This window comes from Melitaea cinxia, chromosome 15 (genome assembly GCF_905220565.1).
Source record: "Melitaea cinxia chromosome 15, ilMelCinx1.1, whole genome shotgun sequence".
NCBI classification, from domain to species: domain Eukaryota; kingdom Metazoa; phylum Arthropoda; class Insecta; order Lepidoptera; family Nymphalidae; genus Melitaea; species Melitaea cinxia.
This window is the reverse complement of record NC_059408.1, coordinates 653032-725120: the sequence shown is the minus strand read 5'-3', so window position 1 is coordinate 725120 and position 72089 is coordinate 653032. Positions and strand designations below refer to the sequence as shown.

The 72089-nt window shown below is 36.1% G+C and overlaps 1 pseudogene; it reads left to right on the top strand.

Annotated features, from left to right (window-relative positions):
- The first annotated feature begins 21788 nt into the window (after positions 1–21788).
- LOC123660745 lies at positions 21789–21904 on the top strand (annotated as a pseudogene).
- Positions 21905–72089: the final 50185 nt, after the last annotated feature.

Here is a 72089-nt window from a genome sequence, read left to right as displayed (position 1 = left end):
ATTAAAAATTATCAAAATCGGTATACCCAGTAAAAAGTTATTGCGGATTTTCGAGAGTTTCCCTCGATTTCTCTGGGATCCCATCATCAGATCCTGGTTTCCTTATCATGGCACCAAACTAGGGATATCCCCTTTCCAACAAAAAAAGAATTATCAAAATCGGTACATCTAGTAGAAAGTTATGCGGTATAATACAACGTAGGTCGACGAAAAAAGCGACAAGTAAAAACGCATTATTAGATATAACTCGAAAAGTAGTTGTTAGATTACAGGACCAATTGGCACACACCACCTTTCGATTAAAACAAAATTTGTCGAAATCGGTCTACCCGGTCAAAAGTTCTGATGTAACATACATTAAAAAAAAAAAAAAAAAATTACAGTCGAATTGAGAACCTCCTCCTTTTTTGGAAGTCGGTTAAAAAGGCGGCCTTATTGCTTAAGAGCAATCTCTTCTAGGCAACCTTAGGGCAAAGGAGATGATATATTGACGATTATATTGTGTTGATTATATTCTATTTTACCATAGAATTTGACAATGTTTACGATATATTTCTATTTGCAAATACGATTCTAAAACTTGTTGTTTATTTATTCAGGAGAAAGAGGTTGTAATGCGTCTTCTAACACCTGCTGTTAAAGTCTATTCGTAACTTATCTGCAGGATGAACTTTATCCACAAGCGGCGATACGGCTCTTAGTCAGTTTGTACATTCACTAATCGACTTTGAAATAGAATTATGTTTGATAATCCCTAAATGCCATTCAATATAATAAGTTATTAATTAAATTTCTCCTTACATTGATGACTAACTGGTTATTATTATGGATATTAAAATTTCCATACGAATTGTGGAAAATTTATGAAAACGCGAGATCATTGAATGACATTTCTATAGAAGTTTACTCCTTCAGAAGTGACTCAAGGTTCGTGATATGACAAAAAATTTTGGGAGGCAGACCTACGAGTGACGTCATAGGTATATTTTTGAATATAACATTAATCATTCCTAAGGAGTAAGCTCTAACTGCGTGTGGAAGTTGACACACAAATTGAACTTAGGTAGCGCACAGCAGGAAATATCGTGCTCAAAATCTGGAGCAGCCAGACTGGGGAAGTACCTAGACCTTACAGAAGATCACAGCTAAATAATACTGCTGTGTGTTGTAGGCGTCTATAGGCTACGGTTAATGGCTTACTATCAGGGGAGCCGTATGCTTATAAAAGCTATAATTTGCCAATATATATATATACATATATATCATTATAGGTAAATTATATTTATATATTCTTTCACGGGTAATTATTATATTATTGTTACAAATAAAAAAGAAGTAGTGAACGATAGCTAGTATTAACCAAGTAACAATTATAATAATTAACATGGAATCATCATGAAATAATTTGTTTTTAAAAAAACATTTGTAATTCCGATTGTGATCGTAATCATCGCCGCTAAATAGCGATCGACGATTGTTTCGCAACGAATTTGCAAGTGTAATCAATGAGAAATTACCCCGATTGTTAACTTCACGTAAATATGTAATAATTATAATCAAGCGGTTTTTTTATCTGTTCCATGTTATAAGCGGCAGCGGGAGCGGGATTATAGATACCGCTTATGTTTGACGTATTAATCGTTTATTTATGAGTAGGTTGCTCAGTAGAATTTTTTTTCTAGCTTTGTTAAGACCCGAGTTGGGTGTGGGTGGGTGTTTGTAGGTGAAATAATATATACATACATATACATTGTAAAAACACGACACTTAAAAAAAATCTCAGACAACCTTATTGATCAACCCTTAGTAGAGCGGTGAATTGAGTTAAGCTTGAATCCTGCGCTTTAATATGAGAATCAATTATTTCAGTTCTCGAAAAAAAACCCCCTACTTAAATTCTCAAAGTTCTCAAAAAAGAAAAATAAAGTCGAATTGAGAACCTCCTTTTTTCGGAAGTCGATTAAAAAGACGCGATACAATGGCATTTTGTTAATTATCATTTCTTCTTTCAGTTAATGTTAAATACACTATCGTCTACGCCGCTTGTCACTTGTAACTTGAACCACATAATATACTGAACAATTGATATCTAAGTGTCGGTTGTCATGCGAGCTGAATAGCATTGTTCTGCTGTTGCCAGGCGGCTGTGATTAGCAACACGGTCTTCTGCAGCTTGAGACAAAAACTGTACTAAATACATAACAGCGCCTACGTCATGTTGAAGACAATATTTATAGAAAGTATACATATATACAGTAGCATACAATTGCATCTTTCTGTGAAAACTAATAGAAAATATATATAGTGCTGTATTTTTATATAATGCTGTGTGGTTAAGGCATCAAAAAATATAGCCACACCAACACAATTCCACTACTACCTTGGAACTTAAAAAGGCGACCAATGGCAGGATAACCATCCAACTGCTGCCTTTGAAATATACATACCGAAGACGGATAGCAGCGTCTTCGGTGCGACAAAGCCAGCCCTGCGGTCACCAACCCGCCTTCCCAGCGTGGTGACTATGGGCAAAACACATGAGTTCAAGCCATTTTGGCGTGAACTTGAGGCCTATGTCCAGTAACTACGAAAAGCTGCTGTGATGATGATGGTGAAATAATTATAATGATTCAGTGGATGTAGTTTCTAAATCCAATGTTTCCTAAGTTTATCTAAGAATTCTTATTGTTCTTGATGCTTAAGAAAAGGTTGTTAGGTTAATTTGTACAAAACAGTTTTGGGATAAATTCTGAAGTGTCCGTTAAAACGTTGCCACTAATCTAAGGCTGCGAATTTTACGACAACTCTCCTTACCTGTCTATATACCTTCCCAAAAATTAAGGTAATTTTAACTCTACATCAGAGTCATTAATAGCAACACTTAATAATTATCTATACTAATATTATAAGGCTGAAAAGTTTGTTTGTTTATTTGATTGTGCAAACGCGCCAATCTCAGGAACTACTGGTTAGTTCATTTTCAGGTAGGCTATAAGCTATTTTATTCCTCAAATTAACGCAGATCAAGTCGCGAGGTATAGCTAGTTTCTTCATAAGCTTAAAAAAGTATTTTAAGTTGGCCAAAAAATAGTGTCCAAGGCAACTTTCCTTTATATTTGTTCACTAGCTGTGCCCCGCGGTATCACACGCGTTAACTAAACAAAATCGCGTACACCCTTCCTCGGTAAATGGGCTATCTAACACTGGAAAATTATTAAAATTGGACCAATAGTTCCTGAGATTAGCGCGTTCAGACAACTTTAGCTTTATAGTATTAGAATCCCCAAATCCCAAGTCCCAATGGTATATGAAATCTAGCCCAAATTGTTTCTTTGTCCAAGATTACAGTACTGGTAACTTTCTTCCTAAATATCCAATCCGAATTACACAAAGACGAACAAAATAACATTTTCATAAACATTGTTATTTTATCCAAAAGCTTGTATTTAACTTTCGCCATTTCCGTGTGTTTCCATTTATTCCACGACGATATTAACGTCCCACGTTATTTATGACTGAAACTATAAGTTTGCGAACAAAAGTAATTACGGAAATACAAAAATACTATGCACATTAGCCGTGTTTACTCATTGTTATTTGAATTCTTGGTGGTGTTTTCATATTCTCATCGTAATACGAGTATTTTATTTTTTACTAGTTGTATCGCGACTTCTTTCCATTCCTGTTGTCGTTTACTGTCATAGTTTTAGATGGTTTATTTTCAAAGGTTCTGTACATTTCGGATTTCAAGTTTCTTGGAACTAATATTGTAGATAATTTTAACTTTCGCTTTAGCTTGTAATGTCTCAGTACTGGGCATAAGCCTCTCTCCAAATGCAGAAGCAGGATCACAGCTTAATCCACCATGCTGCTCCAATGCGGGTTGGCGGATATATTCCCTACTATGAGTAACGATGCTGCATGTGCTGTGTGGTTTCGGCCGTAAAGAATACAGCCACCCCCTCTCTTCCCGTGGGTGTCGTAAGAGGCGACTAAGGGATAAAACAGTTTCACTACCAACTTGGAAGTTAAAAAGCCGACCGATGGCGGGATCACCGTCCAACTGCTGGCTTTGAAATACACAGGCCGAAGACGGGCAGCAGTGTCTTCGGCATATAATATAAAATGTGCTTTGTAAAGGTAGGTGCAGCAGCGCAATTATCTGTATAATTTGTAAATAAAATATTATGCATGCAAACATGATGCATTTTCGTTCTCTATTAAAAAAATACAAAAAAACATACTTCACACATACACATATATACATAAAAACTAGCTGAACCCCGCGCGCGTTGCTACGCTTTGTTTTGGTCGTAACAACTCCTAAACCCTTGTGGGCTCATTCACAACACTTTGCTGAAAACCATAACATGATCAAATCCGTAGTTTACGATTATATAAAAGATACACAGACAAATATTAATTTTTATATATATAGAAAATAGATGTAAATGACAAATAGTAATCTTTATAAATAATAAGACATTTAACACATAAACAGAAAGATTTCATTACAGCCTATACAGTCCACTGCTGGACATAGGCCTCCACAAGTTTACGCCAAAAATAACGTGAACTCATGTGTTTTGCCCATAGTCACCACGCTGGGCAGGCGGGTTGGTGACCGCAGTACTGGCTTTGTCGCACCGAAGACGCTGCTGTCCGTCTTCGGCCTGTGTGTTTCAAAGCCAGCAGAAAGATTGAATGTTCATAAAATCAATAATAGATTAAACTCAGTGTTCTTATGAAACTGAACTGATAATCTAGTTGTTTTGTTTCGTGAAGTATTAAAAAGACTTCAAAATTAACTAAAAAGATTAAAAAATTACATTTAAATTGTTTAAACATAATTATAAATTAATCACAACTCGTTTTCTTATTTTGCGCATTTGTATTTCTACCCTCTGTATTTATAAGGAAATAGTGTTTTCTTTATCACATTTATGTTTTATATTTGTGAAGATGTTTGAAAATAAAGTAATACAAACAATAAGTAAATTGAATAGAATTCGTGAACAAAAAATTGTTGGCGTTTTTACGGCGTTCCCATAAAAATGGAGTCATAAATACTACCTTCAACTATGACATACAGTTCAGAATCACGCGATCCATTTTTAATTGGCCTTGTTGAAATTTAATACACGTGCTTTCAGCTTTGAGAAAATACGAGTGTTATGAACGCATTCTTTTAACACAGTCACGGAAAGCGCTGCGTCATAGTGATTCCAATAACACAAGTATATCGTTTCATTAATAATTAAGTAATTTGTTCTATTTTTCTATGTCGTGTTCTACCAAAAGTTTTTTTTTTTTTTTTTATATATTATAAAGGTGGCAAATTTGTACGGCCTGTTTGATCGCTTCAGCCTGTAATACACCACTGCTGGGCTCAGGCCTCTTTCCCCGTGTAGGAGAATGTCGCACGACATGTCTGGTATTACACCTCGCCTGCGCCGTATAGCCAACGCCCGCAAAAGCAGGAGCATAACCAGCGCGTTGTCAACCCCATCCCCGATCCCCTCCAGGAGCTCTGGCTTCCTTACTTAACATTGGTTGAAAGAGATATTCTTCATATTTTTTAACTCGTAATATTTTTTGTTTATTTATTTGTGTTGTACAATATTATTTTTTATCATAAAGAATACTAGCTGACTCGGCAAACGTTGTCTTACCGCTAAATGCTATTTAAAAATAGGGGTTGATGGTAGAAGGGTGAAAATTTAGGGTTGTGTGTATTTTTCAACGCCAAATCATAATAAAATAAATAATAAATAATTTATATAAAAATTAAAAAAAAATTGGGGTGGATTACCCTTAACATTTAAGCGGATGAAAAATAGATGTTGTTCGATTCTCAGACCTACCCAATATGCACACAAAATTTCATGAGAATCGGTCAAGCCGTTTCGGAGGAGTTTAACTACAAACACCGCGACACGGGAATTTTATATATTAGATAAATAATGTTGTTTTATTGTTTTGTAGTTAGTTGTCACAGCAACTCACTTTTGCGTTAGTGGTCGTGGGTTCGACTCCCGTCGATAACAAATGTTTGTATGGATCATAGCCAGTTTGTGTATGTTGGGCCGCTGCTTAGTCAGCGAGAGACGCAGGAGAAGATCCTTCTGGGGTTCGTTAAGAGCGAAGTTTTTATTATTGTGGATGATTTTAAGATAGTGTAATCGATTATAGACAAAACAAACCTTACCTCTTTATAACATTTCTAAAAATCCTTTACCCTCTCCCGGATATAAACAGCCCAAAAACTTTATTATTTTTTTATACTATAACAATCTTAAGATTTTTTTAATTATATTAAAATTCCCAACGAATGGAATAGACATAACAACCCGTTCGTATTTGGAACATATCTCAAATATTCATAAAAAAAATTATAATTTGTAAAATGAAGCACAAATTATTTTTTAATCATATTTAAACAAACAGATAAATTATTTGACTTGTGTGACGCATAAAAGTGGATTTCCATTTGAAATATATTACTACTATTTCTACGGTTGTCAAGTACTGTGTGGCTACGGTACTAAAGAATATAGCCACCCCCTCTCTTCCCGTGGGTGTCGTAAGAGGCGACTATGGGATAACACAGTTCCGCTACCACCTTGGAAATTAAAAAGCCGACCGGTGGCGGGATAACCATCCAACGGCTGGCTTTGAAATACACAGGCCGAAGACGGGCAGCAGCGTCTTCGGTGCGACAAAGCCAGCCCTGCGGTCACCAACCCACCTGCCCAGCGTGGTGACTATGGGCAAAACCCACGAGTTCACGTTATTTTTGGCGTAAACTTGTGGAGACCTATGTTCAGCAGTGGACTGTATAGGCTGTAATGATGATGACTACGGTTCTCAAAATTATATTGAGATTTTAATCACAACCATGCCTAATATTCCTTTGCGACCTCTCCATCTACGTGACATTTACAGAATCTTCATATGTATTGTAAAGTTGTTTTTTAGTACGATTCAGACGGTACAATCACAATGCTAGTCATATGCCCCTTTCTCCATCTAGGATATGAGTTCTCATCTCCATATGCTTAGTAATGACGATATTATGATTTACTTTAATTCTTAAATTTTGTAGGATTTTAATAATTATATTAAACAAATTATAAAATATATCCATTAAGTATTAATTATTATTTTGTCAACCTTGATCCAATACGTTTTTAATTTCTGTGGTCCTTAAAATCATATTAAGATTGAAATCTCGACCACATCAATTAATCCTTCGAGACATTTTTACCTATGTGACATCGTCTAAATCATTCATTCAATTCTGACAGTAATAAAAGCTATCCAAATGAATTAAAGAATGTAAATGATGATATGACACTAAATTATCGTTGCGAACATTATAATTTTTACGGCTAATATAACAAGCCGGTTAATTAGCGCTGTAATGTGTGTCCTTTAGTCGACATTTTGTTCGGTCACGACACGATTGCGAAGAAATTAACGACAATAAATACAATAAGATCCTTAATAAGGTTGGTGCCAACGTTAGACTCGATCTCAATGAGAGGTCACAGGCTATTAGCCTCTGGGATCTGGGGAGAGAAAGTGAGAGTTTAAGGACATTTTCCGGTTATCACTTATACCTTATAGTTATTATTATTATATCTCTAAATTTATCTTTTCATTAACTTGAGTGGATACATGTGAATATTTTTTTATTGTTTTTCGCTATTTTTTTTTTTAAATATACAATAAGTCGGCAAACAAGCGTACATCTCACCCGATGGCAGGCGATTACCACAGCTTATAGACGTCTGTAACACCAGGAGCGTTTAAAGAGCGTGGCCAACCCTACTCTCGATCCCTCTAGAATCTCTGGTCACCTTACTCACCACAGGAACATAACACTTCTTGAAAGCAGTATTATTTAACTATAATCTTCTAATGTCGAAGTAGTTCCCCAGTCGGACCGCTCCAAATTATAAGCAGGATATATCTATATATTATGCTTATTTTAAATTAAAACTATAAAGAGACCTGATCAATTGAGCTATAACTTACAATGTTAATTTTTGCAATCAAACTTCAACATTTTATGTACATAATATACACACATTTTATGTATATAATACACATTATATCTCTAATAAGCTCCTTTGTTACGTTTACTGTTTACAAGATAAGATCGAAAGCTCACCACAAAGCTTTGTTATTTAATTTATTTTTAAATTATTGTACGAATGCATTAATAAATAAAGTTCGTCGTCCAATTAATCACTGCTATCAACAAAATCGTTTCGTCCGTCATCCGTAACAAACAGACGCTTTCACTCTTACATCATTGCTAGTGTTTTATGAATTTTATAACAATATAAATTAACATAAGCAGATAGTTTTATTGGTGGGGCGATAAATTAAATTTGCCGAGCCAGTTGGCCGAAACAAAGGCTGTGGAGGAAAGCGGCCAGCGGACTGTGTCTCCTCCGCGCGTTCGCGCTGTTGATTGTCACGGTTATTTAATCGGAAGTAATAAGTACATACATTATGCATATATAATCAAAATTAAAAATATAAAAAAAAAACTTTATTCAATAAGGCTTCAAAAGCACCTTCGAAACGTCATCTTACAAATTAAAATTATTAATTATTGTTATAAGTGAAGCTATCACCGATTCGGAATGTAAATCGTGTAGAGAACCATCGGCAAGAAATTTCACAGTTGCTGTTCTTTTGTTAAATCAAATTTGTGATATCCTTGGTAGGTTATGATTACTCATAATACCTACACTCAGGCTTCAGCCTATAATATCCCACTGTTGGGCATAGGCATATTTCTCCGTGCAGGTGAAGGATCAGATAAATTATAAAAGTAATTTAAATGTTTTTTTTTTTCTTGTCGGAAATAATGTTCTTGAGGTACAGAGCAGACTGGGAAAATGGCAGGAAAGACTAGAGGGCGCGGGATTGAGGATAAGTAGGTCTAAAACCGAGCACTTGTTCTGCGATTTCAGCGGTTCGTCCGGTTTTTCCCATATTGCCTGGGATGGTGTATCCCTACCAGTCTGCTCCGACTTCCGCTACCTTGGGTCATTAATACAAAATGACGGCAACATAGACCGTTGACGTGAAAAGTAGAATAAATGGATGGATGGATGAAATGGCGACAGGTCTCTGGAACAGCTTGTGTTCCACGAATGCCCTTTAAACTTAAGGGGAAAATCTATAAAACGATCATAAGACCTGTCGTAATGTATGGATCGGAATGTTGGGCAACAAAAGTGACGGATGAAAGAAGAGTGCACGCAGCCGAGATGAGAATGCTAAGATGGATGTGTGGAGTAACGAGGAAAGATCGGATTAGAAATGAGTATATAAGGGGAAGTTTGAAAGTAGCACCCGTGACAGAGAAAATGAGGAGCAATAGGTTAGCGTGGTATGGGCATGTAATGAGGAGGGATGACCGCTATGTCGGTAAAAGAATGTTAGGGATGAATGTCGAAGGACGAAGAGCGATCGGCAGACCGAAAAAGCGATGGATGGATTTTGTGAGTGAGGATATGAGAAAGAAAGGAGTAAGCAGTGAAGTGACGAATAATAGAGAGGAATGGAAGAGGAAAACATGTTGTGCCGACCCTACATAAGTGGGATAAGGGCAAGAAAATGATGATGAAATGTTTTTTTTTCATTTGAAATCTCATTCTCATTAGACAGTATTGGTATCTCTCTCAATAACTTCTTCATATTCGCTAAAGAGCGATAGAGAGCTAGAAACCTTTAGAAAAAGGACATGAATAAGAATAGCAGAAGAAGAGCATATAGGTGTACTTTAAAATTATATATCTAAACACACATATTATATATAAAAACTACATCCAATAATTCCATTAAACGCAAAAATACATGTATACATATATTAAAAAAAATAACTAATAGATATTGTGAACCTAAACGACAAAGTGCAAGAGTAATATAGCACTAAATCAGTAACAATACATTACAAATTTTATTTAACAAAATTTAAATAATCTTGATATCATAATCAATTTAGTTTTTGTTAAAAATAAACGTATTAAATACAATTTATCGTCTTCTATGTTACAATGGGAACGCGCCCACGGATCGTTATCACATAACAAATGAACGCTTGTCCCGATAAGCCGATAGTGGATATATACTTCTTTTTGGGTCAAATCGGCCCCAGACCGCTTACCCCGGGCCCTCGTTTCAGCACCTGGAAACCTTTGTCTTTACAAATTACTACATATATCATTATAAACTAGGTATAGATATACTAACACTAGAGGTGGTAAATGTTTATATTTTACACATAAATTCATTTCATATACTGACATGTATATAGTAATAATGAAACTTTCCATATAAAAAAAGAGGGGTTATGTTTTTGATTAAAATTTGAGTGTAAAAGAAAAAGAGGTATTAAGCCGCAACTAACGCGTTCTTCTTTACTTAATCACTACGTAGTATAAAACAGTCAACAAGTCAGTTCCCGCTGTCTGTATGCTTAGATCTTTAAAACTACGTAACGGATTTTGATGCAGTTTTCTTTAGTCGCTTCAGCCCGTAATATCCCACTACTGGGCATAGGCCTCTTTCCCCATGTAGGAGAACGGTCAGAGCTTAATCCACCACGCTGCTCCAATGCGGGTTGGCGGATATATTCCCTACTACGAGTAACGATCGCTATCAGGTGTACATGATAACAACCGGGACCGACGGCTTAACGTGCTCTCCGAGGCACGGTGGGGAAACCACAAGGACTACACAAAAACCCAGACCACGGCAAACACCTGTATGGTCAATACAAATGTTTGTCATGGGCGGGGATCGAACCCGCAACCGCCAACGTAACAGGTACAATCCATGGCTGTAACCGTTGCGCCAACGCGTTTTCTTTAGTAAATAGAGTGAATCCAGAGGAAGATTTATACGTATAATATAAACCTTCGTCTCGAATCACTCTACTTGGAATCACCTCTAGAATTATATTATATGTCTAAAACATGCATAATATAGTAGACGAACACTTATAGTTTTTAGAGGTTTCTAATTTAATGTCGTAAATAAATACATTTTATTATATATATAATATATTATATTATATATTTATTTTATATTTAGCATCAACATTGCACCCGTGCGAAGCCGGGGCGGATCGCTAGTGATTCAATCATCAATAATTACAGCCTATACAGTCTACTGCTGGACATAGGCCTCCACAAGTTTACGCCAAAAATAACGTGAACTCATGTGTTTTGCCCATAGTCACCACGCTGGGCAGGCGGGTTGGTGACCGCAGTACTGGCTTTGTCGCACCGAAGACGCTGCTTCCCGTCTTCGGCCTGTGTATTTCAAAGCCAGCAGTTGGATGGTTATTCCGCCATCGGTCGGCTTCTTAAGTTCCAAAGTGGTTGTGGAACCTTGTTATCCCGTAGTCGCCTCTTACGACACCCACGGGAAGAGAGGGGGTGGCTAGATTCTTTAGTGCCGTAGCCACACAGCACGGCTAGTGATTAATAAATAAAAAATAAATAAATGTGTTCGACATACACACATGGTCGTGTATTATTAAGGTAATTTATATTTTGCATGTATGAATGTAATATGCATATGTATTTAAAATTAAAATAATTTATTTTTGTTTTTGTATTTTTAATAAGTCTTCAGACTTAAAAACCTATGTTAGTTAATAATTTTAACTAAAATGATCACAATAAAAATGTGTGTATACTCACCTCTTTAACTCAGAGCCCGTGTAACAACCAAGCAGCTGCAAATTAATTTGTGATTCTAAATAATATTATATTTACATTGAACCTGTAATTAATCTGACTCACTCGCTCAGCAACAACGCTGTTGAGAATAATTTTCATCTTCCTAAGATAAATGTTATTCGAAACAACAATATCAATTCTCAGATACTGAGCGCTATCGAGTTTAACAGACAAAAACAACGCTCTAATTAGAGATGTTAGCACATAAGACTTTCCATTCATGCGACGTTTGTCTGACAAATTAGCTTATATTTTATGGACAGAGTAAAACGGCCTATTAAGTAGAATATGCAAATTATAACTTACATATCCAAAGACAAATACTTTGAGATACCATTTAATGTGATTGGCGATGATGGAAAACTTTGAAAGCCTGAAGTCTTTTAAAAAGTCCGTAGAGAATTGCAATGTTCAAAATGCAATAGAGTCCTACAAAGGGACAACGAAAAGAACTCTAAAATCTAAAAAAGATGATTACGGTCATCGGCTGCAACAAGTTTCAACTTTTTAACAACTTTTCAACAACCCAAAATCAGAATAGTCAAATGCGACAAAAGCAGACATGGATGCGCTGTCGATACACGAATGGAAACTTTATTCATAGCCATAAAAAGTGTAACAATCGCCATTTAATTATCTATTAACCCGTTAAACGAGTTCAGATCTTTTTTATTCCTTTATTTTTCAACCTCATTTATTTTAGAAGCTATAAATTTACTAGTAAGAGATGGCGTCGATATCATAAGAGGGAGAGAGAAGATAGAACAATGGACGATTTATGATTTTTCTGCTGCCATTGTTTTTGTCCACGGTGGAACGGATGGCGTGTGCTTTTGGAGTTATATATTATGTGTGTTTGTTAGCATTTTTCTTAAAATTTGATCTGATTTTAACATTTACAAGATATAAGATAAATTTAGCCACATTTTTTTTTTTTATCTATATTAACACTATAAAGCTGAAAAGTTTGTTTGTTTTGTAACGTTATACGTACATTATTAATAAATATGCTTAAATTTTATTTTAAATACGTGAAATGATTTTTCTTTAAAAAAAAAACATTAGTTTATTATAATTAAATGAAATGAAAATCTACAGTAATTTATGATACACTATTTTATCATAAATTATTTTTTTTTCTACAAAAAAAATAATAAATTCATCAACCGGCATTTATATATTCGCGCGGGCAACATTTTATCTTCAAAAAATTTCACATTCTTTTTCAAAAATTCAAATGAATCTTTTGTCTCGGCTTATAAAAACGGCAGTACTGGTCGCCGCCGCGTCATTCATTTTTGGAATTTTGTCTCAAGAAATAGTTAACGCACATCACACCTTTTATTACGGTCTCTATACGGTGGCTAATATATATTTAAGCATCGTAACGGTACTTTATAAAATTGTGTGATCCTTGCTTAGCGTTGTCTCGATTCAACAAATATTATAGTGTCAGTGTTTATCGCCCCCAAACTGGGTAAGTGGTATTTTTATATAGCAGGCAATTTATGTAGTTAATGCAAGTAATCATGCCTATTGTAAAATATAATATTTGTATTCAGTAGCATAAATCTCATCTCAATTATGTTCTTAGATTTCATCATTTTTCAAGTCTACCCTCATTTTTAATATTTTTTTATTATAATTGTATATTGTAATATAAGTTAACCTACTTTTAAAAAATAATTATCTCCGCTTCTGGCTTTATGATTGCACGGCACTACTGCTACAAATTAGGTGCTTTCTTTTATAACGCAGTGCCGTGGATGTTTGCAAATAGTACTGGAACGCTTATTTTTATATTTTGATGGCGCGTTCCAGGGTTCGACGTTTGGGTCACCGATTTCGACGTTTGGGTCACCGATTTCGACGTTTGGGTCACCGATTTCGACGATTGGGTCACCGATTTCGACGTTTGGGTCACCGATTTCGACGATTGGGTCACCAATTTCGACGTTTCCACCTAACCCCAACGACGAGAGTGCACTCCGCCGGGTCTTGAACTACCCGTTCCTGGCGCCCCCGGTCGAAAGCGGAATCCTGCCACGCGACTCCCGGGAATATCACCTGCACGGCGAACCAGGAGAGTACCTGAGCCGAACTGCAATTGGAGCTTGTGTGAATTGAGTGCTCGACCCCGCCCATATACGTACATTTTTTTTATTCTACCTCACCGGGTTAATTAATCTAATAAATTTTTTTAGTTCATGGTACCCTGGTTTTATTTACTTCCTTAATAGACCAGGGGAACCGCGACAGTTTAAATGCGCTAATCTCAGGAACTACTGGTTCGGATTGGAGGATTCTTTTTGTGTTTGTTAGCGCATTTAGCGAGGAAGGCTGTAAGCTGTTTTCCCTCAAATTAATGCGTGTGAAACCACGGCGCACGGCTAGTTTATCTAAAAAAGGAAAAAAAGAGGAAACCCATAATTTGGTAAGAATTATACCTATTAAGAAGAATTATACCATTATCTGCTATGATTACGGCAGTAGGTAAAGAATATAGCCACCTCCTCTCTCTTTCTGTGGGTGTCGAAGAGGCGACTAAGGGGTAACACAGTTCTACTACCACCTTGGAACTTAAAAAGCCGACCGATGGCGGGATAACTATCCAACAGCTGGTTATGAAATACACAGGCCGAAAACGGGCAGCAGCGTTTTCGGTGTGACAAAGCCACCCCTGCAGTCACCAACCCGCCTGCCCAGCGTGGTGACTATGGGCAAAACACATGAGTTCACGCCATTTTTTGCGCGAGCTTGTGGAGGCCTGTGTCCAGCAGAGGACTGTATTAGGCTAAAGTGATATACCAATTATTGAAAATGCAGAACTAATGTTTACTGCAAAGCAAATCCCTCACTACACCACACAATATAAATAATACTTCTGAAGCTCTGAGGGTAGCGCATTACGTATGACGTAATGATCTGATTGAAGCCCGTGTCTTCATTCCAAAAACGGTTTTTTTTTACTCACAACCGTTCAACCAAAACCAAAAATGAAGATTTTGGAAAGAAATAAATACATACAAACAATTAATATTACATACAAATTGGTAGATATTTCTAGCTTAAAGTACGACATTATTATACTATCTAGGTTTAATTTAAGAATGTTCTTGTTATCATAATATACGCTGATTAATTTAAAAGATGTTTTTTTATTAGTTTGCCTTAGAAAGTGGGCAGGGCAACGGATATGGCGCGCCGTCTTGTCGCGTCTAATTGTCGTGAAATGTCTCATTCTCGATCTTAGCTATTAAACATAACATAATGTAGTTAGTTACTACACTAATACTATAAAGCGAAAAGCTATGAATTATTCAATGCTCGTTTTTTATTTTTTTACAAATAGGTTTGTTACGATTAGGCTACACTTATTGGGAATTTAGATTTTTTTGATTAGAACCGAAAAAACAATATGATTGAATTCTGTTAAAAACTTTCATTAATTATTTTTGCATTAAAATATGTAATTCAATTATTTCGGAAAAAACATATTTTTCTCGTAACGGTATACGCTTTATAGGTAGGGCACAGCAAGAAAATTCCTGCTCAAAATCTGGAGCAGCCCGAATATGGAAGCTCCTCGACCTTACAGAAGATCACAGCTAAATAATACTGCTTTAAAGCAGTGTTATGTTACTTACTAAGTTGACCAGTTCTCCTGGGGAGGAATAGCTTGCGATGCTATTGACGTTACAAGCATCTATAAGCAACGGTGATCGCTTATCATCACGTGAGCCGTACGCTTGTTTGCCGACCTTGTTATATATAAAAAATGCTTTACTACTAAATCATAGTGTACATATTGCACTTTTAATAACCTCTATATAATATATACCTATATTTATGACTGATAGCACTTATTTTGCGCCGCTATCCCCACTAACAATCAATTTTAGTCCTCTGCCCAAAGGTTGCCTGGAAGAAATCGCTGCTTTAGCGATAAGGCCGCCTGTTGCAACTAATGCAAATTTATTATTATTATTATTTTACTTAATTAAACTTATGTTACTTTGGTGTTAGTGTGCAAAAAGTGTAAATAAATAAATAAACCTCTATGAATGATTTAGATTCATGTAATGTAAATACATACAGAGACATATGTTTTTATGGCTTCATAAAAAAATAACCGGATGTCCTCATTTCCGTTGGTTAATTAAATCATAGTTATCGCATGTTTTAAAACAATAGCTATTCGAGTGCTTATTTTTATATTTTAAGTACTTTTTAAAAATGTGATTTTCATTTGATAAGAGATTGTTCATAATGACAAAGTTTTCAAACAATTGGTCACAATTGCTCAATAACAGTGTTATATATGTGTGTTATCTATTTTCATTTATATTAAATTAATGTTACGAATCGTATTTATAATTGCATTATTTTTCTTTGCATATATTTACGCTTCAGCGTGTAATATCCCACTGCTGGGCATAGGCCTCTTTCCTCGTGTAGGAGAAGCATCAGAGCTTAATCCATCACGCTGCTCCAATGCGGGTTGGCATATATTTAAATCTATTTATTTTTTATAATGGCTTAGCAATACTCTTACTGTTAACCCGAATATTTCCGCAATTAACCCGCAGGCAAACAGAGTAGAAAAATACAGGGGGGAAAAACTTCCCCTAAAATCGTCGGGAAGACCTATATATCTCTTACCTTCACTTCAATTCTTCATCGCTGATACCTGTTTTTTTTTTATACAATATTTTTTTTATACAATAGGGCTTGCGTTTGACCACTATTTCACCTGATGATAAGTGAAAATGCGGTCTAAGATGGAGCACGCTTACCTAGAAGTAACCTATTCACTCACGACTTAAAGACCCCCAGGTTATAATTTTCTGGAAATACAGACGCTGGTAGAGAGTTCCATTCTTTGGCTGTACGGATCAAGAATGTACTAGCGAATCGCTTAGTGCGTATAAGGGGAATGTCAACCATATAAGGGTGGCGTAACGCACAGCGTTTGGTTGTACGATGATGGAAGGGGGAAGGGGGAATCAGGTTATGGAGTTCCTGTGCACACTCTCCGAAGTGTATCCGATAAAAAACCGACAGGCCGGCCACCCTCCGTCGATGATGCAAGCTTTGCAACTTTGCAGCGACCAGTGCATTATCACCGATGAGCCTCCTGGCTCCTGTACACAAAAGTGAACACATGCACGCACTATAGTGGAGCTCACATTTAACTTTTGGTCCACTTCTAGACAGGACTTCTCCTGTACTAGACAGGTGCAATTGATGTCCATACTGCTGTGGTTAGGTATAAGCCAAGTATAAATATTAAAATCTAAGAAAATTGAGCCTTGGATTTCTTTGAAGTAATTATTTAGTATTTTAATATTAATAAAGCATTAGTAAAATAGACTTGATGATATATTTTACAATTGTAATTGTAAAAAAAAATGTAATGGCGTCAAAATCTTACTAAAGTGATAATCACTGCATTAGTGACCATTTTACTTATCCACTGACTTTTCAAAAAAGAAAAGAAAGTCGGAATTATGTACTTGTATATATCCAACATTATCACCAGGATACCGATGACCATGTACGAATTCTTCCAACAGTGGCGGGAACTGGTGATCAAACACTTGGTAAATGTACCGCTTCACGCGTTAATAACCAGGTGAAGGTTCAGATGATATAAAGATGTGTGATTCTCACTAATTCTTATTTACTGAATCTATATTCCGAATCGGTGGTGTCCGTTTTTAACCAACTTCAAAAAAAGAGGAGTTTATTCAATTCGATCGTATATATATTTTTAAAGTATGTTCGGGGATAACTTCGTCGTTTATGAACCGATTTTGATAATTATTTTTTGTTGGAAAGGAGATATCCCAAGAGTGGTACCATGATAAGGAAACCAGAATCTGATTATGGAATCCCAGAGAAATCGAGGGGAACCCGAAAAAATCGTAGTGACGACTAGTGCGTTTGTTAATTTTTTTCGTCAACTCACGTTGTATTGCTTGTCTTTGTAATTGAAGTCGGTTTTTTTCGTTTGCGAGCAAACACAATTATTAACCATAAATTAATAATGAAAAGAAATATTCATTTAATTTATAATGACGATATAAAAATGCTTTCGAAGCCTATGAAGAAAGTGATTCTTGATTTTCATTTTGATAATATAACAAACCTCGATAATAAAGTCACGTACGTAGAGCTACTATGTATATCTCCGGTACTTTATCTCCGGAGTGCTCAAGAGTTGGTACTTTACTAAAATGTAATACTGAAATCTATTAGCATAAGGCTTCACTTGTCCTCATATAAATTTATAGACACAAACAGCCAAGCACTCGACCAAATAATATAGATATAAGGTGCTCACATCAAGTTTTACGATAATTATCCCTTATCTAGTACGTGGTTAGGGAATATTCACACGGATTTGTAAACGCTAACGTACTATATGGGTAACTTATTTATGTACAATATACGAATAGGGTTTTGTTTGAACTAATCAGCATCAGCGTATTTAGTGCATAAGACGTACATAAAAATATAATATAATCATGTCTTAAGGTGATTCCAAAGTCATCGTTTATTTGTTGAATCGCAGTAGTAATAAATATGAACAGTTGTGGCAATGGAACATTCATACAAAGCTGGCTCTCATTCTTTACCTACAATTCTCCACAGTATTAATATTAATTTGATTCTTTGTGCGACTAATAATTTAAGCGTTTTGTTAGAATTATACTCTCTAGAAAGAGCCGAACAAGAGGCGGCCTTAGGCTCTTTCATGCTTTGTTACTAGTACAATTAATGTCAAAGGCATAAAGTTTTAAGATTTACGAATCAGTATTAACAATATTGATGTGTGGTTACGGCAGCAAAAAATATAGTCACCTCCTCTCTTCCCGTGGGTTTCGTAAGAGGCGACTAAGGGATAACACAGTTCCACTACCACCTTGGAACATAAAAAGCCTACCGATAGCGGGATAACGATCTAATTGGTGGCTTTGAAATTCACAGGCCGAAGACGGGCAGCAGCGTCTTTTTTTTTTTTTTTTTTATTATATCACTAGGTCGGCAAACAAGCGTACGGCTCACCTGATGGTAAGCGATTACCGTAGCTTATAGACACCTGCAACACCAGAAGCATCGCAAACGCGTTGCCGAGCCAATCCCCCCCCCCCAGGAGCTCTGGTCACCTTACTCACCAACGGGAACACAATACTGTTTGAAAACAGTATTATTTAGCTGTGATCTTCTGTAAGGTCGAGGTACTTCCCCAGTCGGGCTGCTCCATATTTTGAGCAGGGAATTCCTGCAGTGCCCTACCTCAGTCTTCAGTGCGACAAAGCCAGCTCTGCGGTCACCAACCCGTCTGCCCAGCATGGTGGCTATGGGCAACACACACGAGTTCCCGCCATTTTTAGCGAGAACTTGTGGAGGCCTATGTCCAGCAGTGGATTGCGATAGGCTGAAATAATGATGACGATGATTGACAATAATTATTTTGTAATTATAAATACGATGACATATACCAAGAATATACGTAGCGATTAAGAGTATCGTGTGATGCTACCCTAAAATAATTTTGGTAAGGTCGTAAAGGAAGAGGAGCGAGGCAGCGTCTTAAGAAAGATATTAGTGCCAACTGTTTATTACTTGCTTATCTCGGCCATAAATCTTAAGATGCGGGCCCTATCACTCCGCCCCATTAAACCTATGTGCCATCATTAGGGTCTTACGCTCTTAAATCCCGCTTAACGACATTGGTGGTCGAAATGTGTTTTAAAATCATTTAATTTTGTAATTAAAATAATAATTTTGGTTAAAATTCCATATTGTTAGTCTTCATATTATTCTAAATCTAATCTGTGCTTTTTAATGATTATTTTCTTCTAGTGTTGCAGGCGTCTATAGGCTACAGTAATGACTTATCATTAAGTGAACCACACGCTTGTTTACCGACCTAGCTGTATACAAAATGCTTTAGGAAATTTGAGATGCGTAGAACATTCACGAAAGATAAACTATTTATACTGAAAATGTTGGATAAGGGACAAAGGAGTTGGTCAAATTATACTTTCAAAGATGTTATACAAAAGTATAAGTTTGATCAAAGGATAGTAAAAGAATAGTCAAGTAAATACGCATTATTAGAAATAACTCAAAAGTTTCTAGACCGTTCTCAACAAATTTAAATGAGACCACACGGCAGGCACCAATTTTCTATTGAAAAACAAATGATCGAAGTCGGTTCCACAACTTCCACACCGTAAAAAGTTAAGATGTAACAAACATAGTGGGTGTCGTAAGAGGCGACTGATGGATAACAAGGTTCCACTACCACCTTGGAACTTAAGAAGCCGACCGATGGCAGGATAACCATCTAACCGCTGGCTTTGAAACACACAGGCCGAAGACGGGCAGCAGCGTCTTAGGTGCGACAAAGCCAGCCCTGCGGTCACCAACCCGCCTGCCCAGCGTGGTGACTATGGGCAACACACATGAGTTCACGCATTTTTGGCGCGAACTTGTGGAGACCTTTGTCCAGCAGTGGACTGTAATAGGCTCGAATGATGATGATGATGAAACATAAAAAAAAAATGAATTGAGAATCTCCTCCGTTTTTGGAAGTCGGTTAAAAAGAAATATAATTTAAATTAATCAAATACATATAATTACATTCCACGATAACTGGAAACATTACAAGAAACAAATTAACATATCAAAAGTATACATAACAGAATAAATCACATTAAATTAATCATTACATACACTCGTGGGAAAGTATTTGGTATACATTTTAATAATTCGTAACATCTTGTGCTGATACTAACCAGATGAAACGGTCTCTGATCTAACGCTCTGACCTAGATGTGTTAATCATTAAACGAAGGATAAACATGAGATAAACGTGAAATATCTAATGGGTTCTGGAGATACAGAAATATATTTATGAATATATTCTTTTGATATCTTGAATATGATTATTTCATTTACGTTTCTATGGTTTCTTTGATGACGATGAAAAACAACTTATAAACAATATTGTGTTAAAAAAAAAAACTTTTTAGCCAGATTTCTTTATAGACCAGGGTCGATAATTTTTTAAAACCAAAAGATTGGAACAGGATAAAATTCATTAAAAAAGTGATAAAATAGAACAAAAATAAAAACTATGTTCCTTATCGTAAAATATTACTTTCAAGTTATATTCGAGGTATTAAGAAATAATTATTTGGGTGTACATTTTTATTATGTTTTTTTATCGATAAAAAATCATTTTACAAAATCATCTTAACACCTTTATTTTATTTACAATGATTTATAAAAAATATAGGTATATATAATAATTACCGAATGATATAATAATACTAGCAAAGTGCAATAATAATAACAGTCATCACATAGACTATACATGAGACACTGTATAGCTATCATACATAGCCTATACATGAAAATCTTACGCTTTATTTAACGTTACAGATGTTTTTTGCCGGCTAGGGTCCCCCTCCGCAACTCCTTCGCAACGCCCCTTAAGTAACTTCGTTCCAAAAATTAATATTCATAAATTAAAAAAAAGACATACTTATTATATGCAGACAGTAGAACTTTAGTGGAACATTGAGTCCCGAGTGTTTTCGTAAAAGCCACTTTTAAATGCAATATACGTTATTGCTAAGTGACCTCTTATCTCTGCGGTCAGCAAATGGCTCTCATTAGGGGCCTGATAACGATCTACTGTCCCTTTCTAACTTATACAATATACACAAGAGATAAATAGAGAACAACCTAAAGCTTTGATGCGAAAACTCATCGTATAGTCATTAGTCAGTAATCATTTTTAACCTACATGTTAATCTCTGCGTTTTGTTATTGTAATTACTTTTTGTTCTGATTACTTTGTAGCTTGTTTAATGAATTTAAATATTAATTACGATATAATGTGAGCCTTAATTATAAAACATTTACAATTTAATATTGAATACTTTTGAGGTTTGTAGATTTTGTTGTATTTGTCGCCTTTAATATGTTGTCACGATTTTAAACGTCCGTACCACGTCGAATACACCGGTTCTTGTCCGATCACCGAAGTTAAGCAACGTCGGGCACGGTCAGTACTTGGATGGGTGACCGCCTGGGAACATCGCTTGTTTCAATTAGTTTTTGTTTGTTTTCTAATTTCTTACATTTCACATCTGCTGGGTCCGCTAGTATATGTATATAAATTACCGTCAAGTTGTTTGTCCGCGATGGACTCCTGTTGCACCGTGTGCAGTTTGATCCAACTTGAAAAACAGACTATATTATATTTCGATATATATAATTATTATATTCAAAAAATTATATAAGGCGGTACAAAGTTCGCCAGGTGAGCTAGTTTAATAAATAATATAGGATACTAAGAATAAACTGAAGTAACCATGGCAACGGATGTTACGCTCTGTTTGGTGCCGTGATTTCTTTATTAATGTGTAATAAAAGAAATTAATAACCAAATCAAAATAGCCTATTAACGTCTCAATGCAGGACAATGGCCTCCTTGCCTGTAGCCCGATGGCGCAGTGTGCAGTGAACCCGCTTTCTAGTCCGGGGGTTATGCGTTCGATTTCCGCTATTATTATTTCTTTTACATTTATATGTTTCTTTCTTTGTGGTGACGCATTGTCGTTTCATCGAGTTTCTTAAGCAGGATCACAACAATTCTAAAGAAGTTTTATCTTACAAAGGTATGTTCAAAGTGCTGAATTCGAAAAAATCCTTACATCAAATAAAAATATATAACTATTTATATATAATATAAATGGACAAGTTTGTCAAAACAAATTAATAGATCTGTTTCATAATGAAAAATGAATCATTTGCGACGAAAGTTTGTAAAGAGTTGAACCCCTATATTACCAAAGAAAGAACTTTTATTCCGATGCTCCCATGGGATCGGCCCTTACGAGGGTAAAACCACACCATTTAGTTTCCATAAATGTCGAACTTACTTTTAAAGTTTTATTTCACGCCCAGAGGGAGTCAATTTTCCTAAAATCGTTTTTAAATTTATACCCATTGGCGAAACTAGAAGCTTTTACAAATATTATCAAAGTTTATGGCAGAAATGCTAACTTGTTTTTACAGGAATTAACATTAAGAATATAGCCACCCCCTTTCTTCCCGTGGGTGTCGTAAAAGGCGACTAAGGAATACCACAGTTTCACTTTGGAACTAAAAAAGCCGACCGATGGCGGGAATACCATCCAACTGCTGGCTTTGAAATACACAGGCCGAAGACGGGCAGCAGCGTCTTGGGTGCGACAAAGCCAGCCCTGCGGTCACCAACCCGCCTGCCCAGCGTGATGACTATGGGTAAAACACATGAGTTCACTCCATTTTTGGCACGTACTTGTGGAGGCCCATGTCCAGCACTGGGCTGTATTACGCTGAAGTAAAGTGAACATTTACTAGCAAACGTAAATTTCGAGCTAACATATTTTTTCTCGTAAATATTTGGATTTTCTTTGTATTTGTACAAATGTTTCTTTCCGATTTGGTTGTCTGACCTAATTGGTCTCCCCACCGTGCCTAGGAGAGCACGTTAAGCTGTCGGTCCCACTTATTATCATATTCACTTGATAGCGAACATTGATCATAGCAGGGAACATATCCGTCAATCTGCAGAGGAGCACCGTGGTGGATTAAGCACCGATCCTCCTCCAATATGGGTTAAGAGGCCCAAGCTCAGCAGTGGGATGTTACAGGCTGAATCGTGTCTTGACAATTTTTATTTGGATGTTATGCGTACAAACATTTCCGTTGTTCACTTACATATTAAATACATGTATGTATATATATAATTTATTATATAAATAAAATTTATTCAGTTACCAAATGGAACAAACCATCTTAGCAGCCAATGTAGTGTAAAGAGACCGGGAGTCACATAAGATTTATGGCGCGTTTAGGCGCGCAGAACTCGGTTGCGCAACTAAAGTTCAGGACCTTTGCAAATGTCGGTCTGTGCCCTACATACAAAAGGTCTTAATTTTTACTTCCATACCGTAGACATTCTCTAAGTTCGTTAATAAGAATAGCGTAAAAATTTAGAAACAAAAATGGCTTACGTAAATTTAACAATGTTTTTTTTTTCTTCTACCTTCTTTTATGTTTTATTAAATTTGTAATCAAGTAATATCGTATCAGAACATTCGAACAAATAAATTCGTTTTTTAGCTAAACTGATAATAATTAATTTCTTTACACGCAATCAGGTAGAACGCATATTATTCAAATGCAACGGTTACTATTAGAGGTGTCATGATAATAACCGGTTGGAATAGGTACAATATAATGTATTAGATCCAAGACGTGCTTTATCATTTTTATGTGTATCGATATATATTGATAAAATCAAATTTTTTACCAAATTTTTTTAGTAAGACAAAATGATTAAACTTCGCGAAATTTTATTTTCGATAAATAATAAATTGTAATCGAAAACAGGGGCGTATTCCACCATATAAATTACAAGGGGCCACCGAGTTAACGCAATCGTTCGCAAGCCATATTCCAATAGAAATATAAATTACAACACCATACATCTATGTAGGTAACGTACGAGCTTTTGTTTATGTTATCTATAAAAATAAATAAAATTGGAGTGTCTGTTTGTAATATTAAAATAACCGCTCTTTACTAAATGAATATGGATGTATAACATGTACTAATGTAACATTTTTTTTTACTATTTTTTCTGTCTGTCTGTTTGTTCCGGCTAATCTCTGAAACGGCTGGACCGATTTTGACGGGACTTCCGCTGGCAGCTGATGTAATAAGGAGTAAAGTAGGCTACTTTTATTTTAGAAATTTATTTATTTTATAACTCTGAGAACTAAACAATAATTTTTTTGTTAAATTCCACGCGAACGAATTCGCGGGCACAGCTAGTTGGAAATAATATTATACAGCTGAAAAGTTTGGTTGTCTGTTTAACAAGCTAAACTCTAGCACTACAGGTTCGAATTAAAAAATACTTTTTGTATGGGATCGCCCATTTACCGAGAAAGGCTATAAAGCAAATTTTTTTCCTCAAATTTACGCGTGTAAAGCCGCCGGGCACAGCTAGTAGAATTTATATTAAGATCTATAATATGGGCTACATATATTTGTCACCTATTTTTATTGTGCTTGCAATTCGGCGTAAACTTAGTTGCAAATAAATAAATAAACAATTAACGCCGCGTTGGCGCAACGGTCACAGCCATGGATTGTACCTGTTGCTCTGTCGGTTGTAGGTTCGATCCCCGCACATGACAAACATTGTATTGGGCATACAGGTGTTTGCCGTGGTCTGGGTGTTTGTGCAGTCCTTGTGGGTCTCCCCACCGTGCCTTAAGCCGTTAAGCCGTCGGTCCCGGTTGTTATCATGTACACCTGATAGCGATCGTTACTCATAGTAGGGAATATATCCGCCATCCCGCATTGGAGCAGCGTGGTGGATTAAGCTCTGATCCTTCTCCTACATGGGGAAAAAAGCCTATGCCCAGTAGTGGGATATTACAGGCTGAAGCGTAAACAATTAAATGAAAGAATGAATGAATAAACAAATGATAACTCAGCAGGAAATATCCTGCTCGAAATCTGGATTAGTCCGACTGGGACAGTACCTCGACCTTAGAGAAGACTACGGCTAAATAATAATACTTTCAAGTAACGTTATGTTCCCGTAGTAAGTAAGGTTACTAGTGCTCCTGGGTAGATTTTGGGTAGGGTTGGCAACGCGCTTGCGATGCTTCTGGTGTTCCAGCCTTCTTAAGTCTATGATAATCGCTTACCATCAGATGAGCCGTGCTGTTGTTTGCCGACCTAGTTGTATAAAAAAACCACACCATTGTTAGAAGTCCTTTAGAAACTACAAATATATCAAATTAAAATGAGTTTTGTCATTAGTGTTGTTACTCTTTGTTTAGAAGTCCTGGAGGGAATTGGGGATTGGGTCGGCAACGCGCTTGCTATGCTTCTGGTGTTGCAGACGTCTATAAGCTACGGTAATCGCTTAGCATCAGATGAGCGATTTTCCGTAATATTTGTCAAATTATAAGAACTTACAATAACCGATGACATTCAAGGCGAACAGGATAGCCACGTACAACAGAGCATCACGATTTTATTTAAGATGCATCATAAAAATAAAAAAACAGCGCCATTTTTATCGTTTAATTTCAACAAAGCGCTGTTTGTCAAACGACGATTATTTACGAGCCACGTTTACTGAACAACATATAAAATTTTGAAAGCGTCCGAGAGCGCTTTATTGCTGTTTTGCGAGATCAAGGGCGAATCGTGACGTACTGAAATAAAATTTTATATGAGAAATTATCGCGACCCTGGAAATGAGAGATGAAAGAAATGATTTTGATGTGAGTAAGCGAGAAATATAACCGATGTGTTATAAGGTATGATTGCTTCGTCATCAATAAGGTTTTATATTAATAATAATATATGTTGGTTCGTAAAGTTTCGCTGGATGTTATTGTCAAAGATTTAAAAATAAATATTTGCGCAAGATCGTCATATTTTACGAACGAGTATTTGCAGTGAGATACAAACATTATTTTTTATCTGACAATCTGTTAATGGGTATGTTGTTTTTTATAAATAATTTAGTAAATTCGAAGAATCGCTTTAGCTTGTAATAACCCATTGTTGAGCCTCTTTCTCCAGTAGGCGAAGGATCAGAGCTTACTCAGTTGTCAGAGTTAAAGTTATGGTATTACTCAGATTTTTTTTCTTTTCTGACGCAACCCAACTCGAAAAGTACCTCATTTTAGAAGATCACAGCTAAACAATACTGTTCTCAAGTAGTACCCAGTTGGAATCCAGAGCTCCAAGATAGGGTCAGCAATAATTACCCAGGATCTCTGGTTCTCTTAAATATTAAATATTAAAACGCTACACACTCAACGGATCCCCCGGTAGGATTTTCTCCTGTACTGGGGGTCCGGAAACACATACAATACACAAACACAACGCCCAAACCACGACTAACATCTATATGGTCGATATAAATGTCCGTCGTGAGCGGGAATCGAACCCGCGACCGCTGGCGCAACAGCCAGTGCGTCAACCGTTGCGCCAGCGGGTCGTCGTCTCTTAATCTGAACAGCAAGACAACACTACTTGAAAGCGATATAATTTGTCAGTATTCTTCTGTAAGGTTAAGTTACTTGCCCAATGGAGCTGCTCCAGATTTTGACCATATGATTTTCTGCCCATACTGCATACTTAAAAAAAAGTTATTCCGTTAAAACAGTCGCACATTCATTTTATATTGATCAATTAATTGATTCACCCAGTAACGTCCAACTGCTGGGCATAGGTCTCCATGTAGAAGGATGTCCTTCTTATTTTATATCACTTCAGCCTATCGCAGTACACTGCTGGGCATAGGCCTCCACATGTTCGCACCGAAAATGGCGTTAACTCATGTGTGTTGTCCATAGTCACCACACTAGGCAGGCGGGTTGGTGACTGCAGGGCTGGCTTTATCGCACCGAAGACGCTGCTACTCGTCTTCAGCCTGTGTATTTCAAAGCCAGTAGTTGGATGGTTATCCCGCCGGCAGTTGGTTTTTCAAGTTCCAAGGTGGTAGTGGAACTGTGTTATCCCTTAGTCGCCTCTTACGACACCCAGGGGAAGAGAGGAGGTGGCTGTATTCTTCACTGCCGTAACCACACAGCAGCATTTACTGAATATATATTTTTATATATTTAAATGGGAAACTATATATTACATTGTAAATGAATAATTTCGTAATGAATGTGACATAATTGTTGTGATTTATGCGCGTTATTGGAGCTGTGACGTGCAGTCACGTTTTGTTTAACGTTTGGTGTCTTTTTACACTTCTTTGTAACACGATCATTTATAATTTGTCGAATTAAGGACAACATCTTGAAATGAACTCAAAATATAGATTGTAATGTTAAGCAATAGTTATTGGTACCTAGGACCCCTCAAGGCTACGATACCATAGACTTTTAGAAAGAATTATCTGCAGGATAATAATAATATTTTATTGTTTTAACTATACTATTTCTATATAAACTAGCTGTACCCGCGACTTCGTCCGCGTGGAACAGTGACTTTGGACAGCATTGTTCGGATATATCTTCTGGTTTATTTTTGATTATAAACCACTTGATTCTTTAAATTGGCAGAACTTTTTTATTTATGAACCGATTGATATAAAACAGACACTAAATGTTAAGTGAAGCTTCGATCATCATGATCATCATCATTATCATTTCGGCCTATCGCAGTCCACTGCTGGACATGGGCCTTCATAAGTTCGTGCCAAAAATGGCGTGAACTCATGTGTTTTGCTCATAGTCACCACGCTGGGCAGGCGGGTTGGTGACCGCTGGGCTGGCTTTGTCGCACCGAAGATGCTGCTGCCCGTCTTCGGCCTGTGTATTTCAAAGCTAGCAGTTAAATTTCTATCCTGCCATCGGTCGGCTTAATAAGTTCCAAGGTGGTAGTGGAACTGTGTTATCCCTTAGTCACCTCTTACGACACCCACGGGAAGAGATGGGAAGCTTATCACAATATACTAATGGAAATCACATCTAAATCCGATAAGCCGTTTCTGAGATTAGCGTACATAAACGCACAGAAAAATAGATAAACAGACAAAAAATTTAACAAGCATTGTTTTGGGTGCCATTTGCGTTGATAAGGGCCCCAATAATATTATTTCTTATATATCTTTCACATACAGACAGCAATCCGTTACATTTATATTATATGTATCAATTATTTTATATACTGAGTGGGTATGAAAAGTATTGACAAACTCCATAGGAGGATTATATACGCTGTCCCTTCACAGATCCTTAATCGGGGGCCTTTATTTAAATTTTTAAAGTTTTATACGTAAATATTTTAACATTTTAACATTCGTACACAAACCTAAAAAAAGAAGAAAAAACTCTTTACCACAGAACAAAAAGAAAAAATTGTTTACCATGTATCAAGATCTACTCGTCATTCCAGAAGCTTCCAAACTTCATATAAGCTCCCGCATCACCCCTCTCCCAAAAAGGCTGGACAGGGAGAGCGACTATCCGGGGCGCTGAGCGGGTTCACCAAAGACGACAGTCCGAGGCACCCGGAGGCGTCACTCGCCGCTCGAACTAGGGCCGATATGGGACAAGTAGAACCACCAAGACTTCGACCTGCGTCCACACCGTTTCAACATGCGGAGAACGCCCTAATCGAGTTCCTGGCCATAATAAAGGCAAACCGCGAGGTAAGCCTGGCCACCTGCAAAAAGATCATGCAGGCCTACCAGTACGATCACCAAAGGCTACTGGAGGTGGAACTCGAGGAAGCCGAAGCAGCCATATACAACAGCACTATGGCATCCGTGCTGGTAAATGGTTTCCGTGAGGGCTCAAAAATCAAACGCCTAACGGTGGACGAAGCCCTCATGAACCATTTCGGAGCCATAGTAATGGCCGCCCGACTATCGGGAGCAGAGAAGGTAGTCCTCATTGGAGATATAAATCAGCTGCCGTACATCGACAGGGACAACCTGTTCGAAATGCGATACCACAGACCAACCCTGTTAACAACCATCTCATGTGAGTTGTCATGCACGCATTGTAACCCCAAAGACGTCGCCTTTGCCATCAGTGAGGTTTACAAGACCGTGTACAGCTCAAGCACAAAGATCCGATCTTTGCGAGTGGAGAGCCTCACGGGCGCGCGCATTCCTGTAGGAAGGGACCGGACCTTGTACCTGGTCTTTACGCAAGAGGAGAAGAGATTGCTGACTGACCAGGGATACGGGTCCGGTGAGGGATCGCGCGTCTTAACCATCCATGAGGCGCAGGGCCAGACCTATGAGGACGTCGTTGTCCTCCGGACGAAGACAAGGAGGCTCAAGATTCACGACAGCGTCTCGCACGCTGTAGTCGCGGTGACTAGGCACACCAACACCTGTGTCTATTGCACCGATGATCGTGACGACGCAATTGGTCGCTTTGTGGCGAAGGCAGCGGAAACTTCTGAAAAAGACATCCTCGAGCACAGCCTCGGGATGGCGATTCACCACAGGGATGCCGCCGTCATTGAGGGTGTGCTCGAAATGTTAAAATTGTAGCACACCTTATTTGTAGGAATAAATTGTAATTTAATGTAAGGAAAAAACTTAGGAGTAAGTAAAAAAAAAAAAAAAAATACTAATAATAACATAGGTTAAGTGTATATTGTAATTAGGCCAAGTAGGCCATAAGTGTACATATACGTTAGCTAGACAATAAGTGTACATATATTATAGATAGCAAGTAAGTGTATATATAAACATAGATAATAATAATTATTATAATAGTGACAACAATAATTAAAGTAAGGCGCAATATAATTCTATGTCTTTTTGCATGTAAGATATCAATTAAGTTTAGCATAATTTTGGTCGGTGGACTCACGTCTGCATTAGGGATACTAAGATAGAATAATTAGGTCTCTTAATGTAAGCTGCAGTAGTGTAACAAGTAAACGATCAGTAATAAAACTAAAAATCGGAATAACAAAAGCATGGGCACTTTAAGCCTGTGGACATAACTTTATTTATAAAAAAAAAAAAAAAACTTCATATAAGTAGTGGTGTGTATATGTATATGTATACTCGTATTGTATGATGTTATGAATATTATTTAATTAGATTTTCATATTCAAGAATCTGTATATTATCTACATTACTTCACTCTTTTAGCCTGCTATATAACATTAGTTCTCACTATCACGGGTTGTCTGGAAGAGATCTCTTCTAGAGATAAGTCCACGGTTGCTTACTAAATTTGTTTTTTTTTTTTATGTCACTAGGTCGGCAAACAAGCGTACGGCTCACCTGATGGTAAACGATTACCGTAGCTTATAGACGCCTGCAACACCAGAAGCATCGCAAGCGCGCTACCGACCCAATCCCCAATCCCCCCAGGAGCTCTGGTCACCTTACTCACCAACAGGAACACAATACTGCTTGAAAGCAGTATTATTTAGCTGTGGTCTTCTGTAAGGTCGAGGTACTACCCCAGCCGGGCTGCTCCATATTTTGAGCAGGAAATTCCTGCTGTGCCCTACCTCATTTATAAATGAATAACTGTACAAATAAGTGCAATAAGGAATATATATACTTCTAGCCCTGATCAGCTAACAATATTAAAATTCATTGTTTTCATATACATCGTATGATGAATAACATCAATATAGAGAAAGGTGATAAATCTCTCCTACGGGGAGCGGTAAAGCCACCGCGCTATACATTACCGCGCGACACCGCTTCCTAATTTATGACTTTACGCGTCGCTGACTGTTACATTAAGCTAGGGTTGGACTTACGACGCTTCTCGATATATATTATTATTATTATTAAACAAACCCCCTTTGTAAGCGTGTGTGAATTTCATTTATATATTAGCGTCAGTTATTAGTTTCCGCGTAAAACGCCTATACAACTTTTAAAATGACAGGCTTTTAGATGAGAACTGGGCAATGTCTTTTCAACCGACTTCCAAAACGGAGGACGTTATAATTCGACTCTGTTTTTTATGTGTGTTACTTCAAAACCATTTACCGGTAGAACCGATTTTGATGACTCTTTTTAAATCGATAGCTAGTGCTTGTTACATGGTCCCATTTAAATTAGGTTCAGATCTGATGAGTACTTTTTGGGTCAACTCTAATAATGCGTATTTGCTTCACTAGTCTGTCGTCGACTATCGTTGTATTATGCCTCATAACTGTCTATTGAGAGAACCGATTTTGGTGATTCTTTTTAAATCGATAGCTAATGCTTGTTACATGTTTCCGTTTAAATTTGTTTCAGATCTGACGAGTGCTTTTTAGTTATCTTTAATTAATTAATTTTACTCATGTTGTTTTTCGTTCGCGAACACAATTATATTAATGGAGTAAAATATGTAATTATTTTAAACCATCATCTGTTTTCGTCCATTGCTGGAAACCGCTCCAATAGCACACTACTCAGCTAGACCTACCGGCTGTAGCTATTCATGGAAAATGGATAGGTAGAGTCCATTCAATCCCACTTTTTTGAGCACATCAAAAATAAAACCTCTTTTTTTATCTCTTGGTCGGCAAACAAGCGTACGGCTCACCTGATGGTAAGCGATTACCGTAGCTTATAGATGCCTGCAACACCAGAAGCATCGCATGCGCGTTGCCGACCCAATCCCCAATCCCCCCAGGAGCTCTGGTCACCTTACTCACCAACAGGAACACAATACTGCTTGAAAACAGTATTATTTAGCTGTGATCTTCTGTAAGGTCGAGGTACTACCCCAGTCGGGCTGCTCCACATTTTGACCAGGAAATTCCTGCTGTGCCCTACCTCAGTTAAACTCTCTTTGAAAACCTTAAACAATTTACTTCCTGATTCACAAAACGACAATGCGATTAAATTACACAATTTTTTTTATGAAATCACACAGAAACCAAAATACCCCATTGATCTCTAAAAATTGATCACGCAATTAATACAGGAACATAAAACAAATTAAAATAATCCAAAATTATTGATATTTTTAAATTGGTAAAATTATCATACAAGCATTATCTCATTATATACATGTCATAATAATCGCCCTCTTGCAGACTCCATCTTTCCTCAATCTTCCTTTCTAACCCTCTAAAGATTACAGAACAATAATTGATATTATTATGATTAATTGATATTATTAGTAACATTGTCATCTGCTTATAAGATCAGGACAGAATAAAAATATTTTTAAGTCCCTGTGTACGAAATCAAAATGAAAAACAAATCAGCTTTATTCACATAGGGTTCAAAAGCAAACAGCAATCACACGATCATCATTTTAAAATTTTAATAATTATTACAAATAAAGCTACCACTGATTCGGAATGTACATAATTTCAGCAAAAAAAAAAACCGGCAGAAACTCGCGGAGATAATTTTTTTAAAAATATTCTGAGTTTTAACACAAAATTGGTAATATCTTGCATAAAATACAGCGTCACTAAATCCACACATGCTATTAATGTCTTTTTAATACAATTTGAAATTTATTCTCAACCAATTTCAAAATTGTTTGTGGTTTTAATTATACATGCGAATACCATAACCTAAGAAGAAGACGTTTACTTAAAATATTTATAATAATAATAAAGAAACAATGAAAAATATTACACATCTTTTATAAGTAATCATACTATATATTATATATTTAATAACTAAACAAAAAAGTTTGAATAAAATTTATACCTAATTTGCTGGCAATTAATATTACTTAAAAAAAACGATCTCATTAGTTATCTGTTTTTGTAACGTCATAATATATTAATACTCATAATAATATTATGCTAATCATACAAAATAAATAACACAGAACGGTTACCGGATGCAGAAACGTATCGTCGTATGAATTAACAATTAAATGAAAACAAAATTACGTTTGACCTATTTTCGAGTTCTCGACAAACAACATTAAAACGAGACAAAATATCATCCGTCTCAGTCATATATAAAACTTGCAAATAAAAATTAAAAGGCTTTTGCTAATGAATGTTTCATACGCGTTAATTTGAGAGAAAAAATAGCCCTACTCGCTAAATAGGCTATCCAAAACAAAAATGATTATTCATTTCGAACCAGATATTTTGAGTTATATAGATATGTTTTTGAGATGGATAGTCTAACCATTGAAGGAATGGTATAGGCTAAATTATATGTTGCTATGATTCATAGGAAACGAGAGAAACAACCCCAGAGGGAAAGAGGGGAAGAGGAGAGAGGAAACAAAACAGAGGGTTCGATCCCCGCACATGACAAACATTTGTATTGGCCATACAGGTGTTTGCTGTGTTCTGGGTGTTTGTGCAGTCCTTGTGGGTCTCCCCACCGTGCCTTAAGCCGTTAAGCCGTCGGTCCCGGTTGTTATCATGTACACCTGATAGCGATCGTTACTCATAGTAGGAAATATATCCGCCAACCCGCATTGGAGCAGCGTGGTGGATTAAGCTCTGATCTTTCTCCTACATAGCGAAAAAGGCCTATGCCCAGTAGTGGGATATTACAGGGTGAAGGGCGAGAGAACAATCTGTTTTAAAAATTTATCAAGTCAAGTAAGCAACTTAATTTTTTTTACTCACAGTATATATCCGTCAACCCGCATTGGAGCAGCGAGTTGGATTGAGCTCTGATCCTTCTCCTGCATGGGGAAAGAGGCCTATGCCCAGCAGTGGGATATTACAGGCCGAAGCGAAACAAATTTCAACGAAGTCTGTGGAAAATTAATTCACGTGCAATGTGCGTGCATCGATCTCAACATCTTTCTTTCTTATTTGAACAGGTGATAAAATATACGGATAACGTAATTTTTTAAAATATCTTAAGAAATGTGTAATTTGATTTTATTCTTGTACAAAAATTTGTATTTAAGTTTAATATTTCGCTTATTTTTTTTGCGTTATTGTTTTTTCGGTTCAAATAATCTACTAATATTATAATGCTGAAAAGTTTGTTTGTTTGTTTGTCTAATGAATCTTAGGGTCTGCTGCTTTGAATTGTGTTGGAGAGTCCAGTTCCCGAGGAAAGCTATAAGATATATAAAGTTTTAGATTTTTTTTTCTTAAATAACTTAGTAAAAATAATGATTTTTGTTTTTTCTTTGGTTTGTTTTTATGCTTATTATTATGATCAATTAATGTAACTTGTTATTTTTTGAAATGTTAATTAATGTGACTTATTTGAAATATTAATTAGTGTAAGTGATAAATCTGTACTGATTAATTTTATGTAAATAAACAAATAAATAAATAATATAAAATGATGATAATTAATAATTATTATTAACTGTCTTAAAACTAACATAACAGTCAGAAATCGAAACAAATGTGACATTATTTGAAACAGTCGTTTAAAGCAGTTTTGGGGGTGTGAGGAACAAGGTGTAAAGTTCCTCATCCACCACTGAAAAGGGAGAATCCTCCGACCAGACGGAGGTTGTGTCTGGTGGACTACTGCCCCGACGGTTGTTGTCGGGTTCTTGTATATATGTTAAATCTTCGGATAACTTTAATAACCTGATGTAGTATACGCGCGTGTGTGTGTGTGTGGGTTTTTTACCCGGGCTTTCTTCGCCGGGGCTTCGCCTCCGGGGTCATATCCTTTCGGCCCTATTGGACCAGGGTCATAGTGCCCTTAGTGTCTTCGCTTTGCTTGGGTCTTCTCCTTGCTTGTGGGCTTCGCCTTAATTGTGGGGTCTTCACCTTTGCTGTGTCGGGATGTCCTCCCCCGCGTCGTCCGGGTCGTCGCCACCACTGTCCGCGTTGGGTCGGCTTGGCGGTGGTTGCAGGAGCTCGCGTGGTAGAGGACGCCCTTCTGGCGGTCTTGCATGTAAGGGGGCAATCCCGTGGAGGTGTACGCAGGCGCCTTTGTCCGCGCGAGCAAACATGGCGCGCGCCAGTCGGCGCACGTACTCCTCCACGGTGGGCGTCCTGATGTCACGATGGAGCACGTCATTCTTGACGTACCACGGAGCTCCTGCGATCAGGCGCAGGCAGCGGTTCTGCTGGACTTGCAATCTTCTGGCCTGGTGCGCCGAGCAGAGAGCTTACTAGACCGGGGCCGCATACGTCAGGCGCGAGCGGACGTAGGCACCGTAGACCATCAGCTTGGTTCTGAAGGGTAGTCTCGATGTCCAGACGGAGTGAAGTTTCGACCAGGCTGCTGCTGCATGGCTCACCGCACGATTGACGGTGGGAACCATGCGCAGCCTCCGGTTGATGTGGACCCCCAGATACCTAACTGAGGTCCTCCACTCTACGTCCTGGCCTCGGAGTTTGAGCTGACGCAGCGGCCTGGAGCATCCGGTGATGTAGTATACGTCAGTTCCTAGTTCCGTAGTTCGTATGTTGCGCGATAGATGTCGTCACACAGTATTATATAAATTTGATAATATATATTATTATTATTGTATATTATATATTGTATTACATAAAACATTTTTATTGTCAAAACTATAGAAATAAATTTTTGACACCAAAACAAAACTATTAAAATGATACCTAAAACAAATACAAATTTAACTTATCTAACAGAATTAAATTAGATAAGATACAATTATAAGTCCAAAATACTATAACTTAGAGGACCAGAAACCGTAACATAAGCAGGTGGGGTCGTGCGAGCCGCCTAGTGTAGGCTTATAATTAATCGTAACATTTGTGCGTATTTGTAAACTCATGGCTTCCTCCCACCGTACTAATTATCACAAATTAATTAGTATATGCGAGTCGCCTTCCGGTGCGCGGTGTTATGTATAAAATTTAAATAAACAAAAGTAGGTCATTATTATGTCGGGTGACAATTTATTTATTTAACAATTAGGTGGGATTTAATAAAAACATAATTATTATATTTACTTATTATTATATGTTTATTATTTTACATCTAGCTGAACCGACAGATTTCGTCCCACCTTGTGAACTGTTAAACGTGAAAACTTTCAATAATCATTACTATAAATTTTACAATTTTCTTAGTTCTCCATTTCGTAAGAATCTTCTAGAAAGTATTGGAAAAAAAATAAAAAAGCCATCTAATTATAAGGTAATGTCGCGAGTAGTCCTGAGAGGCGCCCTCGAACACAAAGGTCGTCTCCTTTCTCAGGACCGATACTGCTAATTACTACAGTAACATCTCGTAACGCCATGCTGAATGAGATGATTGATATAATATGGGTTAAAAATATAAAATAAAATCTCAGACTTTTCCCAAAAATATAGAAATTACTACGATTCAGCTTGTATGAAACATCCCATTGCTGACCTCTTTCCCCATGTAGGAGAAGGATCGGAGCTTAATCCACCACGCTGCTCCAATGTGAGTTGGCGAATATATTTCCCACTATGAGTAACGTTTCCTATCAGGTGTACATGATAACAACCGGGACCGACGGCTTAACGTGCCAAAGCACGGTGAGGAGACCCACAAGGACAGCACACTAAACTAGTTACTACCGCTTATAAAGATCATTTTAATATGATCGTCAAACAATTATCCACAATATTAAAAACAATGGTCGTCCTAATATTATAAACAAGAATCACAACGCACGTGTCCTGAACCTGATACACATAAAAATAATTTATACATTATCTCCTTAACTACAACTATATCAATGATCTCCCCATTTCCGTTACACCGTGACCTGTTTACCGTGTTATCTAAAATCACATTAATGTGTTTAAAATTATGGTGTTATTTCGCTCAAATTTTAACGGGTTTTATTTAATGGTGTTTTACATAATAATGGATTTTAACGCTTTCGTTGGAGCATGAAGAACACATTTGTATATGAAAACCACTTTCTTTTATTACTGTTAATTATGTCGAGATTGTTCAGTTGATAAATTACGTGAGTTTTTGTTAATGGCCTTCGGTTCTTTAGTCACAGAAAATATATTTATTCGAAGAATTAATAAGTGAATAAGTCTTCTGGACCAATAACAATCAAGAAATCTCTAGTACTAATCTATAAATATAATTATAGAAAAAAATATTGGATGAAAAGAAGTAAGAGGAAATCTTTTCAAACCATAATTTTCTGTAAGCTGTTACAGAACCAAAGACTAAAACCTATTTTAATACAACAGAAAAACCATACCTATACACTAAGATTTATTTTAAAAAAAAGACGATAATTTTTTTTTCTTTTATTTTTAACTAGACAACTCGAATAAACACGTCTTTAACTTCAACGACATCGGTTCTAGACTACCTTTTTTATACAACTAGTTCAGCAAACAAGCGTACGGCTCACCTGATGGTAAGAGATTACCGTAGCTTATAGACATCTGCAACACCAGAAGCATCGCAAGCGCGTTGTCGATCCTACCTCCACATCATCACCCACAGGAGCTCCGGCTACCCACACAATACTGCTTGTATTATTTAACTGTAATCTTCTGTAAGGTCGAGGTAATTCCCCAATCGAGCTGTTCCAAATTTGAACAAGATATGTCCTGATGTGCCCTTTTTTCGAACTGAGTAACCTCCTCCTTTTTTGAAGTCGGTTAAAAAATACTTATAAGAAGTAAAAACCCAGAAAATACTTCCCAAAAGCTATAATCCTTCAATTATGAAATAATTATAATCCGATAATGCTAAAGGAGTGTAATGAATTGTAAAATAGTCGGCTTTCCGACCTTTTCATGTTTGTTGCAAGTCATAGCGGATTCATTAATTTCGTTCAAAGGCACCGCTTGCGTATCTTTACATAGAACGTCAACCGTCTGTATGTACAGTTAAGAACTTAAAACCGTTTGATTGATTTTATGCAGTGTTCTTTTTGAGTATGATAGGACTTTTTTTTAATTTATTACACTACTATAGAATCATCATCATTACAGCCTATACAGTCCACTGCTGGACATAGGCCTCCACAAGTTTACGCCAAAAATAATGTGAACTCGTGTGTTTTGCCCATAGTTACCACGCTGGGCAGGCGGGTTGGTGACTGCAGGGCTGGCTTTCTCGCACCGAAGACGCTGCTGCCCGTCTTCGGCCTGTGAATTTAAAGCCAGTAGTTGGATGGTTATCCCGCCACCGGTCGGCTTTTTAAGTTCAAAGGTGGTAGCGGAACTACTATAGAATATACGTTATGTAAAGGCGGATTTAAAGGGCATGCAGTCTCATCTACAGATCGACTTTAATGTATTTGAGGTAGAACATAGCAGGGAACATCCTGCCTAAAATCTAGACCAGCCCGGCTAGCGAAGTACCTCAACTTTACAGAAGATCACAGCTAAATAATGCTGTTCTCAAGCAGTGCTGTGTTCCTGTAGTGAGTGAGGTGACCAGAGCTCCTGAGGAGATTGGGGGTAGGGTCGACAACGCGCTTGCGATACTTCTGGTGTTGCGGGCGTTTTTAGGCTACAGTAAGCCCTTACTATCAGGTGAGCCGTATGCCGACCTAATTGCATAAAAAAACATACGCCTACACATATTATATTAGATGTAGTATATATTAGATATATAATATATACTATACATAAAATTCACCCTGTAACATCGCACTGCTGATCATATAAGCCTCTTTTTCAATATAGTAGAAGGATCGGAGCCTAATTCACCACGCTGCTCCACTGCGGGTTGGCGAATCACTTCTATGAGTAACGATCGCTATCAGTTATATGTGATAGCAACCGGGACCGACAGCATAACTTGTTCTCCGACAGACGGTGGAGAGACCCACAAGAACAGAAAACCAGACCGAAAATATTTTTTTCTGTAATACAAATATCCACTCCGAATCTGGAATCAAAACCGCGACCCGGTATTTAGGAACCTACACGGCACACGCACAACTACACCAGAGCATTCGTTACACCAGAACGCTGTATATACAAACTTCATTAAGATTTAAGGATTAAAGACAATCCGTATCAAAGGAAAAGTTTACAGAAATCAAGTGCTTATAGGACCAACGGACCTACTTGCCCTCCAAAGTACGAGGGAGGGGGAGGGCCAATTTCAACTCGTATTTATAAATATTGAACTTAATGGCATTCGCAAACGAAAAACTTAATCGTTCTGATTGATAACATCATTCAATCAAATTGTATCATACGAAATATCAAACCACCAATCACTCGAATCTCCATAAACGGTAAAACCATTTACATTGTATAAAACGATTCAAAAAATCTAAAAAACCTTAAAAGAATTCTCAAATAACTGTTATTTATGTTGTTTTTAAAAAAAATCAGTAACACTCAGATCAAAACTTTACTATTTCATTTCAGCCCCAAAAAATGTCTAATCCAAAATCCTACATACATTTAATTTTTGATTATCCGTCATACTCTTAACGCCAATAATCACAAGCCTTGTCATTTCTTCGCCTAAATAATAAATTGATTAAATATACTTACTACACAGAAATAATAAAAAAAGAGTTTAGTAGACATATTTTAAATGTTATCATCAGATTATTTAAAGAAATATTTACGTAATATTAAACTTAACCGCAATGTTAATTGCCCTAATCATCATAGCTAAGAATATTGATTTGAAAACAAAATCAACGAATTATCATAAACAATCTATTGTTGAGAGATTGCAAGTGCAATGAACTGCGGTCACTGATCTACCACAAGGACTATATGACCTACATAGCTCACCCCCGTTGAAATAAACACCCTATAGCCTTGAGTTAAAGTTGATTATGATATAACACAGTACAGTGTATTTACTATTACAAATCAACTGTTTCTAGCTGTTATTAATAAATCGATTTCGTTTAGCTCAAAAACTTTGTAATAATTTGTTATTAAATAAAAATTTATATAAATAACAAAGTAATTTATTGTAAATCTCAATAATTGTAGTATCGATATTTTTTTTTGGAATTTAAATTTTAAAAAATTGGTTGCGTTCAATTTAATAAGAAATATGACAATCATTAAAACATTTTTGTATTTTTTTGGTTGCAATTGAATACGTTGGTTGGGAAGTATAAAACTTTAATATTCCGCTATTTACTACCTTTAGTATACACATATGATATCGATTATCATAAGTGTTGTTCTTTACCAGCTTTATAATTATAAATTTTCAATATGTTTAACTTTTATATCTATGAGAAATTTTTTGATGTGGTCGTTCGAAAGCTATTTATTTTATAACACCCCGCTGCTGGGCTTAGGTATTTTTCCCCATGTAGGAGGAGGATCGACCTTAATCTACCACGAAATGAGGTCTGATCCATTGAGGATTGGCGAATATATTCTACTATGAGTAACAGTAGCTTTCAGGTTTATATGACAACAATCAGCATCGACACCTTAACGTGCTCTCCGAGGCACGACAGGGAGACCCACAAGGACAGACATCCAACCCATCCATCCCGAGCGAGAATCGAAACCGCAAACCGCCGATTGTGAGACGCATACATGGCACACGCGCCACTAAATCAGAGCGGTTGTTTTTGTAGATTTATTTATATAGATTAGGTATATTTTATTCTTTGCATATTTAAAAGACAAATATAAGACACGTCAACAGATTTTTTTTTAATTTTTTTTTTATTGATTTTAGGGACTTTTGTCCTACAAGGACACGCCAGTCCAATTGTAACTTGCACAAAATAATCGCAACACGCACAAAAAAAAACTTAAACAAAAATACCTCAATTACTAAAATCTAGTTACATAAATCAAACAAAGGATAATTTATAAAAATCAAAAATCATTCTAGCAGATTATGATAAGGGGTCCGATAGAATACTTTGCACAGCCCCAACATCGAGTCAACAGATTATAAAGTATTTTTGTGTTTGTATTATGCATTATCTATGAAAAATTTATTGAAAAAAAAAGTTTATTGTAATTTAGTTTAGTGGAATTGCTTTACGGATTGTTTATCTCTACGGTTTTTAGTTAAATACAAACGATAATACGTTTCGCATCACGTAACCATAATAAAGTTGTTTTTCAAAACAAAATTGCAGTATTTTAATATTTACGAGTGGATCTGTTTTCAGCTTGTTTTCGTTTTCACTATTATCTGGTCGACGAAGTGTAATAAAAAATATTTTATGCCAGTAAAATATATAGATAAAGAGGTTGTCTGTTTATTGCAAAAATCTTCTTGTATTACATAGAATATTAATTAATATATAATATAGGTTGTAATTTAATGCCAATGTCTAGGATTTCTGATAATATATCGCTTAACGGCCAGTTTCAATGTTCTATCAGTCTCTGAACTTGGTTACTAGAGATAGAATTTTGACATAAGCTCCATACGAATTACGAGCACTTATCAATCATAAATAAATTTAATTGTTACACAAAATATTATTAACTTTTTTTTAAGTTACCAAATATAGCATTTTTAATATATACTCATCCTTCTAATATTTATCTTTATTGATAGCAAATAGCTGTCAATGTCAAATTATGTTCTAGCGATTGTAGGCAGTCTTAAAACGAGTGGTCTGAAGTAAAATGATCATAAAAAAAACGCACACCCATAGAAATCAAATAATTTATGTGATGGGCAAATGAGAACCCATTTATTTTATTTTATATAATAAAAAAAGACGTAAACCTTCTTAGATTATTAGGCCTTGAAACGAAAAAGTACCTAAACCGACAGATCTTCACATCAGCGTATAAATAAAAACGAAACAAACATCTTTGTAATATCAATATATACCTATTTAAAACTCACCTGATCGTAAACATTGTATCAAAACCTACAATAACATTTTAATACTTGTTTTTTTTACATAAAAATATTAATGATTTTTTTTATTATTCCTTTCAAAAATTTGATTCTATAATGATCGTCCGATAAACAAAGTTACAATTTAATTGTAAGTAAACACTTATGAGGTGAATTACAGAACGGCCAAGTAAAGCTCGACGTAAGGTCACATGCCCGTTGACCCTTAACTAGGTGATGGGCAGATATAGGTGTTCTACACTATATAATCCTTAAGAAAATACATCTGAAATAAATAACAATTAGGATTCTAAACATCGGTACCTACTCCGTAACTCTAAATCTAAAGTAGGTTTATGTAAACATTATTTTATAGGTAGCTAAATTGATGTTAATTTTAGCTGTTAGCAAAAGTTTAACATGTAGAACATAGGACGATTGATTAAGAACCTTTTTTTTTTCGTGGGGAAAATCCATTATGGAGATCCCCTCCAGCGCGGGGGTGCCAGAGGGTTATGTCAGACTCCTACTGACTAAAAACCACCACGTGTGAGCAGTCGTCCGCCTGGGTGGGGCGAGATGGGGTCGCGCTAGCATTCGCCAACTATTGATTAAGAACCTAATTCAACTCTTCGATAATTCCCAATTGCTAAGTAATTCTGCCCTTTTAACCGACTTCCAAAAAAGGAGGAGGTTCTCAATTCGATTGTATTTTTTATGTATGTTATATACTTTTGACTGAGTGAACTGATTCCGATGTTTTTTTTTTCTATCGAAAGGCGATGCGTGTTATGTAGTTCCGCTTATTTGAGATCTGACAGGTGATTTTCGAGTTATATCTAATAATGCGTATTTACTTGACTATTTTTTCGTCGACCTACGTTGTATTATACCGCATAACTTTTTACTGGGTGTACCGATTTTGATGATACTTGTTTTAATTAAAATTTGATGGTTGTTTTTTTTTTATGTCACTTGGTCGGCAAACAAGCGTACGGCTCACCTGATGGTAAGCGATTACCGTAGCTTATAGACACCTGCAACACCAGAAGCATCGCAAGCGCGTTGCCGACCCCATCCCTAATCCCCCCAGGAGCTCTGATCACCTTACTCACCAACAGGAACACAATACTGCTTGAAAACAGTATTATTTTGCTGTGATCTTCTGTAAGGTCGAGGTACTACCCCAGTCGGGCTGCTCCATATTTCGAGCAGGAAATTCCTGCTGTGCCCTACCACAGTTATGACCCTACTTAAATTTGATTGATATCTGATGACCACATTTTGAGTAATCACGTATTTACTTGACTAATTTTTCGTATACTTATGTCGTATTACTTGTCTTTTTTCGTTTGCGAGAAAACACAATTATTTATATCACTAGAGCGACGAACAAGCTTACGTACATTATGTTATGGGGCTACACTACCTCAGCTCGAATTCAGATTTCACCCGTACTAAATACACGTGAGAATTGAGAGCGCTTGGTTGTTCATCGCGCGAATTATATGTATTTTCTCCCCACAAACATTATCAATAGTTATTTTTTTAAAAAAGCAACATATAAAATGTTCTTCATACTTATTTCAATTACCATGCTTTATCTCAAGTCCATAACTTCTATATTTACTGAGATATTAAGGTTTTAATACAAAAATAAAGGTAACTTTGCGATTTTTTTGTATCGAGAAAATTTTATGGAATCGTGTTTTTGAAACATATAAAAGATAGTTTATGTCCTGAACTTAACCATACATAAATTTCAAACTTAAATATTCAGTAGTTTGGAAGATATGGACATCCTGCCGAGTGGAAAAAAGCAATTTGAGGTAGCATACACTCTTAAGCGGCTACCGTTGTTGACCCTATAAGCCTGGCTGTCAACACAGTGAGTCCTTAAGAGCTCTAGATATCTTACTGACAACAGGACGATAAAACTATTTGAGAGTAGTAGTATTTGGCTGTGATCTTATCTGACTTTTGTATTACAGAGACAACTTTTAGATTCTCAAATAAAGATTCCTTTTATAAGAAAAAAAAAAAATATATCAAAAAAAAAAAAAAGGAATATACACGACAGTTACTACGACTTAATATTTTTTGCCCCGCAACCGTCATTAATGGCACTTTCGCACTACAACAGAATGGTCTTAACTTCATAGGCTATAAAAATCACGCGATGATATATAACAGTGGGACAGTAACGTTGAATGTCCATACATATAAAACCGCGAAAGCTGGACCTACGTATAGAATGTTCTCGACATAATGTAGAAAAACATATCAACACGATATGTAATCAAACAGACTTAAAAGCAATTTTGAATCGTCAACAATCAATAGTAATAATATTATGTTATAAGAGTTAAAAACCGGGCCAGAACTTTAAACAATAACAATTGTTTACAGAAACTTCTCTGCAAGTGTTATCGGCTGTTTCCTATTTTATTTATAATTATCGTCGAGCAATAAATACGCGTCAACAGAATAATATAATAATAATATTAATAATTAACATAATAGGTAAACACTGCGTTTGAGATATTGATTTTAATTATCCGAAGTAAAAATGGCAACACACTTGTTATTACCTAAAAAAGGAATAACAAAGTTACTTCAATTCTTATCAGTAATGCATTTACGTTTCTTATTTGTTTAATATGTATTTTTGATAAAACTTTTTAGTATATTTTTCGACATTAACATCGAAAATAACTGATAAAACATAAAAAAATAAAAAATTATATTCATGATTCATATATCATCTGTGCATTCTAGATATATACGTGCCCTAAGTCTTAGCCCTGAAAAGTTTTATAAAAAAACCTGGATGAAACTTGAAGAACGAGAAAGAAGAAGAGAAAGATGAACCGGAAGGCTTATCTTCACTTAGATACTTCCATTTTCGATACTTAACAAAGCTATTGGCATTTTGACATTGACATCAGACCAGACTAGTGGATTAACTTAACAATTCTGTAAAAATAAATCGCTTAAATATTTAATAACAATTTATATTCAAATAAATGGGCAACAGTTCGACAAATAAGAAAATTTACACTGATAAAGTAATTCTAGATCTTTCTACACAAACTGATATCATACATAAACAAAAACAAGGTTCCGCATTTAAATTTTCGCGATGACTCAAATCATACATGTTTAATTAATTAATCTAGATTACAAAGTTTACGTAAATTGATGAAAACTTTGTATTGCACTAACTAAACGCATCACAACACTATGTAGGTATTACGTCATCACAATACAATGTAACTTAGTCTGATGTAGATGTGATCTATTGTTGTCACAAGAGGTCACAATAACGTGACCTAAAATAGGTAATGTATTTAATTTTAATTTTATTTTGTACTTGCTGTACCCGCGACTACGTCCGCGTGGAATTTAACAATAAAGTTTTAAACTATTGTTCAGTTCGCAGAGTTATAAAAAAAGTAGCTTAAGTTACTCCTTATCACATCAGTTATCTGCTAGTAAAAGTCCCCAACCGTTTTAGAGATTAGCCGGAACAAACAGACAGACAGACAAAAAATATAAAAATGTTATTTTGGTGTATGTACCGTATATTACAAACAGACAATCCAATTTTATTTATTTGTATAGATTTATCATTTCCGTTTAAATTATTATATAAATATTGTATACACTTATTGTGCATTTCTTGAGCTGCTAAACTGAGGAAGTGTGGCGAGCGAGGTAGCCAGATCTCCTGAAAACGGATGGGGTGAATAGGGTCGGCAACGCTTTACAATGTTCTTAGTAATGCAGGCGTCCATAGGCTACTGTATCCGGTTTACGATATAATTACCGTTTGTTACCTAATATATAAAATTCTCGTGTCGCGGTGTTTGTAGTTAAACTCCTCCGAAACGGCTTGACCGATTATCATGTAATTCTGTGCGCATATTGGGTAGGTCTGAGAATCGAACAACATCTATTTTTCATCCCCCTAAATGCTAAGGGTAGTCCACCCCTAATTTTTTTTAATTTTTAGATAAATTATTTAATTTTTTTATTATGATTTGGCGTTTAAAAATACATACAACCCTAAATTTTCACCCTTCTACCACCAACCCTTATTTTTAAATATCGTTTAGCGGCAAGACAACGTTTGTCGAGTCAGCTAGTTCTTAATATAAAAAACACATATAAATGCGTGAGATTTGGTGTTAGATGTATCGCGTAAATCAATATTTATTATAATGTAAAATAAAATAAGTAAAATTAAACCTTAAAAGCCAAATTATACGTTTACAATACCGCCCAAAGTTAGATCTCGTCACATTAAATACTAAATATTAGAAATGATTATTAGAGATTTGAAAATGGCCGTGTAATCTGTCAACAAAGGTTTATTTACTTTGAAATACAAACACAGTATCGAGTTAGAACGCTGGCCTAGCTTAGGTCTGTGACCTAGCCCAATGCTATCAACGTCACACACACATGTAAACGCACACTACTATAGAACGCATTGAGCTATCGTTGTTTATGCGCAAGCGCAAGTCACGTATTCAATAATTTTGCGATATTAACCAACTTCGAAAAAACAGGTGGTATTTTTATCTGTATGTCTACTGATTTGGATGATTCTTTTTCTAATCCAAAGTTGGTACTTGTCGTGTGGTCCGTGTCGTGTGTGTCATTATAAATAATATAATAAATTTTATCAAAATCTGACTAGTATTTTTAGTTATCTAGTAAAGCGTATTTTTTATGGACTGTTTTACCGTCTACTTATCGATCTAATTGAAGTCAGTTCTTTTTAGTTTGCGAGCAAACAATTATATTGCTTAGCTCGGATATATCTGTTTACGATTCAGTAATATAAACTGTGTCGTGACGTCACGTTCTTGTCACACGAGACATTTTTCTTAATAGTGTTGTTTGTTTTAGTTTTATATGTTAGTATTATTAATTCTATTTCATGGAAGATATTAAGAGTAACATGTAACTTAGTAACTGCGGCGTTTCTTGCTGATTCTTCTACATTCCGAATGGATGGTAGCTTTACTTTTACAAAAATAATAATAATCACTACAATTGATAAATTGTAAAATGGTTCGAAATGGTTGTAACATGATTCGAAATTACTTTTGAAGCCTATTTGAACTAGTTTGATTTTGATTGTCATCATCATCATTTCAGCTTCCCAAAGTTCGCGCCAGATATCCCTTCTTCAGCGGGCCAAAGGACGTGCCACACTACGTTTGCCAACGCGGTCTCCACTCCAGGACACGCCTGCTCCAGCGGCCATCGGTCCTGTGACACAGGTGACCAGCCAACAGTTTGACGTCATTAGCGAATAATTATTATAGTTCTTTTGTCTGTCTATGTGTGTACCTAAATATAAGTTCCAGTAGTTTCTGAGCCTTTAAACAACACAAAACAATAAACAAACAAAATTTTCAGCTTTATAATATAAGTATAGATTATAAAGTAATACCGCAAGTGTGTTAGGTACTTCGTCTCACAGTGTTGGGATCAATGCCCTTTTTTACATAGTATTTTTATTATCGAATTTTTATTTTTATATTTTTAATAACGTTTTGTTTTTTATGTTTATAATATACATTAATTTATGTCATAACTACTTATTTCCTTTTTTATCGGTTTATATTTATTTAATATTTATTTAAAATGTAATAAAAGTATTTTTGTTTTGAAGTTTTGCACATACAACCGGTTAACATATATTACAGCATATAGAACATTATACAGCAGATGAGTCGTCATGAACTCAGAATATAGGTATATAGAGAATGGATCCTAGCGACAGGCACTATTCCCAAAACGCTTCATCATGTAATATCCCACTACTGGGCATAGGCCTCTTTCCCCATTAGGAAAAGGAACAGAGCTTAATCCACCACGCTGCTCCAATGCGGATTGGCGAATATATATCCCTACTATGTGTAACGATCGCTATCAGGTGTACAAATATAAAGACCGGGGCCGACGGTTTAACGTGCTCTCCGAGGCACGGTGGGGAGACCCATAAGGACTGCACAAACACTCAGACCATGGCAAACATCTGTATGACCAATAAAATGTTTGTGATGTTCGGTGATCGAACACGCAACTGCCAGCGCAACAGCCACAAACCAGTGCTGTGACCGTTGTTCTAACGCGTCATTGACGATTTCAAAGCTTTATACCAAAATCAAAAATATCTTTATACAAATCAGGCTTCAAAAGCACCAGCGATTCGTCATTTTACAAATTAAAATTTTAATTAGTATGTACAGAATATCAGTCAATAGAATCGGTAGCTTAGTCACAAGATAGTTTTACAACTGGACAAACTATACTAACTGTATATATTTAACTCTAGTTTCAGCCTGTAATATCCCACTACTGGGCATAGGCCTCTTTCCCCATTTTTGATATAATATTCAAAAATGTTTAGAATTCCTAATGTGTGGGTAACACAAAAATAAAATCGTAGATACTCATTCCCCATGTAGGAGAAGGATCAGAGCTCAATCCACCTCGCTGCTCCAATGCGGGTTGGCGGATATATTCCCTACTATGAGTAACGATCGCTATATATATAAATATAGTTAAATATATATATATATATATATATTTAACTGATGTAGAGCACAGCAAGAAATATCCTGCTCAAAATCTGCAGCAGCTCGACTGGGGCAATACCTCGACCTTACAGAAGATCACAGCTAAATAACAATGCCTTAAGTTTTGTATTCCTGTGGTGTGTAAGGTGACCAGAGTCCCTGGAAGGGCGATTGGGTCAGCAACGCGCTTGCGATGCTTCTGATGTTACAGGTTTCTATAAACTATGGTAATCGCTTACCGTTACGTGAAAAAAAATATAGCTCAGAAATTGTCATTTGTAATACTTGCTATATTAATGAATGCACTAGTTTTAAAACTGTATATTGAACATATGTTTGATTTAATCCAACTGAATTGATAAGGAAGAATTGTGAAGCGATGAACCAGATTTACACAGGTGTCTCTAGAGGTCGTTAAAGACAAACATATATGAATGAAAATTAATTAAAACAATGAGACTATATTCCTAAAACAAATATTGTCAGGTTGCAAATGTTGCAGCGGACAAGTACAGCAGTGACTCATGTAAATACGTTGCGGTTTTGTTATCTGGAAACAAAACGACATGATTTATTAGTGGCATGAAATTATGATACCTATAAACCAATTGTTATGTTTTATCATTTTATAGTAATAACTAGCTGACTCGGCAAACGTTGTCTTGCCGCTAAACGCTATTTAAAAATAGCGATTTGTGGTAGAAGGGTGAAAATTTAGGGTTGTATGTATTTTTCAACGCCAAATCATAATAAAATAAAAAATAAATGATTTATCTAAAAATTACAAAAAAACATATGGGTGGGCTACTCTTAACATTTAGGGGTATGAAAAATAGATGTTGTTCGATTCTCAGACCTACCCGATATGCACACAAAATTTCATGAGAATCGGTCAAACCGCTTCGGAGGAGTTTAACTACAATCACGGCGACACGAGAATTATATATATGTCGCAGAGTATGAATACGGAACGTCAAGTGTTTGACTTGGGTGTATTCAGATTATGTCAGTTGTCAATTATTAGCTGTTAGAGTAGTGGGGTGATCGACGCGCCACCTAGCACATCGTTCGATAGTCACCTACCCTCATTTATTATATTACTCGAATTGTTCTGACGTGTATAAAACGAACGGTGTCACCTCGGCTAAGGCAGTCTTGGCTCTGGCTTGGCACGATACACTTGTTGTATCCTGCTAGTAGCTTAACCTAGACTCATTCAATAATTAATTTGTGCAATCGAATTAATTATTACCTATTACGATTAATTTGGCTAGGCGGGACGTATAACTCGAGCAGTGAAGGTGAGCGTTGATGCGCATTGCAAAGGGGGCCTCCTTAAACCTACACCTGGGTCGCAAGTCCTAGGCACTGCTCTGAGTTACTCCCTCTGCCACACGATGGACTCGGTACCCGCACGGTGAACCGTGAATCCATCGAATGCTAAGAAGTTAGTCTTCGCCCCCTTAACTAATAACTACCCGCCTTCCGTACTGCGTTACCTTTCTGTTAACTGATTCCTGTGTTATAATAATTTGGTGATATCATTAATTGTGTTTACTTGTGTCAACATTACCCACTTATGCCCACAGTAGACTGAGTGAGTACTCTGAGACGATGAGAAAGAGAAATATACCTTCAAGCCGAAAAGTATACCTTATTCTTCTTAATATCTGACATCAGAAGTGGGATCAGATCCAACCCCACTTTCAAAATTTAATTAATTTAGTTAGTTACATTGAACGAACAAATGTCTCTCTTCGCTTCCGGTATGGAAGCTATTATTCAGAAAATATGTGAAGTTATAGGCCTACCCCCTGACAATACATCTGTTTTTAGCAAGTGTGCGAGTTAGTTGCAATATTTTGTGGTGATTGGTGGGTACATCGATATTTTAGTTCTTTTCGGTCGTTCTGTTGTATTCTTATCGGTGTGTAAGTGGTTTTTGTTCAGTGTTCGATTACGTTATTCGATTTACCGGTTATTTGTTGAATTTAGTTTTGTTTTAATACGTGATACGTAGGTAATTGTGTAGCGATTGATTTTGCGATTCTGTTTTTGTTTCGATTCAGTTACAATGTCAGATTGTGAGCGTGATCGTAGTATCGAGCCCCCGCGGTAGTCGCAACCCCATTCGTGGGTGTCGCCGCAATAGCCGTGGTTGTCACAACGGTCATGAGCGTCGTGATGAGTTTCAGCGTCGCAGCTATCCCGGCGGCGCTGTAGCAGAGCGACGCGTGGATGTCTGTACAGTGGCAGGCGTTTGTGGAAAATTACAACAATCTTGTGAGTCGTACTATTTTTATTTTTATTCCAGTGCCGAATGTTATCTTGTTAGACAAACTGTTGGCCGTAACTTCATAGGGCGATTATTCATTTACAGGCTGTAGGTTATACTAATGAAGATTGTACTGAACAAGTCCTTTGTGACGTGTTGATTAGTGGTAGTCGTTTATCGATTCTACTTCATGTGATTGCCCGATGATTGTTTCAAATATAACGTAATCATTGGTCGAGAAATTTCAAAACAAGGTGTACAATTAGCATTACTGAGTCGTTTTTTTAATATCACAAAATAAAAATCTGTTGCTACCTGTACTTACGAACAGGAACTCTTGCACAATCTTGACGGTATCGACATAGGTATTCTGAATAATGAATCTCTGCTGTCCTTGCTTAAGGAATTTGTTCACACTTTTATTGATTGTTTACCCCACACGCGTGTCACATCTAGTGAACTAATAATTAGATTTCATGGTGCGAATCGTACTGTTTACCGTACTGTTTATCGTCTTACAGGCTCAGTCCAGATGAAAGGTAGATAGTGCGTTCTAAGATTAGAGAGCTAATAGAAGCTAACATCATTTGCCCCAGTCGTTTCTGTTTGTGAGTCCTATACTACTTGTGAAGAAATGAACTCTAACGCGGTGCCAGATAGGTTCCCTTTGCTTCTTATAGTAGAATAAGCGGCTAGGAACATAGAAAAGAGTGCGAGTTAAGACAAATTTAGATTTGATAGAATTAAGGTTAAAATTTTAAAGCTTAACATTGATGACTTGGTCTTAATTCAAAACGAAGAGGTAAATCAGACAAAATTAGAACGTACCTACAAATTTACTCACGATAGGTTAGGGAAAATACCAGTAGGTCATGTACCAGGCGAAATTGATGTAATTTAAGATCTTGTTGATAATGAAGCTTAAGAAACTTGAGTGAATGACTTTATCGACCGTAATGTGTTTGACCGTACCAGTAGTTATTTCGTAGTCGTAGTCCGTGGGTGTGCGATGTGCGTTTAACTCTGGCGGAGGTCGTGGTCTATGGAGACCGTTGTGAGAGAGTAATGTGTTTGCTCTTCGGCTAGAGAGCCGTGGTGTTAGAGGTATTCACTCGGAGATTTCTGAAAGCTTGGTTGTAACTTGTTGTGGAAGTAGAGTACGTCTATAGTTTTGGTTGTGATAACGTCGATGGTACATGGCTGTGGTATTTATGTGTAGTGATTAGTTATGACTGAGATTATTGTAAAGTTCTTCAAATGTCTTAAGTTTAGAGCGTAGAGTTTGTCTACTTTCCCCTTTTACGTAGAGTTTGACTGAGTAGCATGAGCTGCTGTCACTCGATTTAGGTGACAGTGGCGACTATTGATTACGGTTATCGTCACTCGATGGAGGTGGCAAGGTTATCGTCACTCGCTGAGTGGCATGAGCTGCTGTCGCTCGATTTAGGTGACAGTGGCGACTCTTGATTACGGTTATCGTCACTCGATGGAGGTGGCAAGGTTATCGTCACTCGCTGAGTGGCATGAGCTACTGTCGCTCGATTTAGGTGACAGTAGCGACTCTTTCAATTACGGTTATCGTCACTCTCTGAGTGGCATGAGTTACTATCGCTCGATTTAGGTGACAGTAACGACTCTTTTAATTACGGTTATCGTCACTCTCTGAGTGGCATGAGCTACTGTCGCTCGATTTAGGTGACAGTAGCGACTCTTTCAATTACGGTTATCGTCACTCTCTGAGTGGCATGAGTTACTGTCGCTCGATTTAGGTGACAGTAACGACTCTTTTAATTAAGGTTATCGTCACTCTCTGAGTGGCATGAGCTGCTGTCGCTCGATTTAGGTAACAGTGGCGACTTTCTTCTTAGTTTAGTTAGTTAGTTTTTTCTGGACTATGGAGGTCTGTGTCGCAGCTTTGATAAGGTCTGTCCAGCGCGTAGGTGATCGACCGCGTGACCGCTTGCCTTCTACCTGCCCTTGGACAACGAGTCGCTCTATGGATTGTTCGTTTCGAACAATGTGTCTGCAATATTTCAGGATTCGAGTTTGCACAGTCGACGACAATCTCTGCTTGATTTTTAATTCCTGTAGGATCGAAATATTGGTCCTAAACGCTGTCCCAAGGGATCCGCAGGAGTCGCCGCCAGCACCACATCTCGAGTGCGTCGATTTTGCGTCGGTCTTTGAGTCTAACCGTCCACGTTTCTGCGCCATAAAGAAATATCGGGAAGATTAAGCTCTCATTAGGCGGACTTTCGTGGCTCTGGTGATATTACGGTTACACCAGACTCTTTTTAACTTGCCAACGGCAGATCTTGTAATAGCACATCTCCTTCGAATCTCGTCTTCGCATCCTCCGGTGTTTGCAATAGTGAAACCAAGGTACACATAAGATTGGACAAAGTCCAAAGGAGAGGCTTGTTGTCTCTAGAAGTGTCAGCAGGTGTTCCATGTCCTCTTTTGTTTGAGTGAGAAGAGTAGTATCATCGGCATACCTCAAGTTAGATATTTTTCTACCTCCCACTGAAATCAGTCTGTAGCGACTTTATGTAGAACTAATAATGGAGTCCGGTTCATACCAATCGGGATTGGTTAATTTTGATTTAATGATAGTTTCGCGTATGGTTGTATGGTGTGTTATCAAAAGTGGTTGTACTATCACTTTATCCTTGATTAAGTGTGAATCAGGATAGGCCGAGATGAGACTTTGATACCGCAGTACCTTTTTCCTTTTTACAGCATCACACGAGGACGTGTGACTTGTCAAGATGGCCGTGTCGCAGAGTATGAATACGGAACGTCAAGTGTTTGACTTGGGTGTATTCAGATTATGTCAGTTGTCAATTATTAGCTGTTAGAGTAGTGGGGTGATCGACGCGCCACCTAGCACATCGTTCGATAGTCACCTACCCTCATTTATTATATTACTCGAATTGTTCTGACGTGTATAAAACGAACGGTGTCACCTCGGCTAAGGCAGTCTTGGCTCTGGCTTGGCACGATACACTTGTTATATCCTGCTAGTAGCTTAACCTAGACTCATTCAATAATTAATTTGTGCAATCGAATTAATTATTACCTATTACGATTAATTTGGCTAGGCGGGACGTATAACTCGAGCAGTGAAGGTGAGCGTTGATGCGCATTGCAAAGGGGGCCTCCTTAAACCTACACCTGGGTCGCAAGTCCTAGGCACTGCTCTGAGTTACTCCCTCTGCCACACGATGGACTCGGTACCCGCACGGTGAACCGTGAATCCATCGAATGCTAAGAAGTTAGTCTTCGCCCCCTTAACTAATAACTACCCGCCTTCCGTACTGCGTTACCTTTCTGTTAACTGATTCCTGTGTTATAATAATTTGGTGATATCATTAATTGTGTTTACTTGTGTCAACATTACCCACTTATGCCCACAGTAGACTGAGTGAGTACTCTGAGACGATGAGAAAGAGAAATATACCTTCAAGCCGAAAAGTATACCTTATTCTTCTTAATATCTGACATATATATGATTGTGTTTACTCGCAAACGAAATAAAACTGAATTCAATCGGCGTCGATAGTAAGTAATACAACGTGGGTAGTCGAAAAAAAAATCAACGGAATACGCATTATTGGACATAACTCATCAAGTAATCGTTAGCTTTTGATCAAATTTAAATGGGTACATGAAAAGTGCCAGCTTTTATTACAAAAAGAATAATCAAAATCGGTCCACCCATCGGACTAAAAGTTCTGAGGTAATAATATACACATATTAATTCAGTCGAATTGAGACACTCCTCCTGTCTGTTAATTAAAACATGCAAGTGACTCCCCCCGACTTTGAGCAGGTGGCGTAGATGAGTGCCGCCAGGATGTTCGTATCAAACGAATTCTGCATCAGTGAAAGAACCAATGATAGACTAAAACCCAATATTCATCACTCAGTCTCTTCTTCTTTCTGTTTCTTTTGGCGTGGTTGAACCCGTGGTTGCGTGTTAACCCTGACCCGTCTCCTATTTAGAGAAAGAGGCCTATTCTCAACAGTGGAATGTTAAAGGCTCATTCATAAGTAAGAACAATCTGGAATTTTCCTATAATTAATAAAATCACGTGGTACAATTTGTCATCACAAGTGGTAACAGTTTCAGTTGAAACATCTGTTCAAACGTTTGTCTGAATTAAAATGTTTTTAAATGTAAGGAATTCATGTTTTCTGTGTGTTTTGTCTCATTGCCATAAATAGATTTATTATTCAGAAAAACTTCTTGATGTTTCATTCAGGACCATTGTAGTTAAGTGGTGCGAATAGGTTGTATTGACGGATTGATCGGTCTTGAATTTGATTCCTACTCGACTTTCGCGTAGAATATGCAATTCAGCCTGAAATATCCCACTGCTGGGTATAGGCCTCTTTTCCCATGTAGGAGAAGGATCAGAGCTTATTCCACCACGCTGCTCCAATGCGGTTTGGAGGATATATTTCAACAAAATACAAAACAAATATACCTTGTACATAGAAATACGGTACAAATATATATATATATATATGAACAAAGGCTGGTTTTTAACGTTATATTATATGTTAAGTTTACTCGTACCACCCAGTTTAGAACATTCACATAGACAGTAGAGTGAAACATTTACTTAAAACAATTACAAATTACATCTACACTTCAATTAAACCGTAAGACGACCTTCGTCGCAGAGTTTTCGTTAACTTTGTAACTTCATTACAACTTCCTCTAAAACAGTAATATCAAAATCAACTGAGGTAGAACACAGCAGGGAACCGACTGCGGAAGTACCTCGACCTTACAGAAGATCGCGGCTAAGTAATACTGCTAAACTGCTGCTAAGCAGCGTTGTGTTCTTGTGGTAAATAAGATGACCAGAGCTCCTGGGGAGAACTGGGGATGGGGTAAGAAACGCGCTTGCGATGCTTCTGGTGTTGCAGACGTCTACAAGCTACGGTAATCGCTTACCATCAGTTGGGGGTAGGTTTGTCGACCTACTTGTACAAAAAAAAAAACGAAAACAATATCACGACCTATCTTTTGGTCCACCCATGATAATATGAATACTTTCACTCTTTAGTGAAATATTGAAATCAATACTTTGTAAAACTAATTTTGCAAAGTATGGATTCCAATATTTCACTAAACAAGTATGTCAAACATTTATATTGCTCATACAGATGTTTATCGTGTTCGGGACGTTTGTGCTTGTGTACTGTGTGTCTTAATATATAATATTTCTAAACATATGTTCGCGCGTCTCATTTGCATGTGTGCAGTCCTTGTGGGTCTCTCCACCGTGCCTCGGATAGCACGTTAAGCCGTCGATCCCGGTTGTTATCATGTACACTTGATATCGATCGTTACTCATAGTAGGGAATATATCCGCCAACCCGCATTGAAGCAGCGTGGTGAATTAAGCTCTGATCCTTCTCCTAAAGCGTGTCTCATTTTATATAACCTAAATAAATGTATATTTTAAGATCAACAATAAGTCTGCCATTAAAGAGATGAGCACATGTCAAGTCTACCAATGCACATTTTATTAAATGTATACAGGAGTATATACAGCTGTATAAAACAGCTGTCTCTGAAGGACGCTTGTGTGTATTTTATATAAAAACGAAGTTGTATTATATATTTTATGTGTTTTCGGTTGTTACAAGGAAATAATTACCGTAAAAACGTCTTGACAGTAGAATTTTATTAGATAGCATTATTTTATTAATATTAAATCAAATAAATTATTATTATTGTAACGATTAAACGACACGGAGGTATAATTATCATCAAATTATTTTAATCTTTCAAATATAATATTAATTAGTTGGATCGTGTTAGTATTTGCCAGAAGATATAGGTATTAAAATAATGATGTAAACATCTCAATTAATAATAATAATAATAATAAAGCTTTATTTATTCCTTACACGTAGTTTACATTAATTCTAAATAATATTTGTGTTAGTATTATACTTATTCTAGTTTGTTAGTATATTTTATTAAACTGCGTTAACGCTTTTTGTAGTAAGGACCGCTCTAGCGGTGAAAGCCTCCTCCATTTCCTTCCATTTCGCTCTGTCTCTTGCCAGTCTGTTCCAGGTATTTCCCACCGTAGCAACTATGTCATCACTCCATCTTTTGAATGGCCTTCCTTTCCGTCTTTTCTTATGAATAGGGTACCAGTTAGTAACAATTTTGGACCATTTGTTCCCTGGTGATCTTTGTACATGCCCAGCCCATTTCCATTTTTGTGTCATAATGGTTTTTGCTATGTCTTTTACCTTCGTAGTTTTTCTGATGTCTTCGTTTCTTACTCTATCGCTTAGCTTAAGGCCCAGGAGACTCCTTTCCATGCTACTTTGACACACTTTAACCTTATGAGTTTGTTTTGTTGACAAAGGCCATGTTTGGGAAGCGTAAGTGAGACAGGGCAACAAACATGTCTGCATAGCTTTAGTTTTCAATGCAACCGGTAGATTACTCTTGAATATCTCTTTCATTGCCCAATACTTATTCCAGGTTATTTTGATTCTTCGCTCTACTTCTTTATCATTGCATGACTTGAAGGATAGTAAATGTCCCAAATAAATATAGTCTTCGGCATATTCAATTTCTGTTGAGTCCGACTTTATACTTGTTTTTTGCCTATTTGTCATTAATTTAGTTTTCTCCCAGTTTATTTCTAGACCTGCTTTTCTGCTTTCTTTGCTGAGTGACTGTATCATGAATTCCATTTCTTTTGAGTCTTCCGAGAGCAGTACTATGTCATCCGCGAATCGCAAGTGCGAGAGGCGGCTGCCATATATGTTTATTCCTCTATCTTCCCAGTCAAGTGTTCTAAATATTTCTTCGAGTACTGCAATAAAGAGTTTTGGTGATAAGGGGTCGCCCTGTCTCACTCCCCTTCCAATTTCAAAGACTGAACCATACTCATTTATTTTAATTCTAGCCTTACTTTTGTTGTATATTTCCTTCAATATTTTTATATAGTCATGGTTCACTCCTTGCCCTGATAGAGCTCGCCAAATTGCACTGTGGAATACAGAGTCAAATGCTTTGCTATAGTCAATAAAGCATATGTAGAGAGGTAGGTCGTATTCGTTGTATTTCTCAATGACAAGTTTCAAAGTGTGGATGTGATCTATTGTCGAAAACCCCTTTACAAAACCTGCCTGTTCTACTGGCTGATGTTCATCTAAGATACTAGTAAGACGTCGGAGTAGAGTCGATGCAAACACCTTGTAGACGCACGACGTTAGGCTGATTGGTCTGTAGTTTGCTATTGATTTCGGGTCTCCTTTTTTGAAAAGTAAAACGATATCTGAACACGTCCATTGTTTAGGTATTTCTTTTGTTGATAGTATTAAATTGAATAAGTTTGTTAGTGGTAAAGTGAGAGCGTTTGTACCAGCAATTAGCATTTCGTTTGTAATACCATCAGATGCTGGGCTTTTTTCTGGTTTTAATAACTTTAACGAGCAATAGATTTCATTTATATTAAATATTGGTACTTCGTCATTGTTTTGAGAAACTCTATCCTCGGCTAATTTTTCCTGGTTTGTGATATCGTGAGATGCATACAGTTGCTGGTAAAAGTTTGTGGCTATTTGTATGATCCCATCTCTGCTCGTAACTGTAGATTTTTTCTCGTTTTGAAGCTGGTTCATCACGTGTTTTGAGTTGGTTAGGTATTTATACGCCTTTTTAACTGCTCCAGATTTTCTGATGTGATTTTCTATAATATTGACTCTATATTGTTTCATGTTTTTCTTAATCTGTTTATTTATTTGTCTATATAACTTGCTAAGTTGAGTTTTTTCACTTTTTGTTTTATTGTGCTTGTTTTTTAAGTAGTGTCGTTGTTGACTAAGTTCTATTATTTCTGTTGTTATTATTGCTTTCTTCCTGTTGTTATAGTTTGATGATGCGAACTTGATGCCACCACGTTCAGCGCTCTGTAAGATTGTATTTTCTATAATGTCGTAGTAATTTTGCACAGATGTTGTCGGGTCTGGTTCTATGAATTTGTTGATTTCTGTGGTGTATATTTCGTAGTCAATTTGTTTCCGTGCTGTTGTAGAAAAGTTTTTACGTGGAAGGTGTCTGCGCTCAATATTGATTGTTATTCTAATCATACGGTGGTCACTTGGGTGATGTATGCTATTTATTACACTGTAGTTTTCTATAATTTTCGGCTTGTTTGTGGCAATGAAGTCTATTTCGTTTCGAGTATATCCATCAGGTGACAGCCAAGTCCATCTTAGTTTTCTGGGTTTTCTGAAGAGCGTGTTTGCTATTTTCAAATTATTCTGAAGGCAGAATCGAACAAATCTTTCACCTCTCTTATTTCTTTTACCGTATCCGTAGCTGCCCATCACTCTGTTCTCACCCTCTACTGGTTGTCCAATTTTCGCATTCATGTCCCCAAGAAGTATAAAATTTGGGTTGCTTTTTTCCAATAATGTATCTAGGGTGGTGTAAAACTCTTCTATTTCTTTTTCGCTTGCTTTTTGGGTAGGTGCGTAGGTTTGACCGATACTATATAGTTTTCCATGTAGCTTGATATGAATCAAGGCGACTCTATCTGTTATGCCGATAAAGTCAAGGACCTCCACTGATAGTTGTTTTTTTACTAGGAAACCTACTCCATATTTGCCTTTGGTGTGACCGTAGTTGTAAAGGTAATAGTCGTCTCTGTCTTCTATAGTAAAACCTTGTCGTCTCGTTTCACTGATGCCTATTATATCCCATTTTAGTGATGATATAGCGTGCTCCAATTCAAGTATTCTTGATTCATTTGCTAAGGACCTTACATTAAATGTGGCAATATAGATCTTATTATTTTTCCTTGTTTTAGTTATTGGAGGGTTGTAGTCTTTCGCCCCCGCGGTGACCAGCCGTATTGGGGGACGTAATTCGTTTTTTCTTTTTGAATTTTTTGTGCTTGTTTGACTTGAGAGAGGAGCCGGTGCTGGTTGCTATACTGCGTTTTGATCATGGTTGTCTTGCTGGTTTGACGGGCTGTTTGTATTTTTGTTGACTAAGTAATTTAGCATGCTAGGCTTAAGGACTCCTTCTGTAATACTAGATGATCTTTGCAATGATGAGTGGGCAGGTTGAGGGTTGTTTTTCCGCTTTTCTTGTGGTCTTCTATCTGCTACTTTGTGAGGGTTTAGTTGATTAGTCTCGGGAGAAGCGGATAGCATTCTCTTTTTGTTAGATGTGTTTGATTTATTTTCAAGTACGATGAGTTTATCGTATTTAATAATAGCTTTATTTCCTTTTTCTTTTTCTATTTTAACCCTTTCCTGTAATTCTTTTCTTTTTTCTAAGATATTTTTTGGATAATCCTCTTTTATGTAGTACTCAGTATTATTTAGTAACGATTTTTGCTTGAATATGTCAATTTTCATACCAAGTGTTGTAAGGGTAATTGTTATCGGCCTAGGCCTTTCCCCTTTTTTGCCTAATCGTGTAATCGCCTGTAGATCTCTTTTTTCGAGCTTAATGCGAAAGTGTTTATCAATAAAGTTTATGATTCTGTTTTCTAAATCAGAGTAAGACGATTCTTTTTCTTCTAATCCAAAGAGTACTATGTTTCTCTGTTTTGCCTGTTTTTCCAGAAAATAGAGTCTCTTCTCTTGGTTTTCCACTTTTTCTTTTAGATAATTATGTTTTTCTTCCCATATTTTGAATTTTTCTTCAATAAGTATATCAATGTTTTTTGTTACATTTGTCGTGACATCTTCTCCGTTTTTAAGGATGGTTTTCTTCTGTTCGTCTAGCTCCTTTTGAATTTTTTGAAGTGCGAGCATAACCTTCTCCATAGTTTAAGATTTTTTTAATATTTGGTTCTGTTATGGCACAACTGCTTCCCCCTATTGGTAGTAGGCTGAACTAGGCAACGTTGTAACGTGTTGCTTAGTATCTGCTCCTCGTCGGTAGATGGCGCTATTTTTAACGGATGATCTAGTAATGACTTTTAAATTTTCGTTCTTTGAGGTTAGAATTTTTTTAAAAGAATCCAAAGTTAACACTTTATGCTTTCTTTTATGCTTCTTTGTTTACTGACCTTCTATTCAGGGTGTTGTCAATTCCTCTTCAATAAACTTGGTGGAATTCGAACGGAATTGGAGCGGTTGAAGAAATCCGTTGCCGTTATTTTTATTCACAATTTCCATTTAAGGCTGGCACCCTCACGTTAGATAACGATAATCCTGATGTTCCACAACTACTTTCACTCGAACGTTACGGTTTGCGTGAGATATATCGTTGTTTTATACTTTTATTTGATAAAAAATAGCGGAGCCGATGTAAACATGAGAACAACAGCGCCCTCTCCTCTAAACCAATAATGATGTAAACATCTCAATTAGTTTGTGTTATATTTAATAATGATACTTTTATAGGTATATTTACTATAAATGTATTTTTTTGCAGTATAATTTTAATGTCTGTCCTTGTGGATCTTCCCGTCGTGTCTCGGAACAAAGGTAAAGTTTTCGTTCTCGGTTATTATCGTACAGACCTAAATAGCGACAGTTACATGTACATAAATAGTATATGCATAATGTTATTTATATGTATGATCGAAAAAAATATGCAGCTATATCAGCCAACTATTGCCCAGAACAGACCAATTAAGTTGCTGACCTCAGGAACAGGCGACCGTGTACAAAACACGATTTTATTTCAGTCACTTTGGTCAGTAGTTACGTGATATTTAACAGCCTCATAACATTCAACTTTAAGTTAACGATCAATGTTTTTTTTCTTCAAGTAAAAATTTTTACCCTCAGTGATTGGTCACAAGTATTAGTTACATATATACCCATTTTATATACATAATATACAAATAATCTAAAGAAAATATTTTCCTGAAGCTCATTATTAAAGTATCTTTATAAATTAATACTTTTAAATAAATTATGTGTTTTATTTTTAGGACATTGAGGGCCTGTTTCATCAGATTTGGATAACGCCGATAATAACAGATAAAAGTTTTTGGTGTGTTATCCTCTTTTATCATCGAATTCCACTACATTTGTGAATTAAATCTCAAAGCTGTAATTAATTAATTGAGGTTAAGTAGGCCCTAAAAACCTATTCTCAAAATCTCTCTGTTAATCTCTTATCGCTTCAGCCTATCGCAGTCCACTGCTGGATATAGGCCTTCACAAGTTTGGGCCAAAAATGTTATGAACTCATATGTTTCAATAGTCACCACGCTGGGCAGGCGGGCTGGTGACCACAGGGCTGGTTTTATCGCACCAAAGACGCTGCTGTTTGTCTTCGGCCTGTGTATTTCAAAGCCAGCAGTTAGATAGTGGTAGTGGAACTGTGTTATCCCTTAGTCGCCTCGTACGACATCCACGGGAAGAGAGGGTGTGGCTATATTCTTTACTGCCGTAACCACACAGCATAATTCTCTAATCGTAACTTATCTGTAGGATAAACTTTGTCCAGAATTGGTGAAACCGGCTCTGCCTGTTCTGAATCTCAAAAAGTAACGAATCTTTTGTACGTCTTATACAAACAATCGTGAGGATAATTTAAAAGTTTGTTTGTCTTCGAAATGACGTAAACACGTTAAGTCATTGGAATAAAAATATCGTTGCTTTTTATCACCTTACGTCAGGGTTGGTGGATTTAGAATTTATAATGCACTTCTTTTCCTTATAATGGATATTCCTTTTCTTATACAACTAGATCGACGAATAAGCGTACAGCTCATAGTTCAGTCACTTTAGGCAAAATCTGCGGAAAAATTCCTAGTGAGCGGAATTTTTGTATTATTACGGCGTTGTAATGAAGATGTGAAAAATCGACAATGATATCGTGCCGGCTAAAACAGTTATAAAGGTCAAAAGGAAGGAAAATCAGTTTTTCGCGAATATCTCCTTATATACCGATGCTATATGCCTATTTCTCGGGGGTCAACAGAGGTCATTATAAAAATTATTTATCGTATAATTATCTACCAAAAATGCTTACAGCATTTTATGAGCGCTGAGAAAGCGACTAAAATGCACTAGTTTCCTCACCACCTTTGAGGTAGAATGCAAAGTGCATTTTTTTTACATGGTTTCTCCCGTAAGCATAATCCATAGTAATTATGTTATAAGAGTTTTTTTTTTATTTAAGAGTGAATAACTTTTTATTACTATACTGAAAAATACCAAAAAAAAAAAAGAAAAAAGCTCACCTGACTCACCACAGGACTACAAATCTGTTTAGAAGCAGTAGTATTTAGCTGTGATCTTCTGTAAGGTCGAGGTACAACCCCAGTTGAGCTGCTGAGATTAGAACATTCGAACGAACAAACTTACTTACTTCATAACACGTTTCTAGAAGAAAAATAATAAACATTTTCTTGCTAACCCTAACCACTCAGCATGTTGTAGGTCACCTTTTAACTTTAATCATTGTTCAAGTACTATTTTTATCTTTATTTTTATATCTAGATGCAATACACTAGTTCAATGTTTGCCATTTACATAATTTTAGCACCCATAATATTATGAAAAATTGCAATGCAAAAATAGCGTGCTTGCATACATTATAAATTTTATATCTATTTTTTCTAAGCCCAACTTTTGAGAGGTTTTCGGATACTTCGTGTCTTATGGTTAAATGAATTAATAAAATAAATTAACTCTCAATATTTTAGATATTGTAGACGCCGCCTAAGAACTAATCCTAGAACATTACAATAACCAATGTTTTATAATTTAATAACCCGTAGTACATCAAACAGTGACATATACCAAAGACTGAATACTTGGAAAAAATCTTAAATAAAAACTTCATCTGATATTAAAACATTCCATAATGTGATTCGCTTTAAAAATATATAAATAAATTAAGAAAACAGCATCTGTTTAATTCATATATTAAAAATGTTTACCCTCGCGTGTCTTTGACCTTGTTTCCATACATTCCTATCACTTTGGACGTAATCGTCGAAATCAACTAAATTATCCGCCCACGCGAATTTCAAGCGATAACGTTCCTTAAACATTTACAACTTTACTCTAGAGAGTTCTACGAACTATAGACGTAGAAAGTTTTATTTTGTCCCAAGAATTTAATGTTCAGCCAGAACTATTAGGTGCGTCATTTTGTCGTCGTGTTTGTCAAATTCGTTGATATTTATTTAAATAACTAAATTGCTAGAAAATATTTCGACCTTTACGACAAATCTTAAGCTGCACGAACCGAGGGATTTCACCTGCATTTACTTCGCTTCAGCCTGTAATATTCCACTACTGGGCATAGACCTCTTTCCCCATGTAGGAGAAGGATCAGAGCTTGATCTACCACGCTGCACCAACGCAGGTTGGCGGAAATATTCCCTACTATGAGCAATGTTCGCTATCAAGTGAATATGATAATAAGTGGGACCGACAGCTTAACGTGCTCTCCTAGGCACGGTGGGGAGACCCATTAGGACTGCGTCAATACAAAAGTTTGTCATGTGCGGGGATCAAACCCGCAACCGCCAACGCAACAGGTACAATCCATGGCTGTGACCGCTGCGCCAACGCTGGGTGCATTTACTTAATTAAAATCAAAAATTTCTTTCAGTAGGCTTCGAAAACACTTTTGAATCGTCTTTTGATAGTGTTCCTACTATACAATATTTATATTGTAATAATTTATAATATTTATTTTTAATAAATTATATGATGTTACCATAAATTCGGAATTGAGATTCTGCTGAGAAGATTGGTCATGAAACACTACTGCTGTTCTTCGTTTTTTAAAGTATTTACAGATTTTTACTCTATTTCTAAGAGTCAATGTTTTTTTATAATACTTTTACCCTTTCTATCAATTTTTGTGATAGAAAACAACATTGATTTACTGCTTGATTTTGAAATTGATTGATGTCCTCCAAGACGTATCCGTCTACGGAGACCCTCTGTTAGCGCCTGGCGTGCGCTCTGAGATGACTGGCGAAGCCAAACTTTGTCTTGAACGTTCGGCTGCAAGAGAAACAGTGAAGTTGCCCGTCTTTGTTGTATGTGTAGTCATAGGGGCTTAGGACGAGATTTCCGTTGTTCGCGCTTAGCATCTAGGCTTGCTAAGCGATTCGATTTTGAAATAAACCAGTAGAAGCAATATACAAATGCATAAAATTAAAATTTGTTCCTGTTTATACACTATTTTAGTGGCATTAGTATAATTTGACGAGTAAAGCCACACAACACAATATAAATCGATTATAAAGCGAGATGTCCTTGTGATAGTTAATTATTATTTACAAGCGCTTATCTCACAACTCTGTTTCCGTGAGGAGACAGCGATAATACCTAACATTGTGTTAATAATACAATATTTGTCTCATATGTTCATTGACGTCATCTGGTAAAGGGCACGTACCGTTATTGAATAACTAGCTGCACCCTGCGGTTTTGCATGCATTAATTTGAGAAAATAACTATTCTTGGGAAATGGGTTATTACACAAAAAGAAATATTCGATCCGCAGCAGTAACTCCAGTGATTAAAGCGTTAAAACTAACAAATAAAGAAATTTTTCAGTTTTACAATGTTGGTATTGATAACGGTTCAAAGTTGTACAAGGAATGTCACGCACTTAAAACAAACATCCAGAGTACGATAAACATCTTTCACAAATTATCGACACAATCTGTAACTGTTAATATATCAGCCAGTTACTACAGACACCAATTTAACTGATTGTGGAGAAGGTTTACCTATCCTTCAAATAAGTTTTGTTTAGGTTTCAGCAGAAGGGTAACATAGACTTATAAATATCTCTTCTCAATAAGTAAACTATAACTTTTCATATTAGCGAACAGAAATATCTTGAAAATGTAGTGAAACTCGATAGTAAAAAAAATGTACTAGATGGGTGAAAACTATTTAAAATGACCATTGTGACAAAAATGAAAAAAAAAATTAAACCATAACAAAAATGAAACTAGTAACAAAAAAGTAACAAAAATGAAAAGTTAGGGTCTTTTTACAATTCACACAATAACGGATAATTATTTATATTAATTTTTTTTTTAATTTTTCTAAATGTTAATTCTTCAAATTTTTGCGTACTCTGTTCTTTTAATCGTCGTCTATATCGTCGCTGACATTTGCTGCTGTCATCAGCATTCTAAAAAGAAAAACAAGACATATTATACACCACTACTTTTTAATGAGTACAAAAAAAAAATTGGTATGCTCAGTATCGATCACTGATTATATTTGCAAAATCAATAATAAGAAGGCGAATTCCAAAAATTATCCATTACAATAAGCAAATACTGGGAAACACTTTTCAATACTATCAGTTACACGCGTACCTTAGATTTTCGTATTTGACCGCCTTGTGAATTCATCGATAAATGCTGGAAAACTCGAATTTTTATAAGAAATAATTTGACAGAAATCCAAATATCACGTGATCATAGTCAAAATTGATTGATAGTGCATTTTATGAATGGGTCGGTAACATTAAAATGCTCACTCAAGGAGCGTTAAAGATCAGACACAAGAAATTCACCGTAAAAACTGTGGTTACAGTCATTGAATTAGGTACTTGAGACTTTGAGACGTACCAGTAAAAAAAACTCTAAGGTTAGGTTATAACTTAACCCTTTAATCCCCCCTTAATCGCCACCTCAGTCGGGGGTCGACTCACATGTGGTGGTTTTTAGCCAAAAACAGTCTGACATAGCCTAAAAAAAAAAACTATAATAAAAACAAAAATCAGACTTGTGAATGCGTCTTAAGTTCATTTTTGTTATATAATTTTTGTGTTGTAACAAAAAAGTAACGAAATCATAACAAAAATGAACAAAATCTCTACTTAGAACATAACATAAAAATACTTTAAGTCAAACAAGAATATCAATATGTGAAAGCATCTTGCTTTTCAATAATGATTAAAATATACCGTGTTTATGAATGAATTAAATATATAAGTATTCTCTTACCTGTAGTAGATAACAAAAATGATGAAATAAAGTTGGAATTCGTTCGCCGACACAAAAGTACGCATTCATTCGCTTTGACATACGATAACAAAATCGTCGACAAGGTACAGCTTCTGGCTTCTGATTGGCTTCTTAAAAAGTAAGTTTTCCCATTTGATAAACATCAAATATTACTAAATTAGATTGTGAGAAAAAGGAATAACAAAAATGAACAAAATAACGGACATCATGTTTGGAAACAATTATTTGTATACGAAATAAGTAAATAAAGTTAGCTTTACCCGATAACTATAAGTAATCATAATTATTACCTTTACAAAAAATAATCATATATTTCCATACAATAATTTAGTATTCTTTTTAAAATGTTTTTTGTAACGCGAGTCATGAAAAGGACAAATTATTTTGTATGGAGAAAACCGGTTTCGGTCTGAAAAAAGAATTGCATTTACTAAATACTTTTAATAAGGTACATAAAACTATATTATTATGTTATATAATGTACCATTTTACCACACTCAGCTCTTATTGCTTGAGACAAGAGAATAGTTTGTTAAATATTACACATGGACAAATTATGATGTCAAAATGGTAATTTTTAATGGTTTTCACCCAGATACGGCGGCCATTTGTTTTCAATATGGGTGTTTTTTACGAGTCAAGGTTACACAGCTATACAATTTTAAAGCCAGATGATTGAATTACTAAAATATTTCAATTGGCGATTAATTTAAAAATGGAGCACGGATCATTTAAATTAATGTTCGGAATTAAAATATTTTAAATATTAACGGGGTTACGAATTGCATAAAACCTTGATGTTACAGCCTGTGTCGGAATACACGTAAATTTTTGTAAGACCAAACCACCGAAATTAAATAAAATATAAAAGTTAAGAACCAAAACTCGACTACGAAAATAAATATAAAATATATAAATTAATAGGTCGCTTTATGTCCCTTAGAGGGCGCTACATTCTTCGCTTGTATTTTTTTTCAATCATCAGATAGGCAGGGACTGCTCCTCCTCAGGAAATATCTTAAGATCGGGGGTAGCCCGAATGGAATATAACACAAACTGTAACCTGTAGGCCACAGTCAAATAACACTGCACCCAATTAGTGTTGTGTTCCTGTGCTAGCCAGCGTCCCTGAGGATAATTATGCTGTGTTAACTGGAGCACGTTTGACAGCACGCGTTATATGTGTGCGCACGCGTATGGTGTTCTAGCATGTTGTCACCATAGCGTTACAAAAAATATTTTGTTCGATGGCTTTCAATATCTCGGATAAATATCTGATACATAAAGTGGTGTTTAGTAGTTTAAAAAAATCATACACCTGTTATCTATCTGTTGGATACCGTTGTATGTAGGAAACCTCTAACAACACCTTCGGGTAAGGTCTCTTAAAATTTATTTATTTTCTATGAGAAGTCAGAGAAATGTCTAGTATTATTATATATTAATATCAGAGTCATCTTTATTTATATATAATGTGTCATATAATCTTAATGGTTCCATCATGACGTCTTATATATCATATATCGAATGCTAAATGCAAATAGCATTTGTTAAATGATGACACATCAACTTTGTTTTATATAAGCGAAATTTACATTTTTAATAATACACATTCATATTATTTTTAATGTGATGTTCAAACGCGGTTACAGGTAACATTTATCAAGAATATTGACTAAATATGTTTTTCATCACAACATACAATATATGTATACAAACATTACATATATACACATACATAACAATAATGAATAAGCAAAAAAATATATAAATTATATATTGATCGATTTATCCTGTAACACATAATAAACATCCCTATGTTACAGGGGCCCTAGGGGGCGACTGGACGTAAGCCTCTTTCTCCATGTAGGAGACAGGTTAGAGCTTATTCCACCAAGCTCCTCCACTGCTTTGCAGTTGGCAGATAAATTCTATATTATTTTGAATACAATATTACTTAGAGTTTTTTATGAAAAGCTACAAAAAAAAATAGAGAAAAGGCCTTAGTTCAGCTTTTACACATGCAAATCTAAAAAGGCCTACCAACTCAAAATAGAACTGTGTGGCGAATAACCTATCAACTAGTCCCCTGAAGTTTTATATAAATATATGTGCAGGGGCATCTTTCTGTTTGTATATAGGTATATAAGTAATTATCCCCACGACCTGGGGAGGTCCATGTGCTGCAGCGGACTGCGATTAGTTAAAATGGCGATGATGAGTTTGCGATGCATTGGTTAATTTAATAAAAAAGATATATTAAAAAATGTCAAACAAAATATTGTTTAAAAGATTTAATTTAATCACGAAAATTTTATATAAAAACAAATAAAATTATAAAGTTAAGAATGAGGCTAGTAATAATAAAACATGAAGGACTACAGTCAAATTGTCGACGGTAGTCAAATTATCTGAGCTGACGGATTAGCGCGTGGTAACAAGACAATTGCGCTTCATATTGATAGCAATTGTAATCAGAGTGACCCAGATAGAGACTTGAGTGCGTGTGGCGATAACGATGGCTAGCCTGCCCGTAGTTCTTATCTCAACTGCTGTAGATTTATATTATAATAATATGTGTATTTAATTTAAATATTCTGTAGGTATATAAAAAATCAAGTAACTAATTCTCAAACTTTTTTTAAGTGAAAAATTCTGAAGCCGCCTTGGCCACTTTTAAGTAAGGGAAAGTCTTAAGGGTTCGCGTCACCGACATGCTCATGACTCACATGCAGCGACTATGAGTTGTGTACGCTTCAGCCTGTAATATCCATAGGCATAGGCCTCTTTCCCCATGTAGGAAAAGGATCAGAGCTTAATCCACCACGCTGCTCCAATGCGGATTGGCGGATATATTCCCTACTATGAGTAACGATCTATCAGATGTACATGATAACAACCGGGACCGACGGCTTAACGTGCTCTCCGAGGAAATAAAGTTGGAATTACTTAGTTACCTAGTTATACTAGCTGACCCCGCAAACGTTGTTTTACCATATATTTTATTAACCTTCTAAATCCCCTCCCCCCTCTTATTACTTAGGGGAATGAAAAATAGATTTTGGCCGATTCTCAGACCTACCTACTACTACTATTTTATTAATCCTCTTACCCCCCCCCCCCCCCAATAACATAGGGGTGTGTAAAATAGATGTTGTTCGATTCTCAGACCTACCCGATATGCATACAAAATTTCATGAGAATCGGTCAAGCCGTTTCGGAGGAGTTTAACTACAAACACCGCGACACGAGAATTTTTATTTTAGATTTAGTTTATAAGCTGTCGAATTTCTCGCCAATTCTTATCTTAAAAATATACATAATAAAGCAGATGGTATCTTTCTAGTAACTGTAATACATTAATAAATACATTAATATACAATGAGAATTCAAAAGTGGTTTTACAGTCTATTTAAATAAAATAAATTTAGATCTGATTAGATTAATAACATCAGTTTATAATTAGGTTATCAAACGCAGATAAATTTAGTATTCAATAACTATTTTTAAATTAGTAAAATCGAATTTAGATTGGTACATTAAGAATTAATGTTAGTGTTTTATTATTTAAATATTATGCCATATGTAATTTTCCATGTCGCCACTTTTTCGTGTGTCACTCTCTGTATACCAGTATTACACAGTGTAATACGTAATAGTTCTAATAGGTTGTGAAGAACAATTTGATTTAATGCAAGATTAAATTTGATTGCGTAAAATATCAGTGACACATAGTAGCTATAAATAAAATTTTCAAATTAATCTCCTAATACATCTACATTTCCCAAGATTTTTTAACTCAGGGGACAGCAGGAAACATCCTGATCAAAATCTGGAGCAGCCCGACTGGTGAAGTACCTCACAGAAGATCACAGCTAAATAATACTGCTTTTAAGCAGTGCAGCAGTATAATATGTTCATATGTATGTTACATAAAATTTTTGCGCCCCATCCCACACTTCTTATTTAGTCCTCTGTCCAAAGGTTCCCTGGAAGTTCACTTTATATACCATTTGTAATGCTGTTAAAACCTTATTGGTGTGCGAAAGTGTAAATAAATAAAGAAATAAATAGGGACGACAACGCGCTCGCTCTGTTTCTGGTAATGCAGGCTTTTATAAGCTACGGTAATCGCTTACCATCAGGTGAGTCGTACGCCTGTTTGCCGACCTCGTTGTATTAATAATTGTGTTTGCTCGCAAACGAAAAAAAAACCGACTTCAATTACATCGACAAGTAATACAACGTAGATCGACGAAAAAATAGTCAAGCAACTACGCGTTATCAAAGATTACTCAAAAAGTAGTTATCAGATCTCGATAAAATTTATATGTGACCACATGATAAACATCAGCTTTCGATTAAATTAAAAATTATCAAAATTGGTACACCCACTAAAAAGTTATTACTGATTTTCGAGAGTTTCCCTCGATTTCTCTGGGATCCCATCATCAGATCCTGGTTTCCTTATCACGGTACCAAACTAGGGATATCTCCTTTCCAACAAAAAAAGAATTATCGAAATCGGTACATCCAGTAGAAAGTTATGCGGTATAATACAACGTAGGTCGACGAAAAAAGCGTCAAGTAAAAACGCATTATTAGATATAACTCGAAAAGCAGTTGTTAGATCTCAAATAAATTTAAATGGGACCAATTGGCACACACCACCTTTCGATTAAAACAAAATTTGTCGAAATCGGTCTACCCAGTCAAAAGTTCTGATGTAACATACATAAAAAAAAAAAAAAAAAAAAAAAAAACAGTCGAATTGAGAACCTCCTCCTTTTTTGGAAGTCGGTTAAAAAAAAAGCCAAAGTTACGCACATTATGTGTGTGTGTGTGTGTTTTATCGAATATCTTAGAATAATAACACTTTCCTATCGTATTGATAACTTAAGTATTTTGACATTATAACACAATTTAGTAACATGATTTGAAATTAAAATAACTTTATTGATTTCTAATCCTTCGTTATGTAGACATTATCTTTTGTAACAATCTTGATAATTTATATTGATAGTTTTATGAAATATAAATCAAAAATGCATAATTTATTACATAAATATTTTTATAAGTCCTAAAAACGGATTGAAACAAAATAAGGAAACTAATATTCTGTCAATTGAATTTTTTTTTTATTGAATGTGTATTAATAATAATAAGAATATTCTATATTGTACACCAAAATACAAATAAACAGAGTAGTAACTAAAACATGTA